General features: G+C 41.5%; 1 protein-coding gene across 1 annotated transcript; it reads left to right on the top strand.

Annotated features, from left to right (window-relative positions):
• Positions 1 to 54524: 54524 nt before the first annotated feature.
• LOC114921830 (uncharacterized) lies at positions 54525 to 57404 on the top strand. Its single transcript, XM_029282385.2, has 4 exons — positions 54525 to 54869; positions 55160 to 55306; positions 55876 to 55977; positions 57046 to 57404. Exons 1-4 carry the CDS (start codon positions 54525 to 54527, stop codon positions 57352 to 57354), a joined length of 903 nt encoding a protein of 300 aa, XP_029138218.2. The 3' UTR covers positions 57355 to 57404.
• The last annotated feature ends 14685 nt before the right edge of the window (positions 57405 to 72089 follow it).

Genomic DNA, 72089 nt, shown 5'->3' with positions numbered 1-72089 from the left:
GAATGTATTCATAGCTCATGATGGAGCTATTATTTGGAGACATATTGGAGATTCTGTCTCAAAGTCATTCTCAGTCGATCTGTAAAACAGGCAAAGAGCCTTCAACATTTTAATATCTGCTGTCAGAATACATTTTCTTTTGGAGAAAGCCTCAAGTGGACACTCTAAGACAGGGGTTCTCAACTGGTGGGTTGGGACCCAAAAGTGGGTCGCAAATGTGTGGGGAAAAAGTCCTTGGATCACTTATAAAACATGATTGTTTTGTTTGTCCCGTCACAGGTTTTACTGTCTGAGGTCTAAACTGCACCTTTGTTCATTCAACCAATCTCACTGGTTGAAGAAATCTCAGAAAACTGGGTTACGGTTTCTTACTAAGCAGTTGGTGGTGGGTCCTGAGGCCGGACCAGTTGAGACCTACTTACTCTAAGAACTGCAGTTTGTTTGTTGAGTGTGAGAACATAAATTGTGAGCTTTAGTGTGCGTGGTAAATTATTCAGGCGTACAGTGTGAGCTGACATAAAACGGTACAGGGTACGTCTGGTCTTAAGAGGAGAACTATCGAGGCTTTCTGAAGGTAACGTGGAGATTCAGACGCGTTTCCCCGTTTGGCTGCTGAACAACCTTCCTGTCATGTTGTCTGCCTGCTTCTTCCCTTCACTGTGGATTGGATCGATGCAGGCTTTAAAGCCCCCCCCCCCCCCCCCCCCCCCACACACACACACACACACACACACACACACACACACATATATACACTCCCTTTCCCCTCTGGGGCCTCGGGGGTTTAGCACCATATGGATCAAATCCATTAGCAACCCCTTTCAGGCCCGTTTATGTTAATGCTGATGAGATCAATGTTTCAGTCTGTGATTCATTTTAAACCGTTTCTTAATTAGACCTTGACCTCAGAGTCAAGTACGGTCTGGATGGATTCTGTTAAAACGTTAATGCTGACAGGAAGTAACGAGGAATCAGAGACAGGAAGCCGACAGAGGCCTCGTTACACCTCCATGATGAAGTCTGTGGTTATATGATCAATGTGTAAATCATAAAGAGGCAGACATTCAACACCTGGAGGAGGATTTGTGTGACGTAATTTACTGACTTGTGTCTGTATGTCACTGAACCTGCTTACATTCACAATGTAGTTCTGGGGCGGACATTGTTCTATTACTGTTTACATTTAGAACCCTCACTTATGTTTAGTTTCACGTTTAAAAAGGCTGATACATGAAGTCGTGATAAGTTAAATTCCTTCCCAATGAAAGTAGGGCACACACAGTCTCTGGGCAGCTTTCTGTTTCTCCATCCTACTTTGTTCTCTTCTCAGAAAATAAATACAAATGGAAAATGCTGGAAATGCTGCCGTTGATCATTTACGTCTCGCTGGTTAAAAATTCATAACGACAAATGTTGTGATTCTGGATGAATCCAGAGGAATAACATCCCTTTAGTGTCTCTTATTTCAAAAGTGGAGCCAATGCTAATCTCTCTACAGCCTATCATAAAATGGGAACAGCTTGTTCAACCAATGAGAAGTAACGTCTCACTCCCATAGGCGGCAGCAGGTCTGGATGGTGTGGTGGCGCTGTAGCTGTCCACTGCTGGACTAACAGAAGACAACGCTGGATGGCTTTCAGATCATTGGAGATATTTTCCAAACATGTTCTGACCAACATTCAGTAGCATTAGATCACAGCGTCCAGCTTTAATATTCACAGAGTATGAGAATCTGTGTGATATTGAGGACGTTAACACAGATAGGATGAGCTATCAGAACAGTTTGATTAGGTTATTTAACTGGACTCCTGTTATTGTCCTGGTCGACAAGCAGCGCAGGGGGGGGGATTTAATGATGGATGTATGTTTGACTTCACCACAGTAGGATGTGATATGACCCCTTTAAGCTTGTTAGGGCCTGAGGACCCTGTAAGAGTTTTCCATGGTTTTTCCTTTGCACAAATGAATCGCTAATTTGGGGGCTTTAACATGCACGAAAACTCACACATTTTTGCACCAAGATCAGGAGTGACATTTACGTATGATAGTGTTTATGTACATGTGCAAGGCAAAATGGCTCAACTGATACTGAGTGTCAGGGCGTGGCCGCGGCGTACTGTCAAACTTTGATGTCACGGGACTAAAGAGTTTTTTTCACCTACATGCATGACAATTTTTATGTATATTGACAACGTCAGGACATGCATAATATGCTCCGGCACCCAATTGCCAAAACCCAACAGGAAGTCGACCATCATTTTTTGAATTTCAAAATAATGGCCCAAATTCGTGTTTCACAGGCTTCCTATTTGAACGTACTTCCCCAAGGCCCCGTTCATCAGATCATCACTGACTCAGTGTCATTGGACCTTCTCTCAGGAGAAGTTAGAGAGAGTTAAACTGTCTGTACTGTACATCTCCTCTACTCTACACTTTACTTTTGATGTAAATGTGATGCACGCTATACCTCTATGTGCTGTTAGTGATTTCCAAAGGGAGGCATCAACGCTACTTGTGCTAAGCTACGCATGTGCGCTGTTCGACTCCCAGATAACATTCCGGCATGGGAACTGTGGGGAATGTGCAGAATGCCAAACCAATTTAAGTCCTGTTGAGGCGTAAACATACAACTGTAAATAATTTCCAACCACATTATCTGGGTGTGTTAGTCCGACTTTGAGAGTTTATTTAACTGGACTCCTGTTCTTGTCCCGCTCGTCAAGCACCGTTTAAATAAACTGAACTCGTCCTGATGTTGCACCAGAAACAATCAAACTAAAGATTAAATCATTTCACAGGTGTTTGTTTGTCTCTTCCATCAGTCAGATCGGATAAAAACATTAGCTGATCTGTGATCTGTTGGGATCACCGCCCCACAGTTTGGATGGCATGTGACGCAAAGATGGATGGAAAATGTTTCATCATTGTGTAAAATAAATGATCAGCTGTGCAGAGTGTCAGTGAAAAGAAGGCCGTGTTAGTACGTTACAGATTCCTATGATTCAAACCAAGCAGCTTTTTTGGAGATAACGTTTTCTCAAACACATGTTCAGGTTGAGTTTAGGCATTAAAAGGTTTTCCTCAGTGCGTTATCACAAACAAGACAGGTTATGATTATTTATTCTGATGACGTGCAGATGTCTCCCTAAACACCTGTCACTGTAAACTGGCTCCTAAAGACAATGTTTCTTATTTCCATAACTCTGACACTCATCATGAAGTTGAAGTAAAATGTTGTAATTTGAGGTTTAAAAGATCCCTGCTTCTTGTTTTACCAAAGCCCCTAAACGCTGCACCTGGACGGGGCTGAGAGGTGAGATTCTTTACTCCAGCGATCGTTTTTAAAGTATTAAATATAATTTTCCAAATGACGATAAGTGGGGCTAAAATAAAAAGATAAGTGTGTGTGTGTGTGTGTGTGTGTGTGTGTGTGTGTGTGTGGGTTCAGATTTCTGTTTAAATAAAGGAGTAATGTGACGATCTATCCCCCCGTGTGCCGCCCTGCTGCTCTGATTGCATTACACATGTGAGAGAGCAGGAGTGTGTCGGCAATCCAGCCTCAATCGCTTCACATCTGTTGACTTTGGAAATGGCTGATCTTAAATATGATAGCCATTTGGAGAGTGTGTGTGTGTGTGTGTGTGTGTGTGTGTGTGTGTGTGTGTGTGTGTGTGTGTGTGTGGGGGGTAGACATGCCAGAGGGGAGAAACAGCAGAAAGCCCCTAGAGAGGAAGAAAGACCACTTAGTTAGCCTGCAGGGGATACTGGATGAGTGTGTGCTTGTGTGTGTGTGTGTGTGGCGTCTGTTTTAAGGCTCTCTACAGTCTAACGGTCCATCTGTCGCCTTGAATCTGACCTCGGGACTCGGCTCTTCAGACCTTCCATCAAACAGCCAAGGGGGAATCGGGTTTAGAAGATCAACGTGTACGCTAATGCTTAGTGCATCCGTGTGGTCGCTCCCATCATTCTGTTTCCTGAATAAACTTTATCACATATACTACATTTGGTAATTTGTATCCATTGAGTGACTGTTTTTATCATTACATGATGTGTAACGTGAACATATACAACACATCCTCTGTGTTTAGTCTTCATGTGAACATCAACACTTTGCAGGAACGTCAAAGTCAACGTCCTCGTTGCTGCATTTTCTCTTTGAACACAGACAAACCTGACGGGGAAAACTATTTTAAGGAAAACAGCTATTTTTAAGTACATCTTTGTGTGCGTCATATTCTATAACAGCAGCTTTTGTTTGCAGTTTCACAACAGCAGAGTTCAGAGAGCAGGATGACAGTGAAGGACAGCCGTGACCCCGACCAGTCAGAGTCGGGGTGAACGAGGGAGGGGCAAAGAACACAAAGTCAATGACACATCGGCTTCTGCTTAAATGTTGAAGAGGTGTGCTGTTTACCTATTCAGAAACAGATACTGAAGGGTGATAACTAAAAGATGCTGTAAGACATCGTTCGGCGTCGCTCACACGCAGGTCACAAAGCGAGTGAGCATAGGTTGTAAAAATGAGAAGACACACCTGCGCTGCACTCAAAGACGCTTTGAGCCGATGAAGGTACCAAATGTGCCCCCCCGTGTCACTACAATTCATTTAAACCAAGATGACCTGAAGGCAACACTGTGGGCACGTTGTTGGGCAATGAATGATGGTGTCAGGTTTCTGGTGGATCTTTCATGTTTGACGCCTGATTAATAATTCAGATGTCCTCAGATTGGAGTAGAGGTGGTATGATTTCTCAAAGTGATGTTTAATATTGTAATGATGGTTGGGGTGTTAGTTCTTGTTTCAAACCAAAGCTGAGGTAAGTTTTAAACCTCCTGACTAACAGTCTGTAAACATGTTAATCTCTGCTGTAAAAACTGGCTTTTTTTTTTAATGGGTGTGTATGTGACTTCCTGTGCTTCTGCAGCCAGCCTCTAGTGGACACTCGATGAATGCCTGGTGTTAGGAAAGGATTTGATTGGCTTAGTAGCATCACTTGGTCTGCGACTTGTTACCGTACAGGTGAGAAAAGCTGCACCGTTTAAAAGTGGCCATCGTAAAAGCATCAAAAAGTGTTTTAAATAAAAGTGCTCATTAAAATAAACCTGGTCAGGACAGGACGACACACCGGGGTCTGAAACATTTTGTATTTATTATTTCCTTCCTGTAACGATGAAGGAGTGACCTGTCCTGCATATTTTAACACCATGAAATACTATTGCTCTTGTTTCAAAAAGCTTGACGGTGATGCGGCTATCACTTTGCAACATGTTGGATTTAAACATTTTATTAAGTTTTTTTTGTTTAGAAGAATCCTGCAGACGCTGCTCAGAAAACAGAGACGAAGCAGAACGGAGGTTTGATGCTTCTTCCCATCAGCAGTATGTTTAAGAGAGAAACACAGGAAGCTTCACTTGTTTCCTTTAATTTACTGAAATGAACCTGGTTTCTATTTCTCTTTTGAAACGTATTATCACTTCCAGCTTTTGCCCCCCTGAACGCAGCAGAGGGATCTCGAGTGGACAGAGCTCCCCCAACCTTCAGTGAAGTGATCGGGCACTACTACCACCCGACGTCTCTGACAACCAGCCACAACCATCGGACTGCGTCGTCCCCACAACCAGCCTGATCCGACCTCCACCTCAGTGGGAGGAAGTGTGGACAACAGGAACGTGAGGAACACAAAGGAGAAATCCTTTCTGCATATTATCACATATGCTCTTTTTTAAAGCGTCTCCAGATAACACTTGTTATGAATTTGTGCGACACAAATAATGATTGGTTGATTGATCTTCACCCTGCGAGTCAAAAACATATTGAAGTGTATAACAGGAAAATTTGATTAGGGTAAAGTAGTTTGTTACTATCCACCTAGACGTTTGTTAAACTCATTTAAAAAAAGAAGACAAACTCTTCAATCTTCTGATTTAATCTAAAGATAACTGACGATGTCTTTCTCCTGCTTTGTTCTTTATTTCAACCCTTCACATCTTTCTTTAGAGCTCGACTTATTTGTGTCATCGTTTGAGTCCGCTGAACGACTTTCTTACTTCTGAATACTGTCAGGTTCATAATTATTTAAACAGTGACATGAAAGCTACGGTGCGTCTGATTGGCTGCAGGAGTCGATCATCCGTGTTATATACAGTGAAGTGATTTATCCTTTTTTTATTTCTTTCAGTTATTTATTCTTATTTAAAAATGGCGTCAGACACAAACCAGCGTTCTCCTGTCACGCTTTAAAATCCTTCTTTATGAAGCTTTCCTCTGGCACTCGCTGAAAGAAGAAGTTGAACAGATTTCTTTTTGGATAAAGTTTCTCCTTCCCTCCCGAGCTCTGGCGTTGAGTCTGTTGTTTCTAAATTCTCCTTTTTCCTCCCTCTTCTTTTTGCTCTCTCTAAGAACTTGTGCCTCTGCAGGATTTAACTCCCATCTAGGAGTCTATTTCTGCCTCCCTCCTCTTTATCATCCCATCTTTTTTTGGATCTTGAATCCCGTCTCTCCACTTTCCACACATTTTTCACTTTCAGTTTGGCTTCTCTCGCTTCATCCTCATTCACACTCCCTCACTGGCTTTGTGTTGAACACTTGACGGTGCATAAAGTTGGACTACACAGCAATCTGAAGATGACAGGAGCAGCTTGTTTAACAGTGTGAAGGAGCAGCAACTTTTACTACAGTAAGTCCTGTTTCACACAAGCAGAGCAAGTAGGAGGAGTGCTCACTGACTGTGTTTTATCAATGTGTGCGTTGAGATGAACGACCAATGACTGAATCAGACGAGGAAGGTCATTACAGCCTGTTTCATCGCTTCACGTCTGAGACAATGTACTGCGAGTCTAAAACACTTTGTACCATCGTTGTTACTAACCACATATTTTCCTGGGAGCTCCTGATCTCTCAGGTCTTGTAGGCTCCTCTGGATTGTTGGTGAGGTCAATATGCCTTGTCCAGGCAGCAGAGGGCTCTCGAGGTGATCCGGCACTACTACCACCCGACGTCCCTGAAGCACCGCCTCCACCTCCAAAAATGTATGATTGAAGTGTATAACAGGTAGAATTGCGAATCTGCAAGCTTATTGGTTGACTTGTCTGGAAGAAAACATTACGCCTTTGTAAGGGGGCTTAGAATGGAAACCTTATAGTCTGTCTTTGAGGGTCTCCCCCCTGGTTTAAAATGTAGCCTTCATGTGGACTTTGCAATCCTGCTAGATACAAGTAGTGGACAATTTCTCCTGTTATTGAGAAAAAATAACGTTTTAATTATGAAAAGTCATCCCACAAGACCCCCCCCTCCCCCACAAGACCCCGAGACCAGCGAGCAGGATGATTCATCCTGCAGAGCTCTGGATCCATACACAGATCAAGATGAAAGCAAAACCTCTGTCTCCAAAGTATTGACTGGTGATGAAATCCGAATAGATCAGTAACCCTGGACACACACACACACACACACACACACACACACACACACACACACACACACACAACACCAGTCTATGCTATAAATATTTAAACAGTGGTTCAGGTATCAGATCAGCTTTCTTGTCTGAACAGAAGTGTAGCAGGTTTCACATTATGATGTAATCTGGAATACTTTGAGTCTTTACTGTGTGAGCGGTCACACCTCAGCTCTGCAGTGTGTTCCTCTTACTCTCTATCAAATCATTTAAGCTCTTTACATCAAACCTCCTGTCCCTGATCTGAGAGGTTCACATTTAGACTTGTTTGGAGAAGATCCAAAAGCCGTATTCACAAAGCTAAAATAAGAGTCAATGGATGAATTGAGATGTTTTCTCAGAATTTCCCTTAAAATGAAGACTCGATCCTGATAGAGATAAGAGATATTCACGATGCGTCTTAAGGGCCTTTCAGGTAGGACGAGGTAGGACTATGCGCTGTGCTCGCTGGGGAGTAGGGCGCAGAGCAGAAGGGGAGCACACACAACCAAAAATCAACCGTGCCCGTTGCTAGGCGACCGAAACACTAGTCAGGAAAAGAACTACCTTTTTGGACGGCCTTTTTTTCTGTCCACTATTCAGTAGAAAGCTCTGATCTTTGGTCTGCTGAGGAGGAGGAGACGAGCAGCACAGAAAGGGAAGAAGAGGGCGTGGCTTCATGAAATCCTCAGGATACGACAGGATGTGGGAGAGTTTATGCTCGCCAAACGAACGCTTTACAAACACGACACACATTTCTGCTGCTGTTTGAAACACACCTGGTACCTCCCATTAGCCGATAGGTCTGTCTCACTTCCTTATTCTTCAGTTTCATATCCTTATTCTTCAGTTTCTCATCCTTATTCTTCAGTTTCACATCCTTATTCTTCAGTTTAACATCCTTATTCTTCAGTTTCATATCCTTATTCTTCAGTTTCATATCCTTATTCTTCAGTTTCACATCCTTATTCTTCAGTTTAACATCCTTATTCTTCAGTTTCATATCCTTATTCTTCAGTTTCATATCCTTATTCTTCAGTTTCACATCCTTATTCTTCAGTTTCACATCCTTATTCTTCAGTTTCTCATCCTTATTCTTCAATTTTTCATCCTTATTCTTCAGTTTCTCATCCTTAGTTTTTCATCCTTATTCTTCAGTGAAGTTGCTTATTTAATGTTTCACCTCACAGCTCCAGCTCCCCTCCTTCTCCTGTCTCTCTTAATCTTTGGCCTTCACACCTGATGCTGTAAGTGTGAGCTCTGCTCTGTCAGGAGACACACAAAGAAGATGTGGGCACAATCAACAGAAAAATATAATCCAGCCTCTGTTTCCTCTTCCTGCTTTGAGACAGAATAAAGACATGAGAATTATGTCTTGACACATATATTGATTCAACTTTGCCTTTCAATTAAAATAAATCCTTTCAGACGTGTTGATGGAGAGTGGGCCGCAGTTACCTGGAGTTCAACCCTTTGTAACCCGCTGTTTGTGCATTCCTCTCGCCTTGAGCAGATACACGAGGTTAGACACAAACCGCTCGACGTGACTCAGCCTTTTCCTGACAAACAGAAGCATCGTTTTTTTCTTCCTGTTAATAGCATTTGATAAGGAAAAAGCGGGGCCATCTCTGTGTTAAAACATTCATGACCTTTTCCAGTTGTCACTCATGCGCTGCGGAGGTTGAGTCATGGACGTCTGTGGATCAGAGCTGTGTGTGAGGCAGGCACAGCAGCATGAGTAACATAGACATGTAAGCAAACGCTAGATCCAAGAGTGACAACGCAGCAGCCAGTTGTGACAGTGAGGCTTTGACCGAGATGTCAAAGATACTCCGAGTACCCAACACACTGCGACACTCAGGACACACATCCTTTGACAGCTCGTTCTGACTCACAACTCGTACAAATCCTCCAAATGTGACACTTTAGGTTTCCCTCTTGTGTCCTGTCTGTACCCTGTCCTCTGGGTTATTGTTTAGATGTGCCATTACAGTCAGCGGATGAACCACTGAAACCTCAAAAGTCTGCTCGGGAAGGCAGTTAAGGTTGAAACATGATCGTCACAGACATCACTCTTCATTTTAGGGTTTGATTCCTGTGTGAGAGTCAGAGTCCACTTCTTTTACATAACGATTAGTAACATTGTCTTAAAGTCTTTCTATGTGATGTTTCACACTTAAATGTAATATAAATCAAGTATATCCTCTGAAAATAACTCTGTGAGTCATGACTTTCTACAATGGGTGTAACACCCGAGTCCCACTGTCTGTGATGTTTTCAGAGTTTTCAGAGTCCTATCTTCACTTTGTTTACATCGCCCGGACGGCCGGCTGACTCCTCCCCTCGTGTATAAAAGTTGTTTAATTGAGGGACTAGAGAAAAGAAGAATAACATACTGTACTCACTGCTTAACTGTGTTTCTAGATCACGCTCATTTCAGGTAAATTTACATGCAGTGTGAAGATATGAGCATAATAAAGATCGCTAGCATTAGCATGCTAACACAACAATGCAGCGCGAGTTGTTATGGTGAGTTGTGGCAGGAGCAAAAAAAATCGCAATTTAAAGCCTTTAGTGATGATTTCATACATGTTTGTTTTTATTAAAACCCAACTCCTGACCTTGTCCCTAAACATTACCAAGTACTTGTGTTGACTAAATATTCCAAACTTCAATTATTCAACAACCATGGACCATCAAACATCATGAACTGCGAGATGCAAGTCTGGCTTTATTTTGTGCACTTAATGAAATGTTTGATTGGAGTTGTGTTTGAGTGGGCTGTGATTGGTTTTTGAGTGATTACAAACAATGATTCAATCAGCAAGATGTCAGCTGATTACAGCTGGGTAGTATGACTTCTGTGTCCTGCATGAACTAACAAACAGAGAAGAGACGTCTCCCCCACCCAGAGTCTGGACCCTGTCGTACCTACATTGACTGGAGCAAGTCCATCGCCCTTCTATCATTCACCTCATGACCCTTACATTCATCCATTCATCCCTCTACCTTTATCCTCATCCCTTCATCTCTCGACCCTTGCCTGCCTTGCCTTCTCTATCAGTTTCAGAAGGTGTAAGGTGTAAAACTAGGGTTGCCATCTTCCAAGCAGAAAAATAAAGGACACCCCCGGCAGCGGGGGTGCCAATCTGCAGGGGCCCGACCACCAATGGCCTAATAGTGGGGTGGGGCATCAGTTGTGGTAAATCATAATAAAGACATTGTTTTAATAACGTATTGCTTAAAGTTTGAAGTACTTTATTGCACACTGTTTTTCAGAAAATATCTGCAAACGTAAAATTGTGTAAAAGCAGATACAACAATTAAATGCACATAACACAACTTGAGTAAATGCTTACTACAAGCTAGTTAACCCAAAACGTAACTTGAAATAACTTATTAACTTAGCATTAATTTATTAAATTAGAATTAAACAAATGCTTTGACACTTTCAAAAAATATGTGGTGCAGGAGAACACAACAACTTTTAGAAAGTAGGAATAACCATAAAAAATAATCTCATGTCAGGATGGTGATGCTACTTGTGCACACATGACTTTGCATGTCAATAATTTTATATCCTTTTTGTTTCCTGTTTCACCACAAATGAAAGAAACCCGAAACAAATTCTAGGTGTGCAAATAACAAACATTAAAACTATACAACTATCCTTCTGCCCACATCTCTGTTTTACAAAGTGATCTGTTTACCAAAAATGTTTTTTTCTTTTATGTGTAGAGCAGTAGTCCATGCCAAAGAGTCAACAGCCTTCTCTCTTCCTAAATGTGCTACTTCTTTTTCCATGTGTACTTCTTGTCACTTCTTGAAACACAGAGTAGCTGTTTGTCTTTCAAAAACACTGCATCTCTGAACAGGACTGCTCAAAGTTGAGAGTGATCAAGAGCTCACTCCTCATAAGTTCCACAGAGCACCTGTTCCTGCTGTCACTCCATTTGTTTGTCATTCTTGAAAAAATCCTTTCCACGTATCCTGTGGATGCCGAGATGCTCAGGATGTGGCTGATGATGGCCAGCATGTTGGGCAGGTTAGCTTCATGAAAGAGAGCCACCCACCTTGCAGCCACGTCTTTGGACTTCCATTCATCTTCTGCTTTCTCTTTGAGCGCCTTCAGAATGGTATTTGCAGTTGTGCATTCCTCACATAGTTCATCCATGTTCACTTTATCAATGAGGTTGAGCTTATCAGTGATCTTCTCAATATCGCTGAAGGTAAGCATGCCACAGTGCAGAGAAAGAGGTTGCAGGGAGAACAGCCAGTTGTTGTCGGAAAAGTCAAACCATTTGTCTATGTATGAAATTGCCGTGTTGAGAAATGCAGTGAAATCTGACCTTGCTGTGTTTGCATCATGTGGGAGGAGACGTTGCAGCTTCACTTTTGTTAAGTAGCCATAGAACTGGTCATCTTGTCTGTGTGTGAGTTTTTTCTTGAATGTATCCATGATGGAGTATAACTCAACACAAGTTGTTGAATCACTCTCCAGCTTCTTTACAACTTCCTCAAAGAGGGAGAGGATGTTACTACAGAACAGGAGGTAAACCTCCACCTCATCAACATCTCCCTCAGTTGTATCTTCCCTGAGTTTTAACAGAGCACTGATGTGTCAGGGACACTCATCCCCCAGGCTTATGAAATGAGACCGGAGAGCAGTCCAGGTTTGCCGTAGATGGGTGATGGCTGGATTTAGGGACAGCCACCTTGTTGTCACATGTCGCAGAATCTCCCGGAACTCCACATCACAAAACTGGCAGAAGTCTTTAGGGGACTCTCTTCGTTTTGGTAGATGAAGAGAAGAAGCTGTAGATCTTTAGAACAACGTTTTCCACATCTACAGTGAGCTGGTCGAGAGCATGCTTTACTGTGTTGTGCACAATGTGGGCATGGCAGTTCCCTTGCAGAAGATTATTTTGCTTTTTCTTCAGGTTGGTGAAGACAGAGTTGTGTATTCCACAATTGACATTAGTGTTGTCTGCACTATATGCTGTAACTTGATCTAATGATAAGCCAAATTTATCGAGGGATTTTTGTATACAATCTATAATGCCAGCAGCTGACTCACCTGCATTCTCAATGAAATCTAGCATTTTGTTGGTGATCCCACTTTCTGTCCTAAAGTACTGAACAGCTATGGGAAACATCTTCCTGTTCCCCTTATTTGGTGCATCAGTTTGTATGGAGAATGGGAAGGGTTTACCTGATGTTAAGACACCAATTACATCACCCACTGCCTTCGGAGCAAGGACGTCTTTGACCATCGCTTCCGCTTTCGTTCTCCCTAGAGACATTTCTTTCCAATTTTGGAATCATGGAGTATCTTCAGATTAAGTTTGTGTCCACAGTCTGCGCTGTTGTAGCTGAGGTTGTGCTTGACCGTGTGGTACACCTGTGTCAACTCAGCTGCTGTAACCTATAGGGGGGGAGTAGGATGACAGATTTGTAATTAAATAAACAGTAAGGATTTTATAGTATTTATTTATTGCCCTGTCTGTCTTTTTGTTGTTTTCTCATGAAATCATGAATGGTACTATCAATATTGTTTTGACCTTTTTTCTTATTGTATTAATGAAGTGACTATTCTTGATGTATTGATGACATATATAGGCTACAGAAATAACCTATCTACGAAAATATATTAAATAAAACACTATGGTAGCTTAAACATCATTTGAATCCTTTTTAACATCTCATACTGTTTATTCATCAGTAGGATTAATTTTCCAAATGAATCATATTGTTATTATTATTATTATTATTATTATTGTTATTATTATTATTATTATTATTATTATCAATAAGCTTACTGTATCTGCCTCCGGAGATGCTTCAGGTACGAAGAACTGTGAGACTGCCGTTTGGTATTTGTTGGTTCTGATGTTGCAGGAATGTTGCTCTCCCGCAGCATGCTGTCGCACGTCTGACAGACCACCATGCGCCACAGAAAACACTCTGCGACAGATTTAGCAGTTTCCTTTGAATTCGTTTTCACTGACACTGTCAAGCCAGTCGCAGACATGTTTGCTTCTGATTTCCTATGACTTGCTCTCACCCAATCAATGACAAGCACTCATTCCTCATGCTGAAAATCAACCAACCAAAACCAACTGCCGCTATGAGTAGGTGGGAGCTAGCTGATGTTGAATCCGGCGGAATGGTGCTGCGTTCAATGAAAATTGGAAATACGGGACAAACCGTGTCCCGTATTGATTCAAAACGGGACGTAATGTTTAAGTGTGAAATACGGGACAATTCCGTATTTTACGGGACGGGTGGCAACCCTATGTAAAACATAGATGTGACCATGCACTGATTCAGTAAATGTTAAGCTCATGCAAAGGATTGAATGTTTCTGAGCGAGAAGTGTATTCATCAGGAAACAGTCAGAAGAAGTGAAGAAAACAGTTTCATACAATAAATCTGAGAATGAGTCCAAACACCAAGGGCAGCCTCGAGTGAGACACCAGTTTGTGAACTTGTGGCGTTGAGAACGGGCGGGGCTTATTTGGTGCTGCTGCTCTCTTCAGCGCTAAACATGAAGCAGGAAACAGATAATTAAACACAAAGAGTAAATGTCACGCCCACAGCTGAGTGAAGTCACCTTTGTTAAGGCTGAGAGTAGAAAAAGTCAGCTGCAAGCTTTGTAAACTCCATGGAAACATGAACTTTGTGTTACCATGGTTTCATGTCACTTAAATTCTAACATGTCTGCATGAATATTATTAGCTGTGCTCATTAAAATCACTCCACAGTATGAGAAAGACCTCTTGATATTTCATTGTGACAAGTCTGTTTTTCAAAATTAAAGATCTTTTAGAATCAACTTTATGGTTTTTATTTCTCCCATGACGGACAGTGAAAGAAGTTGCACCTGTTTAGTGAGTCAGCGTCGGTGCAGAGACGCTGCCACTCCACCCTCAGATAGTGGGGAGGACCCACAGGGAGCTCCACAGAGTCCTCACTGAATGTGATGCTAGAGCTGCTGTTAGCACATAGTGTAAGCACCTAGCTTGGTATGCTAACCTAGCATAAATTCAGCCGCCTTAAGTTCACTTTAAGACATTTTAAAAGTTTTTATTTTGTGTTCTGTCCCTCCTCTCTTCTCAGTTAGAAAGTTTACATCATCTCTTTTGTGTGTGGTTGATTTAATAAATGTTGCTTTTAGCCCGTATCTATCTGCCCTCATATAAACCTTGAACATAGTAGACAGGAGACAAAAAGGGCCCTCTGTTGAACCTGGAGCAGGTGGATGCTGCAGACGCATTCTGTTTCAGCTGATAAACAAGACATTTGCATCATCTACACCAACACGAGTCACACGGAGGTCTTCTACATGGGGATTTAACAATAGAGCCATTCACATACAGTATCTCAAAAGAAGCTTGGAAATACAGTTCAGTTCAATACTGTTCTTGCCCTCTTTGAGTTCTCTGCATGAAGAAGTTATATGACATTTATACCGCTGACACTGACTTCTCTCTGTGTCTTCATCCATCCGGCTGCCAAAATGGCTTAGAAAATATGTCGAAGAAAAAGGCTGTGGTAAGGTAACGAGGTCTCACACACATGAACATGCACGTCCTGTTGCCAGGTCTGTGTATAAAATACACCCGACACCACTACAAAGCCTCACTGCTTTAAAGGCTTTATATGTGATTTTTTTTTTGATCCAGCAGATGTCGCCCTTGAGCACCAGCATGAAACCAAAACAACTTGCGGTGCATTGTTGTGTTAGCATGCTAATGCTAGCGATCTTTATTATGCTCATATCTTCACACTGCATGTAAATTTACCTGAAATGAGCGTGATCCAGAAACACAGTTAAGCAGTGAGTACAGTATGTTATTCTTCTTTTCTCTAGTCCCTCAATTAAACAACTTTTATATGTGAGGGGAGGAGTCAGCCGGCTGTCCCGGTGATGTAAACAAAGTGAAGATAGGACTCTGAAAACTCTGAAAACATCACAGACAGTGGGACTCGGGTGTTACACCCATTGTAGACAGTCATGACTCACAGAGTTATTTTCAGAAGATATACTTGATTTCTATTACATTTAAGTGTGAAAAATCACACATTTAAATGTCTAACTGCACATTGGTAATCAACGGCTTTGCTCCCTCTGCGCTGGACAAAGGCTGTCAATTTTAGCCTACTTGTGGTCATTCCTCAAATGACACCAAGCTTCATTACTGCCCCTCGGGATGTTGCATTACCATCGACCTTGTAATCTACCTGGAGGAGCGCCATTGGCCTAGCGATTAGTGCGCACGCCCAATGTACGGAAGCATTGTCCTCGAAGCAGGCGGCCCAGGTTCGAATCCGACCTGTGGTTCCTTTTCCTGCATGTCTTTCCCCACACTCTCTGTCCTATCTCTAAAATAAACTTTAAAATCTACCTGGAACCTATGTCGTGACTCGTGTGTTTGAGACTTTCTTTTGGGATGATCCGTCATGTCAGTCGTTTAGTCATTCGTTGTTGTGAAATCATGTATTTGGTGGATTGTGTACCTGAAGATGAGTACAGTTTCCTCTCAGATATCCTGACCTGCTGTGCCCTCACAGTCCATCAAACTGCCTCTGTGTTTAAAGTGAGCTGAGAGGAGCCGAGGAGAGATCGGCCTTTTATTGAAGCTTGTCTGACTCTTTCCACTGATGCTCAATATCTCCTCCTCATAACGTATTCTTCCTTCTCCAGCCTGTCTTCCACTGTGTGCAATATTGCAGCAGGATTGCACTGTTATTGCTAGTCAGTCACAATATGTCGCTTGGATTCACAACGGGCCCATACATAAAAGATAAGGTAGGAATTGGATATATCTGTAAAGCAGGGCCTTAATGTGTCTGTCTGTTTAAGGGGGTCTTAATAACTCATGAGTAGACTGTTTTTATTATTGTTCCAGTAAATTGCATCACCATGCAGCAGCACACAAGGTGTAATGATCAACATCTTTCATAGATGCAATGGAAGCATGTCACCTAAAGTCCAATAATGTACTCAGATTGTTGTTCAAACTGTCTGTAGATTACAGAAACAAACAATAAGAAGACCAGAGAGGATCTCTCTGGTCAAAGTGTCATATGAACCTGAGCCAGTCCTTAACCCCAGAACACTAACCATTGTGGTCATGTGATCTTCATTGTGGTGCTGCAGTCTGAGTTGGGTCATTGGGTAGCTTCAGGCTGCCTCTCGACGTCGTTGAAGGTCGATGTGTTTCCCTAATTTTTCAACAGGCACCTGTTCAGGTGATTTTCACCAGACGTTAGTGATAGTGAGTCCAATATTCACCACACCTGTCAGTGATGCAGTCAGAGACAAGGCTCACATGTCCCAGGACCCAAAAACAAGTTCCCAGCTCCAAATGTTTTTTTTAAATATTTTTTCATAAATAATATTACATTTTTGAGACTATTTATAGGGTCCCCCATGATACCTTTTTTTTTTTTTTTTCGTTTTATGAGACTTTGTACAAGGGGAAATAAAAGAAGTGAAGTGAGCCGCCTCGTTGATAATAAGGATTCTCATTGCTGCAGTTTGAAGACTTTAAGCCCGTCTGTCTGTCGGTGTCCATTTCATCAAATAAATCACGCTGTGAATGACCTCACCTGGCTCACCTGCTGAGGTGAGAGCACCATCGAAGGAGAAAACAATCTAAACACGAGCTGATCGTTTGAGGGGATTTTATAAAAAAACGTACAGCTGATAAAGTTCATCAACAGAGAAACAAAGAGAAGGACGAGCTGCTGGGGGGTCGGGGGCAAAACCTGTTTGATCGCTCACCTGTCTTCAGGTACAACGGAGACACCTAGAAGACAAACTTTACACACTCCTCGTTCCTAAAACTGATCCTTTATGATTGTTTGATTTGATTTTATGGACACTGAATGATACAAACCATCCTGACGTTTCTGAACACTTTGAGCTCAGGATTCTGATTGTGCATTTCATTTATCAAAGGGGATCTTACCTGGTCAGAAAAAAGACGTAACAAAAGAAAATGAGATTCATTCTTCTTCTCCTCGGTCACATCGTTCACGCAATCTGAGGTTCTCCGGGATGTTTTTTTTTTTTTTTCAAATCTGCAGACAGAAAAGAGCGAGTGGACAGTTTCCTGTTCTCACCTGAGGAGCGACCGAACATCTCCGACTGCTTAATCAGATTCAGTAATGTCATTGCTCTCTTCAAGATATCATTCAACCTTTTCTCTTCATATCCAGCAAGTCGTTTATTTCTAATCGTGTTCACACTGCATGGAGGATTATTTCTACAGATTCAGCTGAAGCTCTGGCGCTCACAGTGAATTTGACATTTTCCTCCAAAGAAGAACCTTCTTCTTGGTCCTTTAATCTGACTTTATGTTCTTAACATACTGTCATTTATCACTGTGTGAGCGATCATCATTTTGTTTTAAATACATTTATTTAATTGTTCCTTTAATGGGGTCACAAAAGTTCATTTATGAAACCCTGTCCATGTCCCTGTGTGTCCCTGTCCCTCTGAAGTCCTTTGCACAGTGGACACACTTTGATCGGGTGTTAATGTGTGTGTGCTGCCAGGCTGATATCTGCAGCATAGTACCAAATGATTCATGAATATATACCACTAGTTGATATTTAGACCCCAGAATTTGAAAAATAGGGACGGCCAATCAGAAAGGGTCTGCACTGAAATAAGAACTGTGCTGCAGGGATCGGACTGATCTCATGTGGAAACAAGAGCTCAAACCAAGAACAACAGTGCAACGATGAATATGGTCAGGGTAATTTTATGTACCTTTGTGTAACTCCACAAAGACAAATTAAAAACCAGGATTGTCCTTAAACTGCAGAGTTCTGCAGATTATAACGAGGAGGACAAAGTTGGTATGTGGAGTGGCTACAGTCCTTTTTACATGGCAATGCAAGCAGGAAACAACAGCGCTCCAACATGTAATCCTACCTGGAGAGACTTTAATCTGCGGCATGGCTGATCTTCCTGCCGCTGTGCTTGTTCTCTCAGCTCAGATACGTAATTTAAGGGTTTAAAGCTTTTTCCTTTTATCTTAATCTGTTTATCCACTTGTTTCATTTTTTGTCTTCTTGTGTCATTTTAATACCCGGGGGAGCTGTACTGGCTTTTCTTTTATAATAACATTCAGGCATTATGTGGATGATTTATCTCCTTCTCAAGCACACATACATGCGCACACACACACACACACACACACACACACACACACACACACACACACACACACACACACACACACACACACACACACACACACACTGACGGGCTTTATCGCCTTCCCTCGCTCTCTTTCTTGCCCGCTCATTCTCGGTGTCTAAATCCAGCTTTCTAAGTTACAATAGAGCTGTTTAAAGCCTCTGAAATGCTGAGCAGGCCTTAAAAATGTCCAATTGAAAAGTGGGCAACAGATGGACAGAGATAGAGAGAGAGAGACCTTAAAGAGAGAGAGCAGAGCGATGGAGAGAAAGAGTGAGAGGTTGGTCTTAAAGTGCCGTTAGCGGCGTTGGATTAAGGTCACAGCGGAGTTTCATAATGACAACACACAACACAATGTCAGTAAATATCACAATCACTCACTCTTACACACGCACACAACAGTTACTATGGTCCTGCTGGGCAGCTCCCTCCAATCATACTGGATCTTGGTGGTTTGGTTTGGTTTGGGGTGGGGGGCTGGGCTCTAAACATTTGAGTTTTTCACTAGCAGGGCTCCCAAAAGTGTGAAAAGAAATCCCTGCTAATCCCTGAATCCCCTCTACTTTCTACTCAATGATTCAATTTCCCCTCTCATTGTGTCACCCTCAGCCTGCCTCTGTGGTAAATGAGCCACCCTGTGTGTGTGTGTGTGTGTGTGTGTGTGTGTGTGTGTGTGTGTGTGTGTGTGTGTGTGTGTGTGTGTGTGTGTGTGTGTGTGTGTATGTGTGTGTGCAGCTCTGTGTGTTTGTGTGGCTCGATGTGTGTGTTGGTAGTCGGTCTCAGGTCACCAGTCTTGAGCGCGTTGCAATGAAGCTTTCTGCCACGGGTGTCAAAGCATGGACAATAACAGCAACGGAGCATGCTCAGTGGCCTTTTGACTGACAGCCAGGAGCGCTGGGCTGTGTGTTTGCGTGGGTGGGGGGGGGGGGGGGGGGGGGGTGGACGCCAAGTGAAACGTGCAATAATGGCTCGTATGACTCCCATTCTCACAGCTCTGTGAAGACACACATGTTTGTTTCCCTGCTGTGGACAGTTTTCACTTTCTTTATATCATTACCTTGGTCTATTAACTCATTCTTAGATAAACAAGCCTTAAAGTGTAAAGTTAGTATTCTTGAGCCTCCACCCATGTGTGCAATGTCTCACTCAGGGTCTCTAACCTTTTCATATCTGAAAGCTAACCCTTGACGAACTGCAGAATTGTGCACTTCCACATTGGCTTCATTTTTCAACCCCAGAGGTTGCTGCTTGTACTCACCTTAGCTCAGCTAGCGAACAGCATAACTGACCCTACATAGTGCAGAACATTGCTGCTACATTGCTGTGATTGGATTGGTTCATGAGTTGACAAACAACAAGAGCATATTAGGCCTATCTTTGTATTGGAGGGGGTTGAGACATCAGTGTATTTGGTAGATGGACTTGAGCTTGTATATTTCTTTTCTAGTCTTCTGACTACTCAAAGTGTTTTTACGCTGCAGGTCACACATCCACATTCATTCATTAACTCATCCATTCATACACATTCACACACTGATGGTAGATTGGGGTTAAGTGTTTTGTCTAAGGACACATCAACATGTTGCTGCAGGAGCTTGGGATCGAACCCTCGAACTTTCAGTTGAGAGGCAACGACTCTACCAACTGAGCCACTGAACTGTATTTCAGTGTATTGAAGGGGAAAGAGGCTTTCAAGCTGCATTTGTTGCTGTCCGATTGTTGTGACCCAGTCTGAGAACCTCTTGGTGAGGTACTAAAAACCTGTCTGCAGCTTCCAGGACCTCGTGAGTAGCGTGTTGGTGACCCCAGGTCAAGTTGATATAAAGGTTTTAAAATGGTTCCAGTACATTGCATCAGCCTGCAGAAACGAAACAGGCTCACCCCCAATCACCACTTACTCCATATGCGCCGCGCAGTCCCATCAGAGCCACGGTTTTGCTCCGTCAGATGGCGAGGATCCTGCACCACTGGATCCATTTCCGGAACGTTAGCGCAGCTTTACACACATCACAGGAGAACTACAAGATCACAGGAAAACTACAAGAGAACTACAAGATCACAAGAGAACTAAAAGATCACATGAGAACTACAAGATCACAGGAGAACTACAAGAGAACCACAAGATCACAGGAGAACTACAAGATCACGTGGGAATAAAGTGAAAAACGTATTAACAACATGTTGCTTTGTCTTTCTGAGGATGATTTGTTGTTCATTCCTGTTGCCTGTTTGGACGTCATGTTGATAAAATAAATAAGAATACGATCACTAGTCCATATATTGTGTTTTATTTTGAAATTGTCCGAATGCTCTTTGCGTTTCCTTGTCTGAAAATACTATTTAAAATAGAACAGGGAATAGTGGGACTGGTGGGACGGCCCGGAGACGGACCACAGCACTCTCTGTGTGAACAAAATGATTGCCTAGAGTACATCAGCGAACTACAGCGTAGTGCTTGGCGCTGACGGACTGCGGCATGCACAGAGTATGTGTGGATTGGGGGCTCATGGCACCTAACAACAACCTTCTTTTGTGTATGAACAAGAATCATTGGAAAATGTAAACACTAACTTAAACTATTGTTCCCACCATGACTGAAGAGAAGCCCACTTTGTGTAGCTGCCATTCTAAAGACTCCAATAAAAGCAAAGACAACAAGTATTAAAATGTTTAAAATCCGCTTCAGTTTCCACTGGAAGGTTTGTAAAATCTGAAATACACCATGTTGGTGTAGCAGTCTTCAACACCCTTTCCTCTGATGCTAACAAACAATCAAAGGTTATACGGTGAATCATCTTTACTCTCTCAAAATCTTTCCAATGACATCGATGGAGAACATAACTGAAAACAAACCCTTGATCACGGTTTGGATTTTTCAACCAACTTTATTCGTGTCGACTTTTCAGTGTCAAATTGTTTAACTCACTGTGTTTTATTCCAATAGAGAGCTTAGTGTTTGTGCTGATTCTAGAAAAGGGTATCAAAACTCAAATTTATAATATTTATGTCGTCTGAAGCGCTGACATTTCAAAATGAATCATTTTATATTCAGCTTCCTGTCACCTTGGAGAGCTCTGCAACGTTCAAACCTGCTATATTACACTTCAAATCTCTGCATGTACGCATGGAAAATGTTTCACCCTTAAATATTCAACAATAGCACATCCGCCGTTTGATTTGAAATCCCTTAATGTGCATTTATCCACATCAGCTTCAGGCCCGCTGGCTGATGGAGCGCCTTCTCTTTCATTTCCTCTCGTCGTGGTTGTGCACTCAGACACCTGCTGCTCTGAAAGGACTCCACTCGAGTGTGAAGAGGCCCACTCCCCAGTCTTCTTGAACCGGGCTCAAAGCTGTATTGAAATGTAGTGAATGTGGTGAAACATTCAGGACCCAAGAGGGACCCTTATGTGACAAATTAATGGAACTCAACAGAACACCAATTACACATAAAGTGCAGGATCAAAAAAATACACATTTTAAAATCTTTGAGTACCTCTGAATGAGGCGTCTACTCGCTGGCATGAGGCACATCAGACGTTAAAGGGAATATTTGTCACTTTTCTGTGAGCGTTCAGTTTGGTTTTATAATTTTTTTTATAATGTTTCCTTCCATGCAAACAGCAAAAGTTAACACATCAACACTCCCTTATTTAGTTCACATGCTCAGACATCACCTGGAAGACACATTTCATTTAACATCTGTAATCTCTATTTACAGATTCTACATTTCTGTGTTGAGGTAGGGTTTGTGATTTTCAGCATGGGAAGACTTCTGCTTCCTGTTTGTAGAACATGTGTAGTCCCAGCTGTATTGACCAATGACGTATCAGCAGGCTTTGTTGTGTGCAGAAATCTGTTTAGATAAATAAATGAACACTTGAGCTACAAACCTGCTCGATTTAGCGTCACAAGTCCAATCGATGTTTAGAGTCTCTGACTACCTAAAGCATCAGAAATGATTGATCAGACCTCCAGTCAACAAACAAACATTTAATAAAAAAATGATTCTTCCCTGTTGGACAGTCGTGACAAACTTTGTGCACCGTGATGCTGTTATTTCAGCAAACTCACTCCCATTCATTTCAAGTGAATCATAAGAAAATCAGTTTCTTTCACCTCAGCTCAGCTAGCGACTGCTGAAGCGAGCCGGAATGAAGCTGCTGTGTAACTTATATTCTACCGTGTAAAGCCCCGTGTTCACCTCATGTTTTTTACTGAGTGTCAGAGCCTTTTTTTTTTTTGCAAGCATACGATGGTTGTCAATGGATTTTTAGATCGGTACATCTGTGGAGCAAAAAGTATCTCAAACCCAGAAAGACAAATCTTATACTCCAAAGTGCATAACATTCTTTAATGGATAAAGTCCAAAGAAATATATATTATAAAGTTAGTACTCTAAACCGCTACAGGGTTTCCTCTGTGACTGAGCAGGGGCTCTATTAGACGACACACATGCTTTACTGCTTTCTGCTAAAGTGTCATTTAAATCACGTAAACGTTCAGTACACTCTCTCTTGACACTCTAAGTGTAAAGTTTCTCTCTCCCACAGAGGAACGATAAACCCACTGAGCGATGAGATCAGATTCTCTTACTGACTCCTGAAGTGAGTTGTGAAAACCACCCGTGAGTCCCTCGCTATTTAATGCCTTCTTTTGAATCATGACCCTGTTTGCCGACAGACGCTAACGCTAACTACATGTAGTAAAGAGGAATTGATTCCACTCAGGTGAATCAGGATAATGTGGCCGTGACTAACAGCTCACACTTCAGCTCCTTCTGTCTGAACTGACTGAGTGACTGCAGGAATCAATATGAGACATCTGGCAGCAGCGAGATGAGAGTGTGATCTGAAGCAGCGGTGAAACCAGAGACAGAGACAGATGGACACTTCAGGGACAGACTGTCCACAGGTGAGGCAGATGCTGCTCTAGCACACGATGTTTACACGTTTGAAGAATCAGAAAAGAAGAGAGATGTTTCTGTCATATCTTAAATTATTAAATAGAGTTTGATAACCTTGTTCAGCCTGACGCCTGATCCCAGCCACACGTTTGATTGACACCGGAAAAGTCTGAACTCTTACTTTTTATAATAATATCAGTAACTCCTGACGAGTCCGATTCTTCTCTGGCATGTTTGAAATTCTGGTCATAAAACTTTATATTCTCGCACAATGAGAGCCGATTCCAGACTTCAGTTTGAACCTGAAATCACCATGCCAACAGTAAGTGTGCCATGTTAACTCCTCTGAACAAGAAAAACATTGGCATGAAATAGCTGCAGACCTCCAGCTGTTGGGAATATTCATCATGTTCCAGTTAGCTTGTGTTTGTTGGTGATGTTGAGTTTGTGTGTGTGACACAGTAAGCCATGTTCGTTTTTTTTTAATCGTGCATGAGACAACTGAAATTCAAACATCTGACTTCAACCTCCATCTGTGGGAGTTTTAAAGGAAACCTTATTGTCAGTGCTTCGTCCAGTGTACAGTGTGAGCTCTCAAGTTGCTTTGATTCTGTCGTACAGTGTGAGCTATCCTCCCAACACGACATTTTAATGATCGTGCAGCTCATTGTTTTATGAAACTTTGTTCACTGTGCTGCTGCTTGGGGGAGCGTGCCTATGTTCCCACATTTCCTTTTTCATAAATTTGTATCAGATTTTATCCCCCTTTCTCCCAATTTGGTAGCCAATTACACCCAACCTATTATCCAGTAGCAATGGACTACAGATAGAATGTAGCTTTTAGCTAAATCTGGTGCGCCCATCTCTTTGTTTATTGCAAACATTTAATGTAAGTGCACATTGTTCTTTTAAATAAACAAACTAAACTAAGTAGCACAGAGGCCTCGCATTGACTAGCTTCCAGTCAGATCAGTTGAATGAAGCGCAGCAACTGGACGCAAACCAGTTTGCAGTCCAGTGCACTTCGCATTTACTATAAAGTGCTTCAAAAAACATTTTGTGGGAGGATAGGGCTTAAATTGAAGGGAAATGTAGGAACAAAAGACCTAATTTTGAAAATGTCCTAGAAATGTGGGAACATAGGGCTGACCCCCTGCTTGGCCAGGATACTCTAGTAAAAGAGATTTTATTCTTAACAGTTTTCCTATTAGTGAAAGTTAAACAATAATACATTAGGCTCTGTCTTATTAAGAGAAATGTTGGAATTAACATTTATGAACAATTCTTATTCTTAAATGCAGGAAGTTGCTGAAGAAGCTGAACTGAAGCTCACCTCAGAACAGAACAAAGACAAGACTCTACTCAGTTTATATATTTTTATAATCTTCTCATAGTTTTACGTTGGTGCTCTCTAACACACACACACACACCTCAACTCAAAGATCTGATGGAGCTAAATAGAGTCAGACTGATGAAGAGAACATGAACAGACACAGAATGAAGAGGCCCAGAAGGGTAAATTAAAGAATGGAGTGACTGATGGGTGGAGGTGGTGATGATGATGTTCTGTGTATGTTTGTACAATTCACACTGAGGCTAATGACACTCCTCTGTCTTTATGTTTAAACACACGCCAAAGCATGAAACCTGCAGAGACACGAGGAGGGAACAACAATTAAAGGAGAGACTGCGACATTCATCATTAGGTGTGTGTGTGTTCCTGTTCCTGTGTGTGTTCATGTGTGTGTTCCTGTGTGTGTGTTCCTGTTCCTGTGTGTGTTCTGTCTGTGCTCCTGTTCATGTGTGTGTTCCTGTGTGTGTTTCTGTGTGTGTGTTTTTAGGTGTCATTGGCGGTACAGCTCCTCTCTTTGCATCACCGTGACAACACCTCCTCCTACAGATGTTTTACCTGGCAGCTGCAGAATATGTCAGGTTGTGTAGCAATGACACACCTGCTGCACCTTCACGCAAAATGTGAGAACTGCCATGTTTGTGTTTTAAATTATTCCTCATTTATGAGTTCAGGTTATTTCTGGATTCCAGGAAAACATTTCCTCTCCTGAGATGTGCAGAGGTGTGTAGAACATTTGCTCATTTATATTCTAACATTAAATGTTAGAATATGAATATATATATATTATATTCTAACATTTAATGTAAATATAGTCATCCTCTTAACCCACATCTTATGCTAAACACTGAGAAATAAAACCAGAATAGCAGCAGGTACACAAACAGCACCGCTCCAAGAAACAGTCCGAGTTTAGACAGTCACTACTTTTGACAACTGCAAAACAGATTTAATGAAATGTCTTTAAAAATAATTTATGATCCCGAGAATATAACTCGTAAATACTGAGCAGGCTGCTGTGGGTCAGTGGTAGAGTCAGTCGTCTCATGTCCGATGTTTCCTTGGGCAAGACACTTAACCACAAGTTGCTCCTGCTGCTCATTTGAATGCGTTTGAAATGGATGAGTTAATACTGATGGACTCTTTACTCAGCAGCCTCTACCATCAGTGTGTGAATGGATGAGTTAATACTGATGGTCTCTTTACTCTGCAGCCTCTACCATCAGTGTGTGAATGTGTATGAATGGATGAGTTATTACTGATGGACTCTTTACTCAGCAGCCTCTACCATCAGTGTGTGAATGTGTGTGAATGGATGAGTTAATACTGATGGACTCTTTACACAGCAGCCTCTACCATCAGTGTGTGAATGTGTATAAATGGATGAGTTATTACTGATGGACTCTTTACTCAGCAGCCTCTACCATCAGTGTGTGAATGGATGAGTTAATACTGATGGACTCTTTACTCAGCAGCCTCTACCATCAGTGTGTGAATGTGTATGAATGTATGAGTTAATACTGATGGACTCTTTACACAGCAGCCTCTACCATCAGTGTGTGAATGTGTAGGTGTGACCTGTGTTGGAAAAACACTTTGTGTAGTCAAAAGACTAGAAAAGAAATATACAAGCTCAAGTCCATTTGACTGACATAAATAATGTTACGATTCCCATACATACGTACCGATACGGAGTCCGATATTTTTATGTCATAACTTATAATGTTATGTTTTTTGTTGGTATCATGTGTAAGGCTGCACATAGCTGTAGTGCCATGCATTTTTTATTGGAAGACCAGAAACCAAATACAAATGCATAAAAATTAAAAGAATTCCAAGGAAATGTATTTGACTGACTGGCGGCGCAACCAGTCGCAGCAGCCCCTCTCTCTCCCGATAGAGCGTTGTTTTCTTCTTTTTCAAACTTTTCTTTTGACTTTTCTCCGTGTTTTACGATGGAAAAACACAATTACAGCCGTCGATTTTTACTGGACTTAAACAGTAACAGCCTTTCTGTGGAGATATTACCCGAATCACTGAGACAACAGCTTCAAACTTTGGGACTGCTTCGCGAGCCAGTTTACCCCCCGGAGAGGAGACGTAAACGTAAACGATGCGAGCGGAAACAAAAGCGAGGTAAACATGGAGGCATAAGAGCGAGACTGGCTAAAATACCACACAGGTCCGCTCTTCCAACTCTTCTACTGGCAAATGTAAGATCTCTGGACAATAAAATGGACCATATAGAGCTACTGAGAGCTGCGCACCGCGACGTGAGGGATGGCTGTGCGTACATTTTCACAGAGACATGGCTGAACGAACGCATCCCAGACTCCGCCGTTCAGCTTGAACAATTCACATGCTACCGTTCGGACAGAATCCTTATTAAAGGAGTAAAGAAGAAAGGTGGTGGAGTCTGTGTTTACATTAGTGATGCTTGGTGTCGAGATGCTGCTGTGGTATGTAAACACTGTTCACCGCTGGCGGAGTTTATGATCATAAAGTGCCGTCCTTTCTATCAACCGAGAGAGATAACACCCTACTGGTCGCTGTGTATATTCCCCCCACCACCAACAACACTGATAGAATCGACACACTTTGGGAACTTTACAACACCATCAGTGAGCAACAGACAGCCCACCCAGACGGATTTTTCATCATCGCTGGGGATTTTAACCATGCAAATCTCAAGACGGTTTTACCCCACTTCCACCAACACGTGACCTTTCCCACAAGAGAAGGTAACATTCTGGACATGATTTACACATCAGTTAAAGGTGCTTACAAAGCCTCACCCCTCCCCCACACCGGCCACTCTGACCATATCAGTGTAATGCTAATGCCAGTTTACAGACCCAGGGTTAAAGTCACCAAACCAGTTCTGAAGCAGGTATGTGTGTGGCCAGAGGGGGCCTCTGCTGCACTATAAGACTGATTTGATACCACAGACTGGGAGATGTTTAAGCAGGCAGCCACCTACAACAACCACACAGACATTGAGGAGTATTCTGACACTGTTACCTCCTACATTAGCAAATGCATTGCTGATGTCACCACCACCAGAACCATCACCACCCGGGCTAACCAGAAGCCATGGCTGACAGGAGAGGTACGCGGGCTACTGAAGGCCAGGAACACCGTCTTCAGAGCTGGGGACGCAGCCTGCCTGAGAACAACGAGGGCCAACCTGTCCCGTGGCATCAGGGAAGCCAAACGCAGCTACACACTAAAAATAACCGGACACTTCATGGACAGCAGAGACGCGCAGAGCCTGTGGCGTGGCATCCAGACCATCACGGACTACAAACCCAAGCCACAGACCTGTGACAGCAACACCTCTCTGCTGAACGACCTCAACAGCTTCTTTGCCAGGTTTGAAGCACACAACAGCACGCCCCCACAGAAGACCACCCCCCCTCCCCATGACCAGACCCTGTGCCTGACTGCAGCCAGCGTGAAGAGAACCTTCTCCAAGATCAACACCCGCAAGGTTGCAGGTCCAGACAACATTCCTGGCCGTGTGCTGAAGGGCTGTGCAGAGGAGCTCAAAGATGTCTTCACAGACATTTTCAACGCTTCTCTGAGTCAGGCTGTTGTTCCGTCGTGCTTCAAAGCCACCACCATCATACCTGTTCCAAAGAAGCCCTTACCATCCACTTTCAATGACTATCGACCCGTTGCACTGACCCCCATTAGTGCTTTGAAAGGTTAGTCATGGCCCACATCAAATCCACCCTCCCCGCCACCCTGGACCCCGACCAGTTTTCATACCGAGGTAACAGATCCACCGAGGATGCCATCTGTTCTGCTCTTCTCCCAGCCCTCACCCACCTGGACACCAAAAACTCATACGTCAGAATGCTGTTCATAGACTTCAGTTCAGCATTCAACACCATCATCCCTCAGCAGCTGATCGGCAAACTGGACCAGCTGGGGCTCAGCACTTCCCTGTGCAACTGGCTGCTGGACTTCCTCAGCGAGAGGCCTCAGACAGTGCGGGTCGGTGGCAGCACAGAAAAAACCACCGTCATGAGCATGGGGGCCCCCCAAGGTTGTGTGCTCAGCCCCCTGCTCTTCACGCTGCTGACCCACGACTGCGCTCCACCCTTCAGCAGCAACCACATTGTGAAGTTTGCGGATGACACAACAGTGGTTGGTCTCATCTCCAACAACGATGAGACGCACTACAGGATGGAGGTCAGCCAACTGGCCACGTGGTGCAGAGACAACAACCTCTTCCTGAACGTCGACAAGACCAAGGAGGTTGTTGTCGACTTCCGGAGAGTCCCCACTCCTAAACCCCCACTGACCATCGACGGTGCTGCTGTGGAGAGAGTGAGCAGCACCAAGTTCTGATCTCTCCTGGACAACCAACACCACATCACTGGCCAAGAAGTCCCAGCAGCGCCTCTACTTCCTCTGCAAGCTGAAGAGAGCACGAGCCCCCCCATCCATCATGTGCTCCTTCTACAGAGGCACCATCGAGAGCATCCTGACCAACTGCATCACTGTGTGGCTTGGGAGCTGCACTGCTGCCAACCGCAAGACCCTGCAGCGCACAGTGAAGGCTGCTGAACGGATTATCGGTGTCCCACTCCCCTCTCTTCTGGACCTCTACGGTACCCGCCTCACCCGCAAACAACCAGCATTGTGCGTGACCCCACCCACCCCTCACACAGCCTCTTCAGCCTCCTGCCATCGGGGAGACGGTACCGCAGCCTGCGGGCCGGCTCCACCAGACTGGGAAACAGCTTCTTCCACCAAGCTGTCAGGAAGCTTAACTCTCTCCCCTCTCTTCCTTCCCTCCCCTCTGCCCCCACGAACACTGGACGTTGAAACCCCCTCCCGTTTGCCACCAAGAACTCTGGACTAATAACTCTGAAGCTAACTATTCAAAAGTACACTCAGTTTACTGCACATTGCACATATTGCACAAGTTTACTTTTTCTTTAAATTGTATTTTATTTATTTTATTTACCATTTTGTACCTTTTGCACAATTTATAATTTATTACTGTAAATATTATTTATCTTATTTTTACCTCATTTTATTTGATCTATTTTACCTTTTCTTGTTTTACCTTATTTTGTTTGTATTGCAAATAACTCGCGGGACGGAGACAAACGCAATTTCGATTCCACTGTATGTCTGGCATATTTTGAAATTGACAATAAAGTTGACTTTGACTTTGACTTTGATGTTTGTGCAACAGCTGTCAGGGTTTAAAATTAAATAATTTGAACTGAAGTGGAAGAATTATATTTTTCGGGTGGCAGTAGCTCAGTCTGTAGGGTCTTGGGTTCAAAGACCAAGTTGGGAAATTGATCTGGTAGCTGGAGAGGTGCCAGTCCACATCCTGAGCACTGCCGAGGTGCCCTTGAGCAAGGCACTGGACCCCAAAACTGCTCTGGAGCGCTCGCTGTCGGCAGCCCCCTCACTCTGAGACCTCTCTATTAATGCATGTCCATAGGATCCTGTTTGTGTCAGTCATTAACCGAATTTCCCCTTGCGGGATTAATAAAGTAAAAATTATTAAATTATTCTAAAAGGAGCTGTTTTATCTAGTCTGAACGCTACCATGGAGAAAAAGTGCCTGACCATATTTCTTGATCAGTGACGTGGCTCGGCGCCATCAGTCCGATATTCGATCTGTAAATTACTTCAATATCAGACCCCATACCGATATAAGATCTGATCGGTCCCATCTCTACCAACCTACGGAGGCTATAGTCCTCTAAGTGGGCGGCCCATGTTCATGTCTGAACCTTTCCTGCATGTCATTATCCACTGTCTCTCTGATTTCCTCCTTTAACCACTGACCTTTCTAAATAAAGTTAACACCACCTCCCCCTCTGGGCTTAGCAAGACTCAGAGGCTTTCATGCTAACTCTGGTTAGCCGCTACTTTAAAGCTAAGTAATCTGCCTTTTGTGTTTCAAACACATTGTCTCTCTGCTCGTTGATGATGAGGGTTTTTATTGAAAAGACTAATTTTGTCCTGTTTCTGCTGTGCACACATGCTATTTTTGTCAGAGAACTTCACTCCATCTTTATTTTAACCTCGGTGTATTGTCTGACGTCAGATAATTTTCATACAGGTGTTAAATGTTGTGTTTCCTGACTAAAGGGGCTCTACATCTACTATTTTTCGCCATCCGTTGGCAGGGTTCTTGGTGAATGTTCTCATTGCATGTTGTGAAGAGAGGAGTGTGCACTGTGAAGTTGTTGTAAGCTAGTTCTTTTAAATACACCTGAGAGCCTCGTCATATAAGAGGTTTAAAAATGACATAAACATTTCCTGCATAATGTGATGCGCTGTGTTTATTGCCGGCACTGCTGGAGAGTTGATACAAATAAGGTCATTAATAAAATGTGTTTATTGTGTTTGATGCAGGACTGAATGGGAAATGAGACCCAAGAGGTGCTGTCAGTATGTTGTTATGCAGTACTTACTCATATGCACACAAATTAGTCAGGGCAAGAGGAAAAAATGATAGATTTCCTGACAGCCAGCTGGTTGCTGACATTCATGTATTTTTTCTGACTGCAGGGGAGAAAACAACAGTATGAGATTGGGCAGATAAACAAATTAAATATTTTTGTGCCATCTACCTCAGAAAAATCACACCGTGCCGGTTAAGAATGAGGGAGAAGGAGCTCTAATAAGGTGATGTGCACAGACTTTACACAAGTAGTAGATGCTGTTGTGACATCATCCAATGGCCTACCATTATTAAGCCTCCAGTTTGGGCAATTTGGGGGAGCAAAAAACAAGCGAATACCAGTGCGAGCTTGTAGCTTTAAGGTGCATTCACAGTAACCAAGACTTTTTGGGAAGCACATTTTGGCTTTACACACCGAGAGATAAATAAATAAAATGTTGAAACTGAAAAGATGCAAATGGATCATACAGTTTAGGTCATGTTTTGGTTCGGTTCTACAGAGTGAGGGTAAGGTAAAGTTTAGTAATGTTGGTTTAGTTTGGTTTGGCTATGTTTAGTTTAGTCTGGTTTGGTTTGGTTATGTTTCATTTTGTTTGGTTTGGTTTGGTTTGACTATGTTTAGTTTAGTTTAGTTTAGTTTAGTTTAGTTTAGTTTAGTTTAGTTTAGTTTAGTTTAGTTTAGTTTAGTTTGGTTTGGTTTGGCTATGTATAGTTTAGTTTGGTTTGGTTTGGTTTGACTATGTTTAGTTTAGTTTGCTTTGCTTTGCTTTAGTTTGGCTATGTTTAGTTTAGTTTGCTTTGCTTTGCTTTGCTTTGCTTTGCTTTGCTTTGCTTTGGTTTGGCTATGTTTAGTTTAGTTTAGTTTGGTTTGCTTTGGTTTGGCTATGTTTAGTTTAGTTTGGTTTGCTTTGGTTTGGTTTGGTTTGGTTTAATTTGGCTATGTTTAGTTTGGTTTGGTTTGGTTTGGTTTCGCTAGGTTTGGTTTGATTTGGCTATGTTTAATTTGTTTTGTTTTGTTTTGTTTTGTTTTGTTTTGGTTTGGTTTGGTTTGGTTTGGCTATGTTTAGTTTGGTTTCGCTAGGTTTGGTTTGATTTGGCTATGTTTAATTTGTTTTGTTTTGTTTTGTTTTGTTTTGTTTTGTTTTGTTTTGTTTTGTTTTGTTTTGTTTTGTTTTGTTTTGGCTAGGTTTGGAGGGCTATGTTGAGTTTGGTTTGGCTATGTTTAATTTGATTGGGTTTGGTTTGGTTTGGTTTGGTTTGGTTAGGTTTGGTTTAGTTTGGTTTAGCTATGTTTTGTTTGGTCTGGTTAGGTTCAGTTTGGTTTGGTTTGGTTTGGTTTGGTTTGGTTTGGCTACCAGCTTAAGTACATACTGCACAGTATAAACTGGAGGAAAAACACACAAGGACAGGAGTTCTACTTATATATGAAACACTGGGGAAAGACGTACAAAATAAAACAGGAAACACTGAAGACCAACAGAGAACTCAGGGATTGGACAGTAACAACAAACTCAGTGGAAGGGAAAGACAAAATAATACAATATCAGACATATAATTGCGTCTCTAACGCTGCCACTCTTTAGATATGAACGCGGCTTGGCAAACTTTTATTCAGTCAGCGCTTGTCCTCACCAGACCTCACAGTTTCTTCAGACAGTGCAGTCAGTTCACCTGTTCTGATGCATAACAAATGAGTGATTTCTTTGTTTCTCCCCTTTATTGCTGTCTTTGTAATCTCAGCGTGGCCTCTTGTGCTGCTGGGCGACAAATTCCACAGAACATCCAGACGTCTCCCATGGCAACGAACGTGTCATTTTTACATGTGTTCTTCCACTAACACACTGACACAGAGGTTTCATTCTAAATTCAGCCCTTGTTGCTTAAATAGGGGAGAGAGTAAGTGTCTGTGAGATCACCAACTCCTGCCAAGGCGTCCTTAAGCAAGGCAACGAGCCCCCATTGGCTGCTCGGTTTGTGTTTGATCAGCAGTGCTGGGAGTGTGTGGAGCAGAGCAGAGTGCTAAACAGGGTGTCGACTGAATGAAAGCAGGAAACGAACTCATTTAAAAACAAGGTAACAATAAGAGAAACGGAGTGAGGTGAATGGGGAATGAGATGAAATAGAGTCGACATGAGATCTCTAATGTTGACTCAAACTAACCTCACATGCAAAGTGCACTCCTGTACGGGGCTTTGATCTATGTTAATAATGTGTTTTTAATAATGCTGCCTTATGTAATTTTATACATACTCTGCTAAACCATGTTTTCATGATTCAACTTACATTTGGCAGATTTAAAGGAGTGTAGTGAGTGAAATGATGAAGTGATCTTACTATATGATCATAAAGGAAACATGCTATGTTTAAGTGCTGGCTTCTCTGACAACAATGCAGCAGCCAGTATGTCCTCCCTCTAACTTTAGATTCTGCTCCTGAATGCTCTGGATTTGTTTGGACCAGAGAAGGTAGGCGGTTTTAAGGCACCCCCCACACACGGCCGTTTTGGACACTCCTCTGTTTGCCAGATATGAGAGCAGTTATCAGGTCAAACCAACAGGTGTTGCAGCGATGGAAGCGGTCAAGAGAAGTGGTTCAGATAGAAGTGATTGTACCCGACCTAAAAAGCCTCTGCATGTTTCTAATAAGCTCCACGAGCAGAAACGTGCTCAAACTAGGATCAATATTGGAGATGCTTTTGAAAAATGGAGAGAGGTTAGAACACAGAAAGGTTTACAGACCCATGCAGAGCTGGATAAACATTAAAGCTTCAGTGTCCACCACATGGCAACCTGCGTGAGCATGGACTCTAGAGAGGAGGGGGTGGGGGAAGACAGCTCAATGTTTAGAATTTCGACTGCAGTACCCATTTTAAACACTAGGGGTCAGAGTTACATATTGCTCCCTAAATTAAGCCAAAATGGGACCGAATGAAGAGCTGTTTGAGAGAAAGAAAGAGTCAACTCTTTTTTTTGAGCTGAGCCAAATGACTAAATGATCACTAAAAACAGCCAACATTCCCATCACTACAAAACCGGCTGGCCCAGTTACGGGAGCCTCCGTGACAGCATCTCTGATGGAGGGGCAATAGGCTGCCACTGCCGTCAATGATACTCAGCAGTGTTCGGTCACATGTATGTATAATATACCTGCAGGACAACATTCCAAGTCCAACATTAAAAACCTCCACGGGGACTTTACAGTAGATCTTATCCAACACTAGGGATTATTCTGAAGTAACTTTTAAACTTTCCACAAGTTTCTTCTCTCTTGAATAAATCAGTTACACCTGGAAAAGTTCTCTGATCGACACGTTTCACAATCTTTAGATCATGTAGATTACAGATATCGTCCCAGGTTCATAATGAAGGATTAGTTCAGTATCATAGGCGATGGAGGAAGCTGTCAGTCTGAAGAAAGAGGCATCTTGGGCATGGAAAGCCCACAGCTCCTCTGTAGCAGAAGACCAGAGATGTGAACCTTATTGGCCTTCAGGAAGTTGTGGCAAACCTTTCAAGACCCAGGATGTGAGAGCAGGGCTTGTCTCCGCAGGGGAGGTGGACTGATGACTGGGGATTTGTTGAGCGTCCAGAAGAGTGTTGCTCCCCCGAACTGGCTTAGGGGTGCCAGGGAGGAGTGTGTCTTTACCCTGCAGTGGTCTATCTGTATGTAAATACAAAGAAGCAACGAAGTTTAGCTGTGTTCAGCTCGGCTGCAAGGATTTATTCTGTTTCCTTTACATATTAAACATACATCTTCTCTTCTTGAGTCAACCAGAAACATACACACATAAATTAGAACATGAAATGTTCACATTAACTCTCCGAATGATTTCTAAATCATTATTAAATCAAAACAAACCCCTTTAATGTATCACAGCATTTCCACGTGCTCTGTAAAGTTACTACGCATTAGCAACAGGTGCGTTAGCCTAGCATGATAGTGTACATCTTCACATTTCTACTTTTCACACATGCATAACTGTAAAAATACTCGGTTTCAAACCTCATACTTTACTGACAAAATTCCTAACATTATTAACCATTATACTGGTGTTTATGCATGTGGTTTTGAAGACATTAAACCCACCTGTATGTAAATACAAAGAAGCAACGAAGTTTAGCTGTGTTCAGCTCGTCTGCAGGATTTATTCTGCAGATTTTGCCTCTTTGGAGTATAATTCTCATCACAAGCGCTATGCGCCCTCTAGCGACCTGGTTCGTTATTGTAATAACATTGTACTTAGCTCAGTGCACTGGAATCTAGCTTTAAATAGCTATTTGAGATACATAAACATAAAACATCATATTGGGGTCTCTTTAACTAATTTAACTTGTTATTTTAGCAATGAACTGTATTTTCACTATAATTAACTTTTACAATGTCCCAGTGGCTTTGAACCTTGAATCTTGTGATCCATTTTTAACCTTTTAATAACCATTGTTTTTTAGCTTAGGACAAAACACATTTTTCTACCCTTTACAAGAGCATTTGTTTCTCCTGAACCTGAAAAACATGTCCTCTATGGAGGAGGCAGAGTCTGGAAACCCGGAAATATGTGAATATATGAATGAATCTGGCCCGTCTCACATTGTTCGCAATACCAGATGAATTCAATCATGTGCAATAGCTTTATTGATATAGGAGGGTAACAAAGTGAGACATCTTAATAACAAAACACAAATAAATCTAGAACTAACAAATAATTGTGTTGTGAAATAAACACATTGTGGCTCTGCCCCAATCAAAGGACAAGGGCCCAGTATAGAAACCCCCCGTCCCAACAAACACCCCCACAAACTATGCCCCACAACATTCAATTCAATTCAATTTATTTTGTATAGCGTCAACTCATAACAAGTGTTATCTCAAGACACTTTACAAAAAGCAGGTAAAATACCTTACTCTTTGTCTGTTAACATTACAACAGACTTTACATTATTGTTCTGGCAGGCCGTCAACCAACGATCCGGTGGGGAGGGGGTAGGGCTGGGGGTTGTTCTGGCAGGCCGTCAACCAACGATCTTGAGGAGCCTAAGAGAGCTCAAGAGCTCTCAGGAAAGTAGGTGGTTAGTGACTGAGATTTACAGATAGATACATGCAGTAATATGATGTACTGTATATGCACAAAGAGAGAGAGAGAGACAGAGAGAGAGAGAGAGAGAGAGGAGCCCAAGGTGCCAATTTCCCCAGTAGTCTAAGCCTATAGCAGCATAACTAAGAGCTGGTCTACACCAGCACTAACTATAAGATTTATCAAAAAGGAATGTTTTAAGTCTATTCTTAAAAATACAGACTGTGTCTGTCTCCCGGACCCTGGCTGGAAGGCGGTTCCAGAGGAGAGGAGCCCGATAACTGAAGGCTTTACCCTCCATAGTACACTTGGAGACTGTAGGTACCACCAGCAGGCCTGCACTCCGGGACCGCAACGCTCTCGAGGGACAGTACGGCACTAGTAGCTCCTTCAGGTAAGATGGTGCCTGGCCATTTAGCGCTTTGTAGGTGAGAAGAAGGATCTTGAATTCTATTCTAGACTGTATAGGGAGCCAGTGCAGAGAAGCCAGGACAGGAGTGATGTGGTCCCATTTCCTGGTTCTAGTCAGTACATGAGCTGCAGCGTTCTGGACCAGTTGAAGAGTCTTTAGAGATTTGCCAGAGCACCCTGACAAAAGAGAGTTACAATAATCCAGTCTGGAGGTAACAAATGCATGAACTAGTTTTTCTGCATCATTTTGCGACAGGATTTTCCTAATCTTGGATATATTACGAAGGTGAAAATAGGCTGTTCTTGAAACTTGACTGATGTGAGAGCTAAAAGACATATCTTGATCAAAAAGAACTCCTAGATTCCTAACAGTGGTGCTAGATGCCAGGCTGATGTCACTAAGGACAGTCAAATCACTAGAAAAAGTCTCTCTGAGGTTCTTAGGGCCTAGCATAATAACTTCAGTCTTGTCTGAGTTAAGTAGCAAAAAATTTCTGGTCATCCAGGTCCTAACATCCTTAAGGCACGTTTCTAGCTGACATAACTGACTGGTGCCATCGGGCTTCATTGATACATAAAGCTGAGTATCATCTGCATAACAATGAAACTGTATGGAGTGTTTCCTCATAATATTTCCCAGAGGAAGCATATATAATGTAAAGAGAATTGGTCCAAGCACTGAACCTTGTGGGACTCCATGGCAAACTTAAGTGTGCATAGAGGACTCATCATTAACATGTAAAAACTGAGATCGGTCTGATAAGTAGGATTCAAACCAACTTAAAGCAGTCCCTGTAATTCCAAGCAAATGCTCCAGTCTGTACAACAGGATCCGATGGTCAATGGTGTCAAAAGCAGCACTAAGATCTAACAAGACAAGCACAGACAGAAGTCCCCTGTCTGAAGCTAGAAGTAGATCGTTTGTAACTCTAACTAGTGCAGTCTCAGTGCTATGGTGGACTCTAAATCCTGACTAAAACTCCTCAAATAAACTGTTGTCATGGAGAAAGTCACACAGCTGTTTAGCTACCACCTTCTCCAGGATCTTCGAGAAAAAAGGAAGGTTGGATATAGGCCTGTAGTTAGCCAGAGTTCCTGAGTCCAGAGTAGGCTTTTTAAGTAGAGGTTTGATTACCGCTACTTTAAATGCCTGGGGTACATAGCCTGCCAGTAAAAACAAATTGATCATATCTAATATAGAGTTGCTAACTAAGGGAAAAACTTCCTTAAACAGCTTGGTTGGGATTGGGTCCAAAATACAGGTTGACGGTTTCGACGCAGAAAAAATGGAATATAGCTCTGAAAGGTTGATTGGAGAAAAACAGTCGAGACTAATATCTGGTCCTGGAACTGTCTCTGCCGTATCAAACGTATCCGCACCAGGTAAGGGCAGGAGGTTACCAATTTTGTCTCTGATTTCTAGAACTTTGTTGTTGAAAAAACTCAGGAAGTCATTACTGCTGAGGGCTAGAGGAATACAAGGCTCAATGGAGCCATGACTCTCTGTCAGCCTGGCTGCAGTGCTGAAAAGGTATCTAGGATTGCCTTTGTTTTCCTCAATTAGAGAGGAGTAGTAGGCAGCTCGGGAGTGACGTAGAGCCTTCATATATCTTCTATGACTATCCTGCCAGAAAAAACAAGATTCTACCGTTTTGGACGAGCGCCATATTCTTTCAAAATTCCGCAACGATTGTTTTAGAGCACGGGTTTCTGAGTTGAACCATGGAGCCACTCTCCGCCGCTTGACAACCTTCTGTTTCAGGGGAACAATCGAATCCACAGTAACTCTCAGCGAATCCACTGCACTATCAACAAAATGATCTAGCTGAGAGGGACCAAAGCTATCATAAGAGTTTCCAACTGGGTTGAAACACGGTACTGAATCAAAAACAGCTGAAATAGCTTCCTTAAATCTAGCAACAGCACTATCCGACAAACTTCTAGAGAGCACACCTCTTCCAGGCAGAGGTAATTCTGGTAGGACAAAATCGAATGTAATAAAAAAATGGTCTGATAGCAGAGGATTTTCTAGGAAAACTGTAAGGTTATGGATTTCAATTCCATAAGCTAAAACAAGATCCAGGGTGTGGTTAAAACGATGAGTAGGTTCGTTTACACCCTGGGTGAAACCAATAGAGTCTAATAGTGACATGAAAGCTGTGCTCAGGCTATCATTATCAACATCCACATGGATATTGAAGTCACCAACAACAATTATTCTATCACTGTTCAGGACTGAATCTAATAAAAATTCTGCAAATTCAGATAGAAACTCAGAATATGGGCCAGGAGGATGGTAAACTACAACAACTAGAACTGGCTGAAAGGTTCTTGAGACTGGATGTGAAAAACTAAGAACAAGGCTTTCAAAAGAAGAAAAATTCAGTTTTGGTCGAGGGTTAACTGGAAGTCCAAAATTAAAAATAGCTGCTACTCCACCACCTCGTCCGGTGTCTCGAGGTATATGAGTACAAAAATGACTGGGAGGAATGGATTCATTCAAACGAACATATTCATCTTGACACAGCCAGGTTTCAGTCAAAAAAAGTAAATCAATATGCTGATCTGATATCAGATCATTCACTAAAAGAGATTTGGATGCTAAAGACCTAATGTTCAAAAGTCCGCAGTGAATCTTCTGATTTTTTAGCAAAATCGTATTCGTAGTCTTGATCCTGATGAGATTTTGACGATTTACGCCTTTTCTTTCTTCGTTTGGATGACTTGGTCTGGGTCAGGGGACAGACACAGTACCTATAGTATAACTACAGTTCGATTCAGAATTACAGCTATAGTGACTGGGAGACAGATCTAAGGGAGGCGCAGAGAAGCGTGTAAGACTGCAGCTCTGCCTACTGGTCTGAACTCTGAGTTGTTGTCAAGGTTTTGGACTAATAACCTCTGCTATGTTTCTAGATAATAGAGCTGCACCGTCCAAAGTGGGATGGATGTCGTCTCTAGCTAGCAGACCAGGTTTTCCCCAAAAAGACTGCCAGTTATCTATGAAGCCCACATTGTGTGCTGGACACCACCTCGACAGTCAGCGGTTAAGTGATGACATGCGGCAATACATGTCATCACTGGTCTGATTTGGGAGAGGTCCAGAGAACACTACGGAGTCCGACATCGTCTTAGCAAAAGTACACACCGACTCCACATTAACCTTAGTGACTTCCGACTTCAAGATACATATCTTGAGGCATACTTGAGGACCCTTTTTCTGCTACTGCAACCCAAACAGTTCTGCCAGCCAGGCAGTGACAACGCAGTACAGTATCACATGAGGGCCATGTGATGCTGTACGTGGTATAGTATAGTCCCCCCACCCAACCCAACCCAACCCAACCTTGCAGACTGATGGGCAGAAAGAGCCAGGACACAACCAGGGCTGCCAAGTGGGAACCCCCCCCCCATTTGGCGGTGAACAAAGTAAAATATGTTTGTCATGTAACAAGAAGAGTGCACAGAGGTCAATAACTTCTGCAACCTTAACAAAGATGTGGTTCATCTTTGAAGGAAAAAAACACACAGCTCTAACAGACTATTTCTATGGCACAGATCTGATGGTTGAAGGTTTTCTTTGTCTCCACTAGAAATTGTTCCAGTTGCTCCACTTTTTGCACTTAATCATCCACTCACACATTGTAAAATACTGTGTGTGTGTAACCATGTCGTTTTTTTTATCTCATAGAAATACTTCACACTTTCCAACCCTTCTGCTTTGGAAAGTTTGGTTGTAAAGTTTCACTATGAATATATATCTGATACTTTTTTGTCCATCTTCTCGTTTAAATTCAGATTTGGTGCCTGAGGGGGATTTAAATAAACTTCTAGTCATGTCTGATTCTAATTTCAATCATTTCCAAATCAACATAATTGCCCCCCCCAATAAATGGTTGCATTGCCTAGCTTTGGTGTCGCTTTTTCACGTTCTTTAATATGCATTTCATTACTCATCAGGTTGATAAAACAGTGAGTGAGTGTTGTGCTAAAGGCAGCCCAGAGTCCAGGGAGACACACGCGGGATCATCAGGCATTCAGAATAATTAAATATCCCTGATTAAGTGAAATGCCTGTTGCCTGATGCATGCTGGGATACGCTCTGGACCCCTGGGACCCTGAACAGGATAAAGGATATTGAGAATGGATGGATGATTGAATTAATAGGTTTAAATGAAACAGATTTAATTAGTCTTTAAACGAGATGCAGAATGCAGAGCAGCAATCAGAGCGCTGAAGGAGACGCACACCAATGATAAAATCTGATCAAGTCTGTTATGAAGGCAGAGTTTCCATCTTATGAGCCAATTACATCCAAGATAATGGATTGTTTTTTATAAAATGCTTTATTTTTTCATCAACCTTGAAAACATAATTGAGTCCTTGAGGCGCTGAATAGAAGTCCATTTGGAGACTTGAGGAGAGTGCTGTTTACCAATTTCATCTGTGAGTGGGTGTTCTGTGCTTTCACATTTCAATAACAGAGGTGTACGCCGGGGCTATTCACAAGATTTGTACTTTCTTTTCACTGCTGCTTGGTACTATTAAAACATCCAACTAGTGAAAAAAGCAGACAGAGTGTATTTGAGAGAGGCTGCCCTCTGTGTCAGGTAACACTGAGCATCACCCTTGAGAAGCTACGCTTTCGATCACATGAAGAAGAAAAAGGACATTTTAAGGAGGAGGTGTCTCAGTCCTAGTATAATCGACACAATGGACACTCAGGAACTACTGAAAATGTGCAAAAGTAGTGACATTATCAGCGATCACTTGACGTCAGTGTGGCTCTTTGTATATCCGCTCCTGCATAATTCACAATGTTATTCTCTTAAAAATCACCATTGTCCTTCATAGAATAAGCACTTTCGTCTTTCCGTCTTTCCCCAAATTCCACTTTGTTTGACTAGTGTGAGCGCTCCTTACCGCATAGTACTCTTCCTTGGCCCTGGCACGGTTGGAAGAGGTGTGCTTCGGCACGGTACAGTTCATGCTCGAGCACACATCATGATCATGAAGTGTAATTGATCCCAGCCTCCATTATCTCGGAGAAATCCTGGAGTGTTAAGGCTGTATCTGACCAAAACGACTCAGTAAATGCAGTAAGTCCGCCTGTCTTGTAAACTGAGCACGCTTCATGATCACTTAAAGCCATGCATGTGTTGTATCAACACGTCATGTACAAGAAATAACCGTGCTCAGGCCCGGTTAGTCCTGGAGCAGTGTGAGTGCAGGCCAGCGGGGGGGAATCGATATGGGGCAACTTTGCCTAGTGTGAGTGCACCCTGAGTTATGGTTTCAGACCATACTGGTGGAGCAGTGCAGCTATCACACACTGGTGGTAGAGGCTGCTGTGTAAAGAGTCCATCAGAAGTAACATACATAAATCACAATCATACACATTCATTGGCCACCAATGAAGCAGCAGGAGCAACATAGGGTTAGTGTCTGTTAGTACATATTTTCATGAATTCATTCATCTTGATCATTTTGTGGATATATCTTTGAATTGTGTAAACCATCTCAGAGTAATTCTTCTTTTAGGTTTGTGAAGCTGTAATACATATGTGTAAGAGACCTCATAGCAGCAAAGTTATATTTGGATTGAAGTGTCTGTTGTGAGCTGAAAAAGGAAATGTGACTCTGAGACTGAAGAAATGTATATGTCTGATATTTAAGAGTCAGTGTGATGTCTTCTTTCTAGCCTTTTAGAGATGAAACAAATCAGCCAGGAATTTGTAGGCTGTACCTTCTAGTAGAAAATAATCAACACTGTGAAGATGAAGACTTGTGAGATCTTGGTCAGCATGGGTCAGCGATGGTCTGCACTTTGTCAGCCATGTGTGTTCTGTTTCTGTGTTGTCTGACCACGGCTGAATAAATCCTAAGATGATCCACAGTCTGTTTCACGATTTTATCATTGTCCATTTAATACAGAAACAACCCCCACCTAACAGTGTCTTTCTCACGCACACATCTGACATGTGGCTGCAGGATCGAACCCCCCCAACCTTCCAGTTGAGAGATGACCCCCTTTAAATAGTTACTTCGTATTTCACATAGTGAAATAATGGAGTTTTAAATATTTGATTAAAAATGTAATAAGTCACTATTTATTACTATATTCTTTTTCAAAAACAGGATACATAAATGTATACATAAATGAAATAGAAATAACCTTTCTTAACTTCTTTTACAACAGGACCTGCATTAAAAGTCACACTTACCCCCAATGATGAGAAAAGTCCATCCTCTCCATCTTCTGCCTGCTCCACTTTTCAGAAAATGTGTGCTCAAACTGGCCGTTTGGAGATTTCCCCTTCATGACATCACAAAGGGCAGCAACCCCTCCCCCCAGATGGGTGACACTCCCACAGCTAGGTGTTTGCAGAGACACACAGACTAGATGCACGGCGGTCAGTTCTGTGACCACTGAAGGTGATATCAGACACTTTAATTGTAAATAAGTCATGAAATTGTTGTTTGCATCAAACAGCAGAAAAGTGGCAGCATGACGCGTTTCAGGTCACACCACCTTTGATATGACTATTGCACCAGGCACATGATAACAACGACTCTAAAAATACTTCATAACCTCAGACTCGTGACTGAAACAGAGACAGCCGCTCCTGATCAGAGTGATTGTGATTGGCTGTGGATGTCTCTTTAGCCTCATTAACATTGTGTTGAAGTTACAGAGCACACAGTCACAGTCCTCTGTCTGAATAATGATGGAGCTGCTAGCAGCACGGAGAAACCAGTATGGATTTATATCAGCTAATAAACACAGACAGGATAATAGTATTGATTTATGGCCAGCTTAATGACACAATGGAACAGGGCCTAGAGGCTTGTAGAGGATTTGGCAGAGGCCAGTGTTTGTTGCTGTGTTACAATCATTAGTTGTTGTTTTTTCCTGCTGTCAGGTTGTTGACGGTCAGTTTAACACGGAGCTGCAGACGCCTGATTAATGAGGACTGAGACCCAAAATATCTAAAATACCCCGGTGTCTGAAACCCTGTGTGTGTGTGTGTGTGTGTGTGTGTGTGTGTGTGTGTGTTGACCAGTGTCACCACAAAAGAAGTTCATTAACTCATAATCCACTTTGTGTGTATGGTGTGTGTGTCTGTGAGATTATTTCTGTGTTGCTGCTGTTGTGGAGCTGTAGGAGCTCAGAGGCATCAATAGACTGTGTCAATAGACCAAAGCAGTCAATGGGATGACTTGAACCAGAAGGCTTAGTGCATGGTCATCCCAGGCTGCCCGTGTTCCCATATGACGCTGTGTTATGTGTGTATTTGTGTGTATATGCTCTCTTCTCCCCTTCATGTCAGATGGCAGCAGCAGAACGGCATGTTGTGTCAAATCCTGCTTCCTCTGACAACACGAGCCCCGAGAAGATTCACAAACATCACATTATATTTGTACCGCATACGACCGTCCAAGTTCCCCACATGGACACTAATGTGGAGAAGTTTCTGAAGTATTAAATCCTAGCCTGAAAAAATGATTGTATCCAGCGTGGAATCACTCGTTGGTTTTTTTAAGCCATTGTTTTTGTAGCCTTGAATTCGGCGTAACGGCTGTGGCCATGTTCCATTTAGTTATCCAAAAGCAGGGCCTGCCAGGTCCAAAAACTGGGCTACTTTTTAAGTGCTGCTGCGGTTGATATTAAATGTTGATGTAAATGAATAATAAATATCAAAACTACTTTGTTAATGCAAAAATCCAACCAACGTACACATGGAATATGTCCCACAACCGAATACACATGCACTCACACAGACACACAGTCCCACTGTGCTCGCACACACAAACACAAACACACTTTATGGGCTTTTTTTTTTTTCAGTTTCGGCATGGCCCTTGTTTTGTCACTCAGACCTGGCAACCCTGTCCAAAAGTGGGGATTTTCTGACGAGAGCTGGAGGCTGTGTGTCTGGAGGAGGAGTGAGGGGTTATAAATGATTGAAGTTAAAGAGTCTCCTTTATTCATTTGATGTAATGTCTTTCTAACCACTAGAATCTGTTTTACCATAGTGCTCTGGTCAGGACAGGCAGCAACACATTTTTTTATACAGGTCAACATGTCCCGGTCCACAAAGCAGGAAGTGATCAGTGAGAGCTTCTACAATCTGATGCATCTTAGTCCTACAACAGTGATCATCAACTGGTGGCCCCGCGAGCCGCATCTGGTCCCCCCAAAGCTTCCCACCCTGCCTCCAGAACATAAATAATCTCTCTTAAACAAATTAACATAAAAATAAAATCACAAGGCTGAAATACTCACATTAGGTTAATTGGAGACTTGACATTTCCCCTCTGACACCAACTTCTTCTTCTTGGGTTTGTCAGGCTTATGTGCAAGCATAGTTTAAAGTCCCACAGTGTGTCAAGAGAAAATCTGACCCTTGTTCATATGTAGTTGATGACCTCTGTCCTACACCTGAATTCTACTCTGAAAAAGATGTAGAGACCCGCCCCCCTCTCAGACCCAAATCCTCCTGCTGCAGATTCCAAGCAGAGGGGCAGCGTACCTCTAAGAATCTCTGGACGCACTTTAGGGACAAATAACAAGAATAGGTTTTTCAAATGGTTGACTGTAGCTTCCAAAATGATTTCAAATAAAAACAAAAAAAAAAGTATGAGGGGAATCAGTGCCAGAGGCTAATTCATCACGGCTAATTAGCTAGTCGACAATAACTCGTGGATTTTGTGAGAGAGATATTGAGAACATGTTTTCTTCCATTGTGAACTTGGCTTGCATTTCAGAGCTGGTTACACTCCAAAGAAATGACTTTGCACCCTCTCAATGTTATGTCAATAAAGCTGGAGTAGTTATGCAGGAGAACAATGTTGAACATTTTGGTGAACAATTTAATTTTGTTAGGTAAAACATTTTATTCACAGGTGTACATTTTTAAAGGTCAGAGCCCATTTCAACGGATGGAAGAATGAACTCAAACTGTTTGCGAAAGCTCTTCAACTCATGATGGACAAAAAAGGCTCGGAAACTTGCTGCCTCACTTGATCTGTTTATGTTACTAGATTAAGACTCTCACATATACGTTTGTACGTTTTGTTCGTTTCATACTGTATCAGCGCTAATGTGTAAGCTCATTTTGAAAAATGTGCCTTAAGGTTTGAATTTGCATAATGTACAATAAAGTAAAAAAAATAAAAAATAAAAATGAGCTAGTCGAGAATCATTATTGATATTTTATTATGGTAGTAAAAGACTTCAGTTTATCAGACAAAAGAATCTAAGAGGGCGTCACGTTAGCAGTGAGGGAGCTTTTAGGGCGTGGTCACATCTGGCCATTTGTACCGTGCCTAAGCAGGCTCCACCCCTAAAGTCCAGTTCGTTTGACCAGTGTGACCGCTCTGTTTCCTGCTCAAGCCTGGTACACTTCCTCAGCCATGGCACGCTGCGGAGAGGTGTGCTTCAACACGGTACAGTTCATGAACGAGGACACAGCATGGTCAGCCTTCATTCAGGAGAAACCTCTGAGTGTTCTGTCTGTATCTGACTAACATGACTCACAATAATACACACAGTCAGTGAAGTAGCTCTCATGATCTCTGTGTTGTTCTCTGATGTGCGGACGCAGGCTCGATCGCTCATCCCTTTTTTAGTTTTTTTCTCGAGTCTGTCTCTTTTGTAAACTGAGCACGCTTTCATAATAACATAAAGCCATGCATGTGTTGTATTAAGACGTTATGTACAAGAGGTCACCGTGGACAACTTTGCCAGTGTGACCACGCTTTTAGATGAACATGCAGAAACACTTTGAAGTCCTTTTAATCAGAGGACCAGTGAGCTCAGGCTGGGGGGTATGTGGGCCTATAACAGAAAGAATGGCGGCACAGGTGCTTTTCAACACTGGAACAGCTGGAAAGTGGTTGGAAGTTGAGTAATTGAGGACAAAATGACGTCTTTTGTGGCATTTCTTAATTTTATGCTTCACCTACCATAATACCTTTCTTCAATCTGGACTCAGATCTTAATCCTAAACTTCTCCTTTGATCAAAAGTTAGGGCTCAAACTGGTTTTCTAAAGAGGAATAGCTTCATCCACATTATTCAGACACGCACCTCTCCTCTATTCTCCGTCTGAGACCTTCGATCTAAAGTCCAGGCTCCGTTTGTGTCTCTGTCCGTGAGGCTGAGGGATTTGTAGGAGCCAGTGAGGAGCAGATATTTGCATCGGTGTCCGGCTGTTAGCAAAAAAGAGAGAAGCAGTGGGAGTCTTACTTTCTCCTCAGCTGCTCATCCAGCACCACTGACCTCTCTACTCTGAGCTCCCCCCGTTTACCTCAAGCCAATTTCAGCCCTCCCCCGACAGCCTCACAAGCTGTGTGCTGAATGAGCTGGGGGGGAGGGGGATTAAAGAGGAGGACAGAGAGGGAAAGGGTCTGTGTTTAGTGGCTCTGGTGACTCGACTAACAAGCCGTCTACAAAGCCAAGTGAGCCAGCAATGCTGATCCTAATTAAACTGAATACTTAATTACAAGAGCACATTTGAGTCAGCATATTTTTCAGGGTTGGAAAAGGAAACAGAGTAGAGCACTGAACAGTCAAAGAAATGAGAAGCTCGGTAGGTCTTTGCTTTTTAACTCGACAGCTGAAGTTTTTTTTATGTAGATCTTATTTACATTTGATCGTGTCTCTTAGAGTATCAGAGGACAGTTTCCATTCATTTGTGAGATGTTGTCTTTTAAGTTTATAAAAACTTTCTGATGTTGTGTGTGAAGTGGGCGGGGTTAGCTCTGAGATTTATTTCTCAAGTACTTAAACGATTCCTGTTGGAGGAAAATCTATTTTTAGAACATATCTTAAAGCGCACAGCGGAAGCATTGTTTTAAAAAAAAAATAGCATCAAGTCATATGGTTACAAAGTGAGTTCTCTAAAACAGGTGAAATAGAACCGAAATAGAATTACATGCACAGAGAGGGAAGGAATCACCATCTACCTGTGTTTAAATCCCACTCCTCTCCCACATACCGACAGGTGACCGTCATTCAGTGTTGAGTGCTTTTTAAGCATCCGTCGTTATGACAACCAAATCTGCTTACTCAGAGTGGACTTTCTACAGCCTGCTTTTGTCCTGGTAGTCGATATTTTCATTATTCTGTTAATTTCCCCTTCACAAATACTCTTTTTTAATCCTACCAATAGTGCTTTCACACTTGCAGAAAACTTGAGAAAAACTTTATTCTCGTAAAAAAAATTTCTTTCTTTAACGTGGCCGCTAATCCTCCATCGTAGATGTGAGAAAGCAGCAGGACATCATCTGTAGAATTCAACCCAAGCAAGTAGGAGTGTGTGGTGCGCTACGATCTCCGTGCACGTGTTTATACAGCATCTGTCTTTTTCCTGGCTCTTTGAATAAAATAATAATAAATACACATAATGATTTAAATGATTAAATAGTTGTACTTTGGGCGCACATGGCCTAGTGATTGGGTTACACCCAAGCAGCAACCTCTGGTGTTGAAACATGAAGCCAATGCTGAAGTGTAAAATCCTGCAGTTCATCAAGTGTCCACTAGAGGCTGGCTGCAGAAGCACAGGAAGTCACATACACACCCATTCTAAAAAGCCTGTTTTTACAGCAGAGATTTACATGTTTACAGTGTGGTTCAAAAAAACAAATAGGTGTGATTAGCTCATGTCGCGATGGACACACACTGTACAGGGGGTGAATGTTTTGATGACTCATCAGTTTTGATTTGATGAAGGATAAGAATTATTCACAATAAGGGGTGTAACTGACCTGATTGACAGGTGGGCGCGGTGTAACGGTTTGTCAGGAGGTTTAAAACCCGCCTCAGCTCCAGCTCTCAGCCTGTCGTTAGGCTGACTGAAAGTTAGACTGTCATGTCCAGCTCAGGGTCTTAGGTTCACTGTAAAAACTGAGATCGGGGTTAATTAATATTCACCAAATAAATTCAAGTAAAATATACATAATAAAAAAAACTATGGGCTGTTTCGACTAATGGTTTGTTAAATTAAACAAATATCAAGAAATTGTTGGTAACATTTTACAGCGATTGAGTGTGTGTTTCTGTGTGTAAAACCAGCTTTGAAAATTTATGTGAAATGTAATTATTTTGGATCGGAACATGACAAATGCAAAATATTGATTAATTTTAATTAAGGGGAGGTCTTTGGTTTTAGTCTCTATAGAATTCCGCGCACTTATTTTCTCTTCACGGAGTGACGTTCATCGTCAGTGCCACACATTGAGGACTCGGCTACTTTTTCCTCAGGTAAGACCTGCTTTTCTGATTTTAGTCAACAGTTTGGTACCAAGCGCTTGTAGAAGTTGAATATTTTTTGGGCTGCTGCGAGTTACTAAATAATAGCCTACAACTTTAATTCCCTGTTTAGTCACAATAAGACTGTTTTGTCCGAAGTTAGCCTGCCTTGACTTTGAATTAACATGAGAGACAAGGACTTCAATATGGGTCTCTAAATGACGTTACGTTGTATGACAATGTTTCAGTGCAACATTATGATCATAACGTTAATGTAATAAATCAGCTCCAAAAATGTTCTTTTACCGAACTGCAGCGCGAGCAGCTCAACCTTAAGGAGCTAGCAAACAAGCTACGTCGGTATATGTCACCATGCTGAAACAGCCCTACACAACAAGGACTGTGGAAGTTATCGCTGAATTCTGTTCACATTTTAATGCACACATATTAGTCCCGAAAGGCTACTTTTAACTCTTTTCCCAATACGTAACCCCCCCTCCCCCCCACCGCACGCACACACACACACACACACTGCAGACGTACGCGCACGCACGCACACACACCACAGACGCGCACACACGCACACACAGACACCTTAACGAGGGAACATGTTACGACTTGAACCGCCTGCTTCAACGCTCATGGCTGAACAAGGACAGTGTCTGTGGTGAGTTAGAAAAATTAAGCCAACAACATTTCGTCTCACCTGACATTAAGTAATGGTTTTTATTTAAGAAGCGTATAGTTTCATACTTTTCAAATTTGCGTGTTCCGGGAGTAAAATAAAAAAAATTCTCTTGTTGCACTGTTGTACAAGATATGTTTTCCCTCCTTTGCTTTAATACAAAGGTCTACTGTTGTGTTTTAGACACTCTGGTTCCTAGGGTACACAACATTGAGGGCTTTATCTGGCCAAAATGATCACGAAAAATCCACCGCTCGTCTAATATATTTATGAGTCCGTTTGTCTGCACGCTGCATGATCACGTAAAGCCATTCATGTCTTGTATCACGACGCTATGTAGGTTACAAGAGCTAACCGTCCTCAGGCCCTGTTGGTGCTGAAGCAGTGTGTGAGTGCAGGGCAGCGGGGAGAGGGGGGTCAATCGTGCAGCATTGTTTTGTTTCATCTGTACGGTAATTTGGTTTGGTGGTGTCACAAACTGTTTAAACAAATTATAATTTATTAAGTTAAATCATTTTGTTGTGATATTTATCTTATAATTACTATAAATACAAGTTAATGTTCTCCTTTTATCTTACAGAGAAATCCCCTGGATGAGGAACTCTGACTGTCTATCAACAGGTATGTTTGGCAACAGATGATATTTTATGACACCACATTTCACAGAGTATGTAAATTAGACCTGTACAATAAAAAAAAATATAAATATAAATTAAAGAGTTTATGTAAGCTATAACTCCAAGTGTCTGCTGTTCTTCACGTTTTACACCAATCTTTGAATTCATGTCCATCAAGAATCCCAAAGAAAATCTTATGTAATGTTTTCTGCATTGACACAGATTACTCTGAGGATAGCTGATTAAAAAAAAGCTTTTGGTTTCATCTGACTGCATTAAAATGGTGTGACAGCATAGTTAATATACACAGGCCTCTATCCAGATCATGATACTCATTCAACTAATATCCTACATATAATCTAACAGCCAAGGTTTAGTGTGAACATTTTTAGCGGTTTGATAAAAACTCCTTATCAACTTAATTTATGTAACTTATTCGACAACAAAAACCAATACTTCATAATTTATACTAATAAATAAGGTAATTTATCTCTTAAATGTTAAGATGTATATTAATTATTAGATATATTGGTATTATTGGCAAATCGTTTTTCTTATCATCAGAGTTTTTGGATCTATGGGATGGAAGTGTAAGATCTGCAAGTCTTTGTGCACCACAAAGGGGAATCTACTAAAACATTACAGACTACATCACGCAACATTTGGTCGTGGACAATCCCAGCCGTGCCTGTATGAAGGATGCCCTTGTTCATTTAAAACGCAGAGTGCCCTTCGCACACATTTGTCACGATACCATGCAGCTGAAGACTGTCAACAGCCAGCTGTTTTTAACTGTTTAGTTTGCAAAGCTTGTTCTTGTACAGAAAAGGACTACTGTCAGCATCTTGGAAATCATCTGAAGAGCCATGAAACAGTTTTTTGTGTTTTTAAAGGATGCAACTTTAGGACAAACATCTACAACACATTTTTGAAACACAAAAGCAGGCGACACAAGTCCTGTTCTTTGAGTGATTTCAAGGAAGACGTGCACGGAAGTCACCAAAATCAGAGTGTGGAGTTGTCTGATCTCCAAGAGTCTAGTGATAGTGAGGGCACCAGCTTAGCTTGTGGTCAGGAAAGTTCATCGTTTTTAGTTCTTCAAAGAATTGACCTTCTTCTGCTTAAGTTAGAAAGCATCTATAATGCCTCAGTGAAATGCATTGATGCTCTGGTTGAAGACCTTCATTTCATTTCATCTTCAGCAACTGTGTATGCTGTCAGAAATATCATTGATTCAACATTAAAGTCAAATAAATGCACTGTCGACCAGGCTATTATAGCTGACTTGGCAGAACAGTTGTGCCAGTCACATCCGATTAGTACAGCACTTGGAGCTGCTGGTCCACTTGGTACCGCTTTTAAGAGAAGAAGATATTTTAAGGAGCATTTCAGGAGTGTTGATCCTGTTGAATATATTCTTGATCCCCTGAAAAACAAGACATTTCAATATGTGCCTATCCTTGAGACTTTGCAGGAAGTCTTGAAGAATAAAGACATTGCAGAGGGACTATTGTCAAGACATTTGAACAGAACTGGATACATCGAGTCCATCTTTGATGGTAAAATTTACAAGGAAAATGACTTCTTTGCATCAGAGGAAAGCAGACTCTCTATAATCCTTTATGTTGATGCAAAATATCTAACTATCAATTTACTGTTAATAGATGGTTATTCTCAGGAGCTATCAGTTAGGGTAATATGTTAAGGACTGTACTAAATGAGTTAATAACACGTTTTCCTTATAAGGGCACAGACAAAGCTAACAGCCCTCAAGCAATTCCTCAGAACTACACTCAAAGAAGAACTATAGGGGGAAATGCCCATGAAAACTGGGCTTTAATAAGGCTTTTGCCACTTATTGTCGGTTCAAGGGTACCAGAAGATGATTCTGCCTGGCAGGTTCTTTTAACAATAAAAGACATTGTTGAATTGGTTGTTGCACCAGTTCACACAGTAGAAACTATTGCATACCTGGACTTTGAAATATCTGAACATCATGACAGATTCTTACAAGCTTTTCCTGAAGAGAAACTGATACCCAAACACCACTTTCTGGAACATTACCCTTCACTGATTGAACACTTTGGGCCTTTGGTTGGTGTATGGACAATGCGTTTTGAAGCTAAACACAGATTTTTTAAGCAAGTTGTGAGGCACACCAAGAACTTCAAGAATGTGTTGCTGACCCTTTCAACGAGACACCAAATGATGATGGCATACCAGAAGCACACAGATGATGGACAACAGCCACTGTGTGTTACAAAAATATCTGAGGTGCCACTAGATGTGCTACATTCAGACTTACAAGAAGCTTTAAGAGAGAAATCACCACTTCTGTCTACCGTGCAGATGGCAAACACCATCACCTACCATGGAACTAAGTATGGTGTTGGGATGATCTTGTCTTTTGGCTCTACTGGTGGACTACCTGACTTTGCAGAGATTAGTCAGATAGCAATTTTGGACAACTGTGTGCATTTTATCGTAAAGTTACTTGCCGCTTGGTATGAAGAGCATCTAAGATCATTTCAACTGGAGGACACTGGAAAAATAGCTCTGTTGGAGCATCAGAAACTTGGTGATGTGTACCCCCTGCCTGCATACATTGTGGGAGGAAAACGCTTGGTCACACTCAAACGTCACATCCGATGTTCCTTTTAGGTAATTAAATTATACTAATGCTATAACCTTAACATATTACCCTAACTGATAGCTCCTGAGAATAACCATCTTTTAACAGTAAATTGATAGCAAGGCTGTAAAATTGATGCCTATTTAATCTTTACCCCAATTTTAGCACGTGCAATTTATTGGAATTGATAATGAAAATTATTTTTACATAAAAAAGCAATGTTTTGTCACTCAACATGCGTATAAACAGCATGTTTGATGGAGGTCTGTGTAAATTATAGTTATTATAGAGTTTAGAATAGCTTGACAAATGGTAAATAAATGCTTTCATAAGCATATACCAAAGGATAAAAATACTGCTCAAAGCTTGCACTTTCACAGTGCAGGAGACAAAATGGTGATTCTCACCATTAAACAGCACAACTTCTAGCTGCTTAATGAACACTAAAATGAGGAAACAATAGATTCAACTGCAATTGCAGAAAAAATACATTTTACTTTTGATTAGTTATGAATTAAACCCTTCATTACAAACCTCAGAGTCGGATTTACAGAAACCATAATTTATTTTTAGTTCATGTACTTTTTCTAAATGTTTAAGCCATTGTTTCTTTTATTGACTTGTCCCTCATGAGCCCATTTAATTTGGTAACAATATGTTTTATAGTTTATTTTAGTTATTATTGCAAATACTTTTTATGTTAAGAGCAAAATAACCTTTTTTACAGTAGGTTAACTAACTATCAATTTAATATTTATAGATATGTTTGGGCTTCTGTCTGTGATGCTATTGAACTTGTCTTTTCACAGTCTTGAGAGGAACACAGAGATGGAGGCAAAACTCTGAATATTGATTGATGACCAAATTGAGAAGTTGATCCTTCCATCAGGCATCCCATCCACTGTGGAGGAGCTGCAAACTGTTGTGAAGGAGACTTTTAGTGTATCTGACGAGTTCAGTCTTCAATATCTTGACCCAGAATTCAAGGATTTCTTTACTCTCAGAAGAACGGACCAAATCAAACACAAGGACACAATAAGGGTGGTCAACTCGTCTTCAGTCATTCTCAACTTGTTTTCAGTTGATGAAAGTTTAAGCAGTTCCTTTGGCCAGACGACTACTGACTGTGATTCTGCATCACTTGCAGAGTCATTTACTGGATCGTCTTCATCACAGGACACTCTTATCTTGCAGAGGCACACAGAACGATATCAGCCATGGCCAAAAATGTTTCCCATTCCCCAATTTGCTTATGAAACTGAAATGTACATCACAAGAGCCATGGAAGAATTCAAGAAGAGCGGAACTCTCCTGACTATCTCAAAAATCAAGGCAGATGTACTTGAGAAGCTAGCTGAAAATATATATACATATACTGCCTATCCATCCAGTGCTCAAATAAGCGATGTTGCTGAGGCTCTTGTCACAAAATTTCCATGTCTCAAGGAACCTGGCTCGTACTCTGGATTCTACGGCTGGCAACAAAGCATAAAATACAAGATGGCCAATTATCGCACCAAACTTCGTGGCTATGGTGTTCCTGAGGTTTTATGCAATGCACTGAAACGCAAGAGCTCTGCTGACCAGAGGTCAGCTAAAAATGTGAAAAAGCCTCGAAAGGCTGAGATCAACTACCTCCCTCCTTACCCAGCAGGTGAGGATGAAAACAGCCAAGAACAAGTGAGGATTCAGTTGCTCAGTGAAGTCATGAAGAGGGACAACAACAAGATAATTAAAGAAAAAATGGCAAAGACATTTGCCCACAGAAGAAATGAAATCATCAACTGTTCACCATGCATTGAAGACATCAAAGCCAGATGGCCAGCTCTTTTTGAGCCATCTCATGTGAGTTACATATAGATGCTATTAAGAAATATTTTTTTCTGTTGTAAATGAATTCACTAGTGGTTGTGGATAAGAAGGTTGATGATGTAATGTACTTGAATGAAGCATATTAACCAGCTGGATAGTTAGATGATTTAACCCAGAAGGTAAAGAATCCATAGTTAGTTTTAATACAAATCATACAAATAATGATAGGACTGGGGATTACATGTTGTATAAAGAAATGTAAGAACAATATTTACACTTGAAATACTTTAGGGTTTAAAACTGATTTCTTGTTTGTCTCTCAGCTTCAGGATGAGTTTCTTAAGATCACGATGGTCAGCCTTGAATCCCAGTTCATGTTCAAGCTTGATGAATACACTCCCAGACTGCTGAAAATCTTCCACTCCAAGGGCGGAAGTATGGGTTTGAAGTTACGGTCCATCCTACTCAAGGTATCCTCAAACAATTTTTCTGTTAGGCCAAATTGAAGTTCAGACATTTTGTGGTCAAATTACTCTAATATTACCAATTTTAGGATTTGGAAAATATGTGATCTAATGCCTCTTGCGCATGCTCAATAATCACATTGCAAGGGTATGCGATGTCAGTCATGTGACCAGAAACAAGTTATGCTGCCATTTATCTGTTGCTTCATTTAAAATAACTCACCAGTTTCTCTTTAACCATGAATAATGATAATGATAACAAAAAGGTCTGATATCACATAAGTTCAGCCTATCACCAGATCACACAGAGAACTGACTGCTTTACATGCAGAATGTGAGCAGACATATATGCTGCTGTCAAACAAATCTCTCTAGCCAGAATTTCTGTGACTCCCTCCAAAAAAGAGCCATGTGTTATTTTATAATGCATTGTTGTCTTGTACTTTTAGTACAGGAATTATATGCCAGTTAGCCAGCTAACAAACTCTATTAACCTAATAATAAAAATGCAGTTTAAACAGTTTCAAGGTTAAATGATTATTTTAAATCATGAATTTGGTTGATTTTTATTTCAGGTTCCCAGCAGTCCTACCATCGATGAGAGTAGAGAGGCTGTCATTCATTGTTTGTTGGCTTATCTTGGGGAATCTACTGATCAGCTCTTGAAAGAGTATGATGTAAGTTTAAGTCCATCTTAAAAAAATGCAAGTGCTGTCAGTGTTAACGCAAGTTGTGATTTATTCAGAGACCTTGATGCAACTTTTTTTTAATGCATTCTGTGTGTGTGAGTTCAGGTAATTCTATGTATTTCTACAGATTTTGGACTTCTGCATTGGCTCCATTTTCCAACAGAAAAATGAAAATGCTAAGTTTTTAAACAGCATCAACTCTGTTGTAGTGTAAACTGGCAACAAGCAGTTCCTCTAAAAACAGAACTGCATGTGCTCATTACACAGCTATTAGTGAGTAGGTGTAGAACAACAACCAAACCTTCTTAATGCCAGCATCTTTCTTCAGTTGTTTTCAATAGGTAGAGAGCGCTTGCAGCCGCCTGAAGAAAACAAGCTCTCTGCTGTTTTTGTGCGGCTGCTCCGAGCGCTCAAGTTAAAAATCTTTCAACCTTTCAGAAAGGCGCTGTTGATGTCACAGACGCTCTTTTCAAAATCTATGATATACCCCGTATTTTAGCCTCCTACAGATCGTATCTTGTACTCACATCCTCTTTGCTCCGTTTCTGCTTGGGTAAAAAATAATCTCAAATATAAAACATGCAGTAAAAAGTAACAGAGCTGTGTCAGTCTTACAGCTGCCGTTGTCAACAAACTGTTGTCATAGAGAGAGGACGGATGCGTGCAAACACTCCTGAGTGCACAGCCAGCGCTTTACTGCCCAGAAAAAACGCTAGCTGGACACGGGGCCTTAGTCACTGTTTTAAGCAAGGTGAACTATGTGCCATAGCTTTGATAGACCAAGGCTATATTGTCCAAAGGGGTGAAGAGAATTTGGTGATTATTAAATAATCAACCTCAATTTTATCGTCCCCAAGGGGAAATTAGTTTTTGCAGCCAGGTGAAAACAAATAAGGTGTGGATCACACAGGCGCATTAGGAACAACATTCAAAAATGTTAAATACATAAATACTCCCTCCTTATTAGAGCTCATTAGCTTGATCGCCTGAGTTTATAATAATGACCTTTGTCTGTGGCTGTACAGTCTGATATACACAATATTCTTGTAATTCCAGGATGCTGATGAAGACAGTGTGGCACGGGACCTGGCTGTACAAAGCATGAAGATCTACAGAATCAAGACCAATGTGTCAGAGGACCCTGAAGACATTGGAATTGTGGTTGACGGTGTCAAAGCTCTTACTGCTTTGAAGAACTTTCCCAGGGCCTGCTCCATGCTTGTTGGGCTGACATATGCAGTGGATCTTGCCTATCCAAAGGAGCTTCGATACACATTTGAAGTTTTCCAAAAACTCCTTCTTGAACTGGATAGTTCAAAGCTGTCCCCAAAAGTTACCAGCCTCAAGAATAAACTGTTAGCTTGAATAAAGGGACAATTGAAGAATGAGGTGGATGTTAAAGTCACTGTCAGGTGTTAATCATAGACGTTCAAGTTCTTGTTAAATGCATTAATTCCACCGCTCCTGATAAAAAAAAAAACTCGTCTGAGGATTTTCTAATGTTTTTTTGACTCAATATTGGCACAGGAAGCACTTTTTCTTTCAAATGTTAAAAAAAAGCTAAGAATATTCTGTGCTTGTGATGGACAGAGTTTATTGTGCAGTGTTGTTAAATGCTTATAAGCTTTTGAATCTTTGAGTAATGACAGGTCTTTGTTAGTACACTGATGGGAGCCTAGTAACTATGTGAACAAGACCCTGTGTTAAGCATTGTTTACCAAAATGATACACCATAAGGCCAGTGGATGTTCTTTGCCTGTAGTACAGCCTTTTTTTTGTAGCTCCTCCCAATATTTTATATTTGCATAATATAGCACTAAAAAAGGTTTTATAAGCTTGTTTATAATACATGTTTTTGTACTGTCCTTTAATGCACTGTGATCTTTTGTAGTGGTATTAAGTAAAGCTTACTACAAAAAAGCCAAAGTATTGAGTAGATTGTGCTTAGAAAATGTATGGCAACAAAGTGACAATCAAATGTATTGAATAGATTTAAAGCACTGTGATACTTAATGAAGCATAAATTTAATCAATTATTCTAGGTAGAAATAATTAGGAAAGGCCATGTAAATGTGTTGAATTGATTGTTTTTATTAATGTTACTAAGTGATTCCAAATATTTTTTATGTAGATTATCCATAAAAATAATTCAATTTTGATTCAACAATTAGTAAATTAAAATAAATTTCTACCAAATATTAAGTACATATTAATAAGTTTCCACTATATTTTCAGTAAATTTGAATTAATTTCCAGCAAATACATAATTAAAAAAAAGTTAAATTTCCTCAGTTACCCCATAAATATAAATAACTTTTTCGTGAGAAATTGTGTTTGATTTACTTATTTTTTTTTGCTATATAACTCATATTTTGGCATCATATTACTAAATGCAATACATTTAAACACATTTTTAAAATAGTATGTACTAATTTAGGTTTTTTTTAAATAACTGTAATAATTCAGTAGTTTTTATTAAAGTTGAAGAACTTTAAATCTACTTAATAAATTTACGTGTCACTTTGTTGCCTTAATTTTCTTAAGTAACTAATAGTCAAACTTTTTACGGTGTTGTTTTTATTTCTATCTTGTTTTATTTCCTGTTTTGGGTCACTAACTTCTCCTCTCGTTTCAGATCCGTCACTTCCCGCCCTCATGTGTTTCCCACCTGTGTGATTGTCTGCCCCGCCCTGATTGTTCCCAGCTGCATCTCGTTGTCTTCCCCCTCACCCTACTATTTAGTCTGTAGCTTCCCTTCCTTCTGTGCCAGTTCGTCTTCGACCCCTGTGAGAAGCGTTCAAGCCTTTTGTTTCCCCTTTGATCACTTTTTTGGATTGTATCTTCTTCAAGAGTAAAGACTGTTTTTTTTCCCCCCATCAAAGACTGCGTTGTGAGTCGTGCTTTTGGGTTCAGTTACCTGTGGTGTTGTTACATAGACTGAGACAGAATTTCCAGCATGGAGACCGCCATCGATGGGACTCCAGCACCCCCTGCAGGGACAGGCGGGTGATGTCACTCAGGGGTTCGTACATTAATATTTACAGTCTATGGTTAGGCCCCACGAAGGAGGCTATAGTCCTCCAAGCAGGCGGCCCTGGTTCAAGTCTGGCCTGTGGCTCCCTCTCATCTCATGTCAATCCCCAGCTGTCTCCCCCATCTCCTACTCTCCTCTGTCCTATCAAATAAAAGCAAAAATCTTTACAAGTCTGAAACATTATTTTGACTCGCTTCTATTTTCCATTCTCGTTGTCCTCTACAGATCCAAAGTTAGAGATCCACATTACATTCAGCTCGTTGCATGTTTAATACCTGGACCCTATTTGACTCCCTCTCTCTCTCTTGTTATTTGTCTCTTTTAATGTTTTTGTGTTTGTACATGTGGCTGCTCGTTGTTTTTTAAAATGTGTGTGTGAGCGTGTGAAGCAGAGTGGCAGACAGACCATGACTGGAATGTGACTGAAACACATTTATGTTATAAGACTGAAACTAAACATTCACATTAATTGGAGGATCCACACGTTACACACGCAGAGATACGACCAGCAATGAAGAGGTCGATACTGTGGAGTTTGTATCACAGAATCCTCCCCCCCCCCCCACTGAACATCCAATTACAAAAGACAGGTCATGGGTCAGGGTGAAGAGAAGGTACAGCCTTAAGATCTGGTCTAACACTGGGCACATGCTGGGCAGCACTGGCTCACAAACACGGCCATACGACTGCCTGCTAATGAAGCTGCGTGCATGTGGGCGTCACTTTAACATGTTGAGATGTGAGAGCTGGAGGTGAGGAGAGAGAGAGATTAGAGGATGAGGTCAGACGAAGGAGAAGAGAAGGAGACGAGGCTCACAGCCGGGGCACCCAGCATGGCCTGCAGTCTGTTAATGAGAGCAGATAAGGTGGTGTGAAGGGGTCGGAGTTATTACAGCTCTGTCTCACCTGATAACACGTCCTCCTCCCTCATTACAGCAGCTCACCTAACTCAACTGTGTGTCTGCTATGTCACATGCCTCCTCAGCCCTGCTAATATATGCTGCTAGGTTAGTAAAACATCCTTTCAGAGATACGTATTCTGATATGTTAAATATGAAACAGTGTGTCGTCATGTGACCAAGATCCACTTTGATGGGTTTGCATCTCCTGTGGTCACTTTTCACTTAGGTTATAAATATATTCTATAATATTTTAATTAGGACATCGTGTGTGTGTGTGTGTGTGTGAGAGAGAGCAACCCTGTTGTTCGTAAACACAGAAATGAGCCTCAGTTTGAGAGATGATTTGACAATCATGGCCAATTGTTTTTTCCTCCTTGTTTCACATTCAAATTCTTCAAAATATATTAAAAAAATGACATGAATAACTTAAGCTATAAAAAACACAAAAAGAACAACAGTTTACTTTCAAACATCATATCATTTGATCTGTGATACTGTACGATAAGTTGCTTTCTGACCTCCACCTCATTCACCAGCTCCTCCATTTCTGGGTCAGGAAGTTTCTCTTCCTCGTCTAACTTCGGGTTGCCGTCGTGATCCAGCGCTGGAAACCTTCGATCTGCCCGCTCGTTTGTTTTGCTTTTTCACTCACAAGCTGCTCTGCATCGACTGCCTATGGTTAAATGTGGGCGTGTCGAGGGCGGAGCATAGGAATGATCAACGTGCGCACATTTCCGGGTGGAATGTGATTTATAAAGGGAACGTTGGGAACAACGGTTTTTGTAACGTTTTGTAAATCTGGATTATTTTAGGCAGCACATACCCTTTGAATATAGATTCTGCACACTGTTTAATGAATAAGACCTCTGCTCTTTTGTAAAGATAAAATAAAGATTGATAAAGAAAAAAAAGCTCATGTTGATTTGGCTCTCAGAAAGAAACAATGAGATCACTCTCCTCAGAAAGAGAAGTGGTGGTGGCACCTTTTTGTTGTTTAAGATGAACAACCGGTGCCATTTTATACGAGACTCTTTACCCAGACACCGGCTGTTAAGTTTGGTAAACTCACTCTAAACTTCAATTTAGTTTGAGTCTCCGAGCAGGAGCTGTCGACTGCATCAGCAGTTTTCCCATTCTTGTCCTCTCCTGCATCCCCACATACGAGGGGCTGAGCTTTTCACCGGAGACGGGAGCTTTGCCGAAGAAAATATTAATGCAGCGAGGAGGGATGTGGAGCAGCCGGGGGAGAGCGTATTTGCATTATTACCTGAGACTGTTTGACTGTGTGAGGCCTGGAAAAGATGATTTGTGAGGCTTGAATGCTCAATTTTTTTCTTCCCCCCAAACCTTTTCTGTCTGCTCCCACACAATAGCCTGAATCACACGTGGACTCCCTCAGCTGTGTTATCAGGATGTGTTTGTGGTTATTCAGCATTTTGAGCTCGTCTGAACACACAGTATTCACCCCCCCGCTAATGCATAATAGATAGAACCAGCTTCTAATGGGAATGAGAGCGTTGTTTGTTCATTCAGGATGGAGAAGAACCCACTGTTCTTTTGACTGCATGGTGTTCATTTAATAACAGAAGTAACTCAATCGAGTCATAATCGCCTCCGCTACCCTTTATGAAACTGCCCGGGTGGAGTCTGGAAATGAAAGCCACCACATTATCCTTCTTCTCAGGTTCATATTTGAGGGATCTACTCAGAAAGGTTTTCATGCTGTGATGATTCAAAAACACATACTTGTATGTGTGCTTTTGTCAGAGTGAATAATGCTGCAGTACATATTTTAATCCTCTTACTGAAAAGCTATTTCAGCTACATGAAAACAAAGATCTCCATTTTGCATTTAACATCCAAGAAGTCCACTTTTATAGACATTCAGTTTAACATTTACGAGTTGGTCATTTTCCTGAGGACACATTAAGCTGTCGATGATTCACCCTGACTCACTAATCGTGTTCAGCCTCTAAACGGTTTTACGTCCCTCCTCATGATTTTAAACAATCCAAGTTATCAACCAGGTCATCTATGGACTCTTTGCACAGCGGCCTCTACCATCAGTGCGTGAATGTGTATGAATGGATGAGTTAATACTGATGGACTCTTTACTCAGCAGCCTCTACCATCAGTGCGTGAATGTGTATGAATGTATGAGTTAATACTGATGGACTCTTTACTCAGCAGCCTCTACCATCAGTGCGTGAATGTGTATGAATGGATGAGTGAATACTGATGGACTCTTTACACAGCAGCCTCTACCATCAGTTTGTGAATGTGGATGTGTGACATGCGGTGGAAATGTGCTTGAGTAGTCAGAAGACTAGAAAAGAAATGTCGATGTTTTGTTTTTTTCTGAGACGCCAACATCGACCCACCTCTTAAACCACATAGAGCGTTCAGCTCAGGGGAAGACATGTCGCTGCACGGATACGACGGTTTTTGAAGTGACAGGAGCCATTTAGCGGTCCAATTCCTTGTTTGAGCATGTTTGCTTTGACATCTCCTGCAGACCGTACTCGAGTACGCACAGGGTTGGGAAGAACTGGATTACATGTAACAGCGTTACGTATTCAAAATACAAAATAAGAGTAACTGTATTCCGTTATAGTTACAGTTTAAATTAGTGTATTCTGAATACAGTTTCTTTCTCAAAAAAAGGATTACTTGTAGGGATTACTTTACGGCACTACACGCAGGTTGCACTGTGCGGATGCAGAAGCAGGTGGCATTATGTGCGCAGGTATGCTGTAAGTCAATGCGCGAGAGCACTTTCCACACAACCGAATGACAATGGCAGAGGATGAGAAAAACGACCAGTAGGAGGACAAAAATGCATTTTTGGCATGGAAATTCAGAGAACATTTTACCTACAAACCTGGTCAAGAAGGCCGCAACATCAGTGTTTACATGTTTCAAATGACAGAAAAATAGATGGCATGCCTTTATTTTTTAATTTTATTCAATATTCTAATCGTTAAGGAAGAGGAACACCATGATTAAACTACAGGCTATTGTTGCCATATAGCCAAAGAAAACTGAACATTCACAGCCTCTGCATTGTATAGAATTTCAACATTGACATTTATGTCGTCCTATTTCCCTCTTTTCACCAACATTATATTTTAAACTAGGATTTCCTTTTTCTCGGGTTGCGCGTCTCTCCCCCAGCTCGCCCCCTCTGGTGCGCTCCTCTCCATAATGCGCTCGTCTCCTCCCTCTAAAGCCTGCTGCTGCTCCTCTGTAGGACGCTTGGATTGGGGGCCCTCATCACTGTTTGTACCCCCGTCTTCAATACCTCTTTCCAGGGCATTTATGTCCGATCAGACACAGCGCTGGCCAGCTGTCTGGTGCGCAACAACGGCCCGAGTGTAGAGCACCCGTGCCACAGAGGACACAGCTCACACCTCCTGCTCAATGTATGACGCTTCATTCTTAAGATGAAGGGAAGAAAAGAGAGGCCCTGTTTAATGTCGAGGTTTTCTTATAACCAAAATTTTCTTTGTAATATTCAGATTTATCTCCAATAACTCAAAAGTATTGTGCGTTTATTTGCCTCTCCCACTGATACCTATTTTGCGCTTGCAGTCATCCTGCTTTCTGTCCAAACTATCCGTGATGTAAACCAGTAGAACACGCAAAAACCTAACTTACATAGTACCGCCTCCACAAGGTTTGCACCTGGTGTCATTCACACAAATGTTCTTAGTAGATCACCCGCAAAAGGCTCACCAACCAAACATGCAAATTTTTGGAGTGAACACGCAATTTAGTACTCTTTACTTGGGAGCTTAGTAAATCTGGCCCTTAGAGTATAACAAGTGGCAAAATGAATGATGAAGGAAAGCACATTTGGCAGAATTAAAAACAATCCACTAGTGGTGGAACTCTTCTGTTGTACATGCCAGCAGCCTACCATTTAGTCTATAAATTTATTGGCACCACGAGGTTGCAGGACAAAATTTACCACATTTGTGTTTTGTGTACTTGCATAACTTTTTCTCTTAAGACAGTAATTAGATCGTTCTCCAAAGCATGTGTTAACTAAATTCACTGTTCCAGAAAAACACGCTCAGCTAAATGATTTTAAAGTAAGCTAAAAGTAATCCAAAAGTATTTAGAATACATTACTTTACTTGAGTATTTCAATGGAATGCATTACAGATTACATTTTAGGACATGTAATCAGTAATCTGTAGCGGAATACATTTTAAAAGTAACCCTCCCAACACTGAGTACGCATGATTCATGCTCGAGGCTATCTCTTCAATCAGACCTGGGCTCGGTACCTACAGTACAGTACGTTTGTGTTCACACCGATCAAATGAACGGCACTTTGGGTCTAGTGTACTCAGAGCTCGACCGGGTCCCTAATGTTAAACCACCCTAATAAGATGTCAAATCGGAACTTAAAGGGATACTTCACCTGTTGAAACATGAATCTGTATTGACATTGGGTCATATATGTAGTAGAAATGTGAAATACATTTTGAAGTTGGTGCCTCCTTGGCCGAGAAAAGGCAGAAAGTGTCTTTTTGGCTCATGTGGATGAAAGACACCAAATCCCAGAATGCATAGCACCGCAGGCCACTCCCACTGAGGTCTTCTATTTACAGACATTTACTACAACACATAAGGCCATTTCCTCAACTGATACCGAGATTTCTTCCAGAATTGATCTTGGAAATTCCTGTCAGAAAACAGACTCTTTGTCTGTGTCCATAGGCAAACAGTGAGAGCACCGACACTACCAGTCCGCCCCAAACAGTCCTTCAAAATCCCCTTCATCCAAATGAGTGTGAAGTTGAAACATACTTTTTTCGCCATTGTCAGTTTTTTCTCAGCTTTCTCCATAGAGCCTGTTAGCATAGCTTCCTAGCAATATGGCGGATGTTGCGTTTTCGATTCTGAGAGTGAGTTCCCACCCACTGATCTGTGATTGGTCTTTAGCTTCAGTGGTCGAAAATATGAGGAACTAAAGATGTAGTTTCACCCCACTAACCACAGCAGCCGTCGATGATGCAAAATGGCGTTTTTTGCATCATCTGAGGCTCCTTTTGCAGATGTTGTAGCCAGAAACTCAGGCGGATGCTGAAAGGTTGTTTCACTTGTCTTCACTTTATTTAAGCGTTTAAAAAAGACCCAGTACCTTCATTCACTCTGCCTACGAGTCTCTTCAGCTGCTGAATAATAATTACAGCTTTCTTGCTAACTCTGGAGCATCACAACAACAACAACACTCTTCTTCTCTGAACTTCTGCATGTCACTGTCTCTCACTCACAGACACCACCTTGTGGCATTGATTATGCAGCGCATTTAATTAATAACATGTCAACATCAACTGCTTGAATAATGTTTCAGATCAGAAAATTCCATTAACATTAGCAACTTTGACAATGAATTCAAATGGATTATAAACTTAGGAATTTCAAAATGACGAATAAAACAAAAATTTGTTTGTGGGGTCCCTGATAACCAAACAGTAAACATCAATGTTCTCAATTGACCTGTCACACAGACAAGAAATACATTGTAGACCTCCATTCAATCAACATTTTAAAAGTTGCTTTCTCCTCTTGAGGACAGACCTGAGAAAGCTTACATTTATACTTTTAAGAAAAAATGTCATCATAATGTTCTCATGTCACTTCTTAAGAACCATTCGTTGGGTCAGGAGGAGGGTCAGCAGGTCCAAGTCCGAGGCCAAGCTTCCCTCCATGTGGAGAGAGAGTTCATGCTGCAAGTGAAAGAGTTCAAGTAGCTCTGGGTCTAGTTAACGGGTGAGGGTAAAATGGATCGTGAGATTGATAATAAAAATATTAATAATACATTGGACTTGTAAAGTGCTTCTCTGAATACTCTAAGACACTTAACAAAGACCAACAACAAAAGAAAATAAAGAAAACAAGAGAAAGAATAAATAAAGTGAAAGACGGGGGATGAAGACAGAGTTTCTCTGTGGTTGTAGACAATATTGAAGAGGTGAGTTTTAAGGGATTTCTTGAAAGTTGAGTTTGAGGGGGATGTTTATTGGGAGTGATTAAACGTATAAATATGTTGTATTTTATTACAATGTTTGCACTAAAATATCTACTTACCAAAGATTTACCAAAGACAGAGAAAAGCTGCAGTACTGTTGCTGTATGTGCTGCTGTGATAATAATAATAATAATAATAATAATAATAATAATAAAAATAAAGTTTATTTATAAAGCACTTCACAAACCAACGTCACAAAGTGCTTTACAGAAAAATAAATCCCAACAGTCAAATACACAACAATAAAATTCTATTAAAAAAGCATGAAAAATAAGAAAACAGTGCAGCAATCATCCAATTAACAGAGAAAAGAGAAACAACCGAGTCAAAGATTGGCTAAAGTTAACAGTAAAACAAATAAAACATCATGGATGAAACAAGGATTATAAGAAGGCCTTATGATAAAAATATGTTTTTAAAAGTGATTTCAAAGAAGATACTGATGTAGATAGTCTGAGATCCTCAGGCAGGTCGTTCCACAGCCGAGGAGCCCGAGCTACAAATGCTCAATCTCCTTTAGTTTTCAAGTTTGAGGTGTGAACAGTTAGTAGGTTCCTGCCTGAGGATCTCAGGCAACACACTGGCTAGTAAGGGGACAGCAGTTCAGAAATATATTCTGGGGCCTAACCGTGAAGTGCTAAGTAAAACCTTAAAATCAATCCTAAAAGAAATGGGTAGCCAGTGTAAGGTCATTAAAACAGGAGTGATATGTTCTCTCTTCTTTGTTTTTGTTAAAAGTCTCGCGGCTGAATTTTGCACGATTTGGAGACGGCTGATTAATTTTTGGTTTATACCTGTTAAAAGACCATTACAATAGTCTAATCTTGAAGAGATAAAAGCATGAATGATTGTTTGTGTGTCGTTAAAAGATAGCATTGATCTTATTCTAGCAATATTCCTGCGGTGGTAATAGCATGACTGGACAATTTGTTTTGTGTGTTTCTCAAAGGTTAGATTTCTCTCAAAGGTCACTCCCAGGTTTCTGACATTTTGCTTCACATTAAAGGATAGAGGACCAAGGGGGGAGAGGACATCTGGGTGCAACTTATCAGTGCCAATTATTAAAATTTCAGTTTTGTCAGCATTTAATTTGAGGAAAATTTACTGACATCCATTTCTTAATGTCATTAAAACAATTTCTGAGGTCTTCTAGGTTTGGAGAAGCCCTTTGGTCAATTGGGAGATACAGCTGTGTATCATCAGCGTAGCAGTGAAACTGAATGTTGTGTCTTTGTATAATTTGGCCAAGAGGGAGCATATAGAGAATAAAATTGGTCCCAGTATCGACCCTTGGGGGACTCCACAGTGAGGAGAAGCATGTTCATCAATAGACACAAAACATTTCCGATCTGATATATAAGAGTAGAACCACTTCAGAGCTGTCCCAGATAAACCAACCCAGTGATGAAGCCTCTTAGTAAGAATTTTATGGTCCACTGTATCAAATGCTGCACTTAAATCTAGCAGTACAAGGACAGAGCATACACCAGTATCAGCCATTCTTAAAAGATCATGTGTTACTCTAATAAGCACAGTCTCAGTACTAAGTTTTTGTCTGAAACCAGACTGGAACTTTTCATAAATGCCATTATTTTTCAGCAGTATTCCAAGCAGTTGCATTGCGATAGTTTTTTCCAGAATTTTTGTAATAAATGGTAACTTTGAGATTGGTCTATAGTTGCTGCAGTCCAATGGACCGAGGCCGGGTTTTTTAATAAGTGGCTGAACACAGGCAGTTTTCAAGTATTCTGGGACATGTCAAGAGGATTGAATGTAGCCAGGGTGCTGTCACATCCATTAACTCCAAGAAGTACTTAGAGGGCAGTACATCAACAGGGCTTGTAGAGCGCTTTAGCTGTGTAATTGTAGTTATAAGATCATTAAAAGAAACTGGTACAAAACTTGTTAAAATTTCACGTTGGGACAGGGGACATCAATAAAAGAATCAGGGGCTATTATTGTTGATTGTATCTCACTGATATTATCATTAAAGAAGTTTAAAAATTCAAGAAATTCTTCAGGGGATGAATTACCTTGAAAACATACAGGATTTAAAAGACGGTCTACTGTGTTAAAAAGGGCTCTGGGGCTGTGCTTATTAGTATGGATTAAAACAGAGAAATTGTTGTTTTTTGCATTCCTGACCTGCTCATTAAAAGGGATCATACATGCTTTCATTTCTTGGTAATGTACCTCAAGTTTTGTCCTCCATCTCCGCTCCACCTTTCTGCATTCTCTCTTGTACTTACGAACATCACTGTTGATCCAGGGTACCAACTAAGTCTTAAAAGGTGCAACGTAATTTAAGGTGGATTTACAGAGTAGATTAAAATCATTCATTGGAGTCTCTGTGTCTGAGGAATTACATATAATTCTGTCAGGAAAACTGGATACAAATTTTGGGACCATTCATTAAAAATGCAAGACCGTTTTGCTTCTGTCTTTTTCTGAAATTTGGTTGAGACAATGCTGTCAAATAAAAGACACGAGTGATCTGATATGAACAGGTCAGTCATGCATGAGTGTTTAGACTCAAACCATAGGTAAAAACCAGATCCAAGGTATGTCCACGGTTATGTGTAGGCCCATGGACATGCTGCTTTAAACCAAAAGAATCAGCCGCGATAAAAACAACATGTAAATAATAATAGAGAGAAACACTCCCGCCAGCCAGTAGGTCATCTTTTGTCAGTGTTTTGATTGAGAGCCCCCTGGTGGTGGGATTTACACACTGTGCGTTTAATTAAGGTCTGAATGGTATAATATCAGTAACCTTATGATGTACAAGAAGCTGATTGATTCATTGAATCTGACTCGCAAATGTTTGCCAGAGGTAAAAGTACTTTAACCACGATGTGAAAGTTCTCCGCTACAAGTTAACGTTCTTCATTCATGGTCAGTGAGGTCATCAGTATGACCTAAAAGAACTCAAAGTACAGAGTATAATCACAAACTAAATCAGCCATTAGTCTGATTTTAAAAACAAATATATTTTGTCTCATTTAAATATATGCCGCACTGCTGAATATATCTGTATGTAATAAGAAGGAAGTCTTGTGTGAGGTCATCAGAGTCTACATAGAGCGGGTCCAGATAGATCATTGGACTTCACCTCAGGAGACGCTGTTGTTCCCTTCTTCCTGTACCGCCAGTCAGCAGCATGTCGCCATGCACACTGATTGAACATTGTAATCTTGAGTCAGTCTTGTGTTTGCATGTGCCAGTTCTTGTGCAGTCATGTCTGTGACACATGAATGATCAGCCTCCCATGGATGAATATTAATCATCTGTTCTACCCTGCAGTGGCCAGTTCTCTGCTGCTGTTTATCAAGCAACAGCTCAAATCAACTCACCTTGGCAACCGAACGTGGCTAATAAGCTCAGCTGTGGCCCGTAGCTAGAACATGAAGAAAATCAAAGAGTGTTTTTCTCCTAACAGAAATCAATATCCAGGGCAGGTGGAGACCTCTCTGTTACCCTGCATGGTCAGTCTCCTATCACCTGGAATCAAAGCGACTCGTGAGGCGATGGATCCACAGAAAATAAAAAGACTAAACATCGGGTGGAATCAGAAATACTTAATTAATTCCAAGGGGGAATTAGGTCGCTACAGTATAGCTCTCAATCACAATATAGAAGTAAGAAATATAGAAATACATGGGCAGAAATAGGTACCAAAGCGCAGAGTATCCGAAGAAATAATAAGCACAGCTCAGTAAAGACAGTGTTATCCAGCCTGTAGCCATGCTCACATGAATGACTGAGGAAAATGATTGGCCGCGTTACACACAGATTGCACAGTTGGGCTAAGATGTACAACGGAGAAGTTTCCAGTTGTTGAGGTGAAATAAGTCCAGGGCCCAGACTGAGTGTCTGACTCTTAAAGGGAGGGGTTATAGAGTTCGATGGCATTCTGTGGTGCGTCATGGGGGGATGAGTCCAGCACTGAATGTGCTCCTGTGTCCGACCAGCATTTCGTGGAGTTTGTGTGAGAAATAGTCCAAGATGACACACAGCAAGGACAGCATCGACCCTCTCTGACAGCGCCGTCAGAGAGTCCAGCTCCGCCCCCCACAACGTCACCGGGCCTGCAAATCCATTTGTTGAGTCTGTTGGAGTCCGCTACCCTCAGCCAGCTGCCCCATCACACAACAGCAAACAAGCATAGCACCACAGTCTCATAAAACATCCTCAGCATCGTCCTGCAGATGTGAAAGGACCTAAGCCTTCTCAGGAAGACCAGGCGGCTCAGGCCCTTCTTGGCCTTGGATTACATTTTAACAGAAGCTGGAGAGGTGGATGAAGAAACACTTATTCATATCTAAAGGAACCAGCTGAGATAGTTTGGGTCACATAGTCTGATAATGGTTGCTCCGTTACCCAGCACATCTTACTTTAAGAAGACTGAGTGTCAGACACACTGAAGAGACTGAAGTTACCACTCTACCTAACAAAGAGGCAGAGAGCTGCTTCTTGCAGGAAGAGCATGAATTAAGAGAGTGAAGAAGTGAAGCGCAGAGGTTGGAGATATCTGAGGTGATGTGAATCAATGTAAAGTAATGTTTAGAGACATTTCTAGAACAAGCACAATGCATTTTGTGAAGATGGTCCGCCTTGGAAAGAGAAAAAGGGCAATTTCTGCAGGAAGCAAAGCAAACTTAAGGCAATGGATTACTTCGACATTAAACTACGACTGCTTCAGGTTTTAACGCAGCTCATGAAATCGTAAGGCATGGGAAGGAGGACATGAAATAAACAATAAAGCAATAAAATGTGCTATCAGAAGATCGAAACTTAGACCACCGCTCCCTCTCTCTCAGTCGCTCGACCACTCACGCTGCATGTCGCTCTGCCCGACCCTGATAACAGCAAGTGAGATGACAGAGTGCTGAGAAGTTGTTCTAACTATGAGAGTTATTGAATGTAATGTGGTAAAATATATAAATGAATGTTCATTTAGATCTATTAGTAATGTGAACGGGCTTAGACAGGATACATAAACTTCATTGAGAGACTCAAATATATTTTTCGGCTCAAGACAGATTTATTTTTTTCGTCACGTCACGTGACTATTGCGCATGCGAAAATCTCGATGACGATGCTGAAACGATATATTGTGCAGCCCTAATCCTTAGTAAGGAAAAAAGGAAAGTATTTTATGTTCACTTGTTTTTATTTATTCTTTAATTCAATCTGGGAAGAACAAAAGTCAGGAAGTATCAATGTAATGGTCCAGATCCATGAGTGTCTGAATGTATTCAGTTAAACCTTCACATTATCTTCTGAACGTGGCTTCTCATTTAAAACAAATGTAACACACTTTATTAATCCCTGAGGTTTTCGACAGCTTCTCACACACATTGGTCTGAAATACACATGTGCACTCCCTGTGGATATTAATGGAGTGCTGTTACACACTGCACGGGGAGCTGGTGCCCCCCTCAAGGGCACAATACTCTGGAAGTGACCTGCACCTCTCCAGTAACCAACTTCCATATTTATACCGGGACTTTAAATGGCAACCCTACAGTTCCCCAGCTCCCAGCCCCAAACTTTCAACGGGCACAACAACCAACAACATCATGGAGGTCCAGAAACAGATTCCTCCTCTGACTGATGGAGAGGCAGTCAGCTTGGACTACACCGGTTATCTCACTGCCACCTGGACACTGAAGGGGACAGTAAATGGAAAGAGTTTGTGAAGAACCAGAATCTAACAGGAACTTGGTCTTAAGGTCTAAATCACAGCAGGAACTCTGGACTAACAAATCTGTCAACCCCAAAAAACATTTAAAACCTCAGAGAGGAAAGTCTCCACCGAAAGATAAAATAATAAAGACGATGAGAGAGATCGTAAAAGTAAAAAGCCACAGAGGGAGGGCTGAACACGCTCGGATAAAGGAATTATCTTTCAGAATTTTCCTTTGGAGTGTGTGTGTGTGTGTGTGTGTGTGTGTGTGTGTGTGTGTGTGTGTGTGTGTGTGTGTGTGTGTGTGTGTGTGTGTGTGTGTGTGTGTGTGTGTGTGTGTGTGTGTGTGTGTGTGTGTGTGTGTGTGTGTGTGTGTGTGTGTGTGTGTGTTTCTAAAATCCCGTTCCACAGTAAATCTGTTGTCACCACAGA

This window comes from Labrus bergylta, chromosome 4, assembly GCF_963930695.1.
Source record: "Labrus bergylta chromosome 4, fLabBer1.1, whole genome shotgun sequence".
Classification (NCBI taxonomy): Eukaryota; Metazoa; Chordata; class Actinopteri; order Labriformes; family Labridae; genus Labrus; species Labrus bergylta.
Note: the sequence above shows the minus strand (reverse complement) of the source record. Positions and strands in the feature narration are given on the sequence as shown.

Excerpts from the sequence above, each read along its gene's own strand:
- LOC114921830 (XM_029282385.2), top strand. The coding sequence starts at position 54,525 with ATGGCCAATTATCGCACCAAACTTCGTGGCTATGGTGTTCCTGAGGTT. Across the intron at positions 54,870-55,159 it reads CTCTTTTTGAGCCATCTCAT|CTTCAGGATGAGTTTCTTAA; the intron begins GTGAGTTACATA and ends TTTGTCTCTCAG. Across the intron at positions 55,978-57,045 it reads AGCTCTTGAAAGAGTATGAT|GATGCTGATGAAGACAGTGT; the intron begins GTAAGTTTAAGT and ends TTGTAATTCCAG.